The sequence below is a fragment of the Benincasa hispida genome, chromosome 11 (genome assembly GCF_027475165.1).
Source record: "Benincasa hispida cultivar pf3 chromosome 11, pf3_genome.v1.1, whole genome shotgun sequence".
In the NCBI taxonomy this organism is placed as follows: domain Eukaryota; kingdom Viridiplantae; phylum Streptophyta; class Magnoliopsida; order Cucurbitales; family Cucurbitaceae; genus Benincasa; species Benincasa hispida.
In genome coordinates, this window is record NC_143488.1 from 38,234,673 (window position 1) to 38,306,761 (window position 72,089).

General features: G+C 36.2%; 2 protein-coding genes across 5 annotated transcripts; one reads left to right on the forward strand and one right to left on the reverse strand.

Annotated features, from left to right (window-relative positions):
* Positions 1–13,030: 13,030 nt before the first annotated feature.
* Positions 13,031–31,984, forward strand: LOC120092030 (uncharacterized). Of its 3 annotated transcripts, none has more exons than XM_039050223.2 (2): positions 13,031–13,226; positions 14,708–16,802. In XM_039050223.2, the coding sequence occupies exon 2, from the start codon at positions 14,803–14,805 to the stop codon at positions 16,621–16,623; it is 1,821 nt and encodes a 606-aa protein (XP_038906151.1). In that variant the 5' UTR covers positions 13,031–13,226; positions 14,708–14,802; the 3' UTR covers positions 16,624–16,802. The 3 variants fall into 3 exon arrangements, 2 of the variants coding, with proteins under 2 accessions (XP_038906151.1, XP_038906150.1); XM_039050222.2 differs by having other exon boundaries at positions 13,065–13,226; positions 14,841–16,802; XR_016524922.1 differs by lacking the exon at positions 14,708–16,802 and adding an exon at positions 31,455–31,984 and having other exon boundaries at positions 13,085–13,226.
* Positions 31,985–32,956: 972 nt separating this feature from the next.
* AGD2 (Pyridoxal phosphate (PLP)-dependent transferases superfamily protein) lies at positions 32,957–40,962 on the reverse strand. Of its 2 annotated transcripts, XM_039049018.2 has the most exons (11): positions 40,708–40,947; positions 40,510–40,592; positions 40,235–40,302; positions 39,963–40,079; positions 39,262–39,324; positions 38,625–38,729; positions 38,368–38,418; positions 37,583–37,903; positions 34,116–34,322; positions 33,164–33,504; positions 32,957–33,054 (listed from the first exon to the last, which is right to left on the reverse strand). In XM_039049018.2, the coding sequence occupies exons 1-10, from the start codon at positions 40,788–40,790 to the stop codon at positions 33,211–33,213; spliced, it is 1,392 nt and encodes a 463-aa protein (XP_038904946.1). In that variant the 5' UTR covers positions 40,791–40,947; the 3' UTR covers positions 32,957–33,054; positions 33,164–33,210. The 2 variants fall into 2 exon arrangements, with proteins under 2 accessions (XP_038904946.1, XP_038904945.1); XM_039049017.2 differs by having other exon boundaries at positions 32,957–33,504; positions 40,708–40,962.
* Positions 40,963–72,089: the final 31,127 nt, after the last annotated feature.

Here is a 72,089-nt window from a genome sequence, read left to right on the forward strand (position 1 = left end):
ACGTTAGATCGGGCATTCAGGCTTATTGAACATAGGGTAGGCCTACTGAAATTGTGTAAATCTTTATCTTAGATCGGGGATTTTATAGGTTTTAACACAAAAAGACATAAACTTTAATAGCTAATTAAAAATCAACAATCATAATATGACATAAAAGGAAGAAACTTAAAGGAAATGAAAAAAAAAAAAAAAACAAAACTTGAGAGAAGAACCTAATTGGAAAGAAGAGAGATTTGATGTTGTTGATGTTGTTGTTGTTGTGTTTGAACATTGATCTATCAAATGAATGAAGGATCAACAATTCATGAATTCAATGAAATATTTGAATTTTTAGTTTAAGTAAATGATTTTCTTTGATGGTAATAAGTTTTCTCTATATTTTCCCCTTTATAGGTACCATCACAATTAGTTTGAGCTTGAGCAAGAGCAACGATTCCAATGATGATGTTGTTGTGATGCCACCACTACCACCACCATGAAAAGACGAAAGTGAGGAGACAATTTCAAAGCATGCAAATGGGAGAAAGAGGAAAAATTCATCTATGGTATGGGAACACTTTATTAAATGTTCTAAATATAGTGATGATGATCCACATGCTAAATGTAACTATTGTGGTATGGTGTATGCATGTCATCCTAGAAGGAATCGAAATTCAACTATGAGAATGCATATTGAACACTACTGTAAAAAAAATCCTTATCAGATTAAGAAGTCTAAGTTAGATGTAACACAAAGCAAGCTGGTTTTTAAGAAGAATGGGGGTATTAGAGATAATTCACAATCACATTCATCCCTTAGTTATAAGATGTTTACTATTGAGAGTGCTCGGAGACTACTTGCTGAGATGATTATTATAGATGAGTTTCCATTTAAATTTGTGGAGAACCAAAGGTTTAAGAGGTTTGTGAATGGGACTTTGATGTTAGTAGAACCTAATTTTGTTCTTCCTTCTCGAAAAACAATTGCTAAGGATATTTTGGGAATTTATGATAGCACGAAAGAGATGTTGAAAGAAATTTTTGTGAAAGAAGGATATAAAGTGTCACTCACAACCAATACGTGGTCATCAATCCAAAATATGAACTATTTGGTTTTGACTGCACACTTTATTGATAAAGATTGGAAATTACATAAGAGAATTCTTAATTTCACCCAAATTGAGAATCATAGAGGGGAGACGATAGGAAAAAAGGTTGAGAAATATCTAAAATAGTGGGGTATTGAAAGGGTTATGACATTGACAGTTGATAATGCTTCGTCAAATGATATTGCCATTGCTTATTTGAAGAAGTGTTTTAAGCATGGGTTGGTGTTAGATGGTGAGTTCTTCGATGTTATGCACATATATTGTACTTAATTGTATGCGATGGCCTAAAAGATAGTAATGATTCATTGGTTCGAATTCAAGATGTTGTGAGGTTTGTTAGATCTTCTCCTGCTAGACTTTCCACATTTAAGAAGTGTATCAAAGAGGAGAACATAAAAGTATGTTGTGTTTTGATGTTCCAACTAGATGAAATTCTACTTATTTGATGCTTGAGGCCGCTGTAAAATTTGAAAAGGCATTTGATAGGTTAGAAGACTACGACACAGTCTACATGATTGAGGAGGAAAAACCAACCACCAGAGATTGGGAAATTGCAAGAATATTTACCAAATTCTTGTCAGTGCTCTATGAAGTAACTGTTAGGCTTTCAAGGTCTTTGTATGTTACTTCCAATACAGTCTTCCATGAGATTAGTATTATTCAGAATTGCATTAAAAAATATTCAAGTGCAACTGGTCCTAATGATGTGCTTTTGCAAGAAATGGCAACGAAAATGTAAGAAAAGTTTGATAAGTATTAGGGGAAAAAAAGATAGAACAAATTTATTCTTGTATGTTGCCTTCGTTTTGGACTTTCGTTATAAGATGAAATTTCTTTTGCATTTCCTAAATCAATTATTTGATGTTGATGTGGCAAAAGCCGTACGAAGTAAGGTAGAGGGTGTTTTGAGAGCATTGTTCAATGAATACAATTTGTCACTATCAGTTGCTAATAAGGGTCAATCTTCATGTACCATTAAAAGTTCTCCATTTAGAACTACAAGTGCAAGTGCTTCAGAGATTTTCCGTTTTGATTTTGAAGATTTGGATGAAGATGATTCGCAAAGTGTGGATTTAGAAGTTAATATTTACTTACTGGAGCCTCGTGTTAAACGTGAGGATAACTTTGATATCTTAGATTAGTGGAAGGGGAATTCTTCTAGATATAAGATTATTAGCAAAATTGCACGAGATCTTTTAGCAGTTTTGATATCCACAGTTGCTTCTGAGTCCGCATTTAATACTAGTAGGAAAGTAATTGATCCTTTTCGTACCTCATTATCTCCAACCACTGTTGAGGCATTTGTACGTGCACAAAACTGGTTACATTCTGAACAAATTAGCATTGGTTTACTCCAATACTTGGAGGAAATTGAAGATGAAGAGGAAGGTTCATATATTCTAAACATATTTATAAATTTTTTTTAACATATTTATTCATATATTTATTATAGTAACTACTAATAAGTTTATAATTTGTTTCTTAGTCTTCATAACGGGATTGAATGGAGTGGCAAATGCAAAAAACAAGGAAAAGGAGAATAATGATTGACAAGCCAAACAAATTTATTTGTATTGATTGGGCTTTTGGAATTCAACACTAGTGTTTAGCTTGTTATTTGCTTTTATGTGACTTGAACTTTGAAGGTAGTTGTTTGAAATTTGTGTATTGTGTACTTTGGAGAACTTTTTAGTTTTTAACTTTTTATTGTATCAATTGGATTGATATGTTTTTATGAGTTATTGTAGATTGATATTTAAGAAATTTGTGTATTGTATACTTTGGACATGTTCTTATTGTGGATTGATATTTAAATTATGTTTAAAGTATAAAAAAAGAGAATAGACAAATTTCAAAAAAAAAAAAAGGAAGAAGGAAAATAAAAGGCAAGAGAGAGTGGAAGGAAGAAGGAAAATAAAAGGTAGAAGAAAAAAAAAAAGTTTAAAAATAGGCCAAAAAAAAAAAGTGAAACCGATTCATGAAACCAAATCGAATCGAATGGAACTGGTTCGGTTCAATATATAAATAATATCGGTTCAGTTCGGTTTGACCTCCAAACCGAACCGATTCCACCCCTAATTAAACATATTATTATTTAAATATGTCTAACATAATTACTTTAAATCTGTATTGAATAGATTAATACTAGGATCATTCATGCTAAATTGCCAAAAATAAATAACATACCAGATTCTATTGAGTTTGATGATAGCTTTAAAATGACTATAGTCTTCCTCGACAAAAACTCCGAATACTCTTAGTGGGATCTCTTTTTAGATGAGATTCAATAAAGACTGGATGCGTATTACTTTGGTATATTGAGGACCATAGCCCTATGGTCTCTTTATATATTATTTCAATTAAGGTTCCCTTTAAATTCTAATTAACTAGGAATGAAATTCTATCCATTAAGTCCATACTCAATTAGAAATCTAGGACTTTAATTAATTAGATAACATAATAGGGACCAATATAATAAAATAACCCAATGTGATAAAATATTAATCCACATACATGACCCATACTTTAATTATACGTATTATTATGTAAATACGTCTAACAATCTCTCACTTGGGTTAAGTTTGTGTATCTGATGTAATTAAATCATATAAACCGTAAGCGTGAATAAACAAGTTATTTCAATAATAGAATACCCTTCAATTCAATCTGGTGCATCTCATATATTAGCACGGAATCAAGGCGTCTTTTGTCACTACCCTTGTAATTAAACCTTCATTGATCACCAATTCTAATACATTCAACTGAAGGCTATGTGAATACTCACAACGAAAAAGATCGTGCCCCATTTATACATTTTGTAGAACAATGATAATATAGGGTACAAAAGCTTGATAAACAAAACCTAATTAAGCATGTATTGCCCTGAAAATAGAGAGGAAATAAGGGATTAAGAATAAACTTACCCTTGAAGACCATTTCTTCGCGAATCCTCTACGACCACAGCAAAGGTCACAAACAACCTTCCTCTTGTTTCAAACTCACGAACACAACAAGAAATGTCTAAAATGGACACCACCATGAGTTCTTCCTTGTTATTCTCAAGGATGAGAATCACTAAGAGGAGTGGGCTTCTAGATATTAATTTTTGGGTGAGGGAGAGCTTTCTTGCTTGAGAGAAATTCATATAGTGTGCACACAAACCCTTAGAGAATCTCAGGAAAGAAGATGAAAAATACCACTCTGTAGAAAATTGTGAAAACAAATGTCACATGGATTGAGAGAGATTAAAGGGGTAGGACGGGTAGTTACTAAAATAACTCCCTCTCACTAATTTTGAATCGAATTTTTAAATTCAAAATTTTAATTTAAATAAAAACTAACCAACTATAATATATATAATTATATTAAATCAACTTTAATATAATTAAAATATACTATATGTTATATCTCATATAATATATAACCCATAGTTTATTAATCTCTCAAATAACCTATAGAATTAATATGAATTATATTCATATTAATTTTAACCTATAGTTGTTATATGAATCTCATTCACATAATTAATATTTGAATCATTTCAAATATTTATTTCTCTCAATAAAATTTTATATTATAATATATCATATACATTATATTAATTATATCTCATATAATTATTTTTCTTTATTAATTTGAGCAATTCAAATTAATCCAAAATTAATTTGATTCTTATGAGTTCTTATTGAGCTAACAAGAGGACTTTATGGACCTATAGATAGAAGCTCCAATAGTACTTGATTAATTAATTAAACTCTTTAATTGAATCAATCAACTTTCATTAACTTCCGGTCACTCTACTAAAGATCGATAGCTGCACTCTTCGCACTATAGATATATTTCTGTGTCCATTGGATATAACCAATCAATAGTGTGTTAACCTTTCACAAATTGCTCGTAAGTACAGTTGAGCCAAAATTATCGTTTTACCCCTATAGTTACATCTAACTCCTTAAGTACCATTGATCCCTCTAATGAACAATTAATTATAGTCCAACTATAGCCAAACCTCTCTCAGGAGAGGGTGTGATGCCAAATTGTTCAAGCCCTAGAGTCAGCTCTTAAGGGAGCAATTTCTCTACTTACCCTAACATAAGGGAATGAGTGAATCCCTTCTTGTGTAGCTGCGTTCCCAGCTTCCCAATCAGACGAATCCCTAAAATGCTAGGCTTATTGAGTAGACGAATCTGGTCACTCTCAAATACAAATCACAGGACCACCCTTATAGGCAGTTCACAACTCATTCAGGATTCAGGTCAAATCAACAATGGTCATTTTGGTGAAATGTAAGTCTCTTCTAACAATGGTGTTATAAAGAGAGACTATCATTTCATGGTTTGGTCTTATATAAATTCTTTATATAGGATACCCCCACTCACATGTCTCCACATGAATGATCAGGATCAGATCATTTGTAGCACTTTACAACAATTGTAACAACTACTAAGTGGGACGAATCCGTAGTGTCACTAAGATAAGGTAACTAGCCTTATTCATTTACTACAGATTGTTCAGATTATCACTTAAACACGATCTACCTGTATGTCTCTGCATACATATTTAAGTTACAACAGATAACCTTGGATTTTAGTTTATTTATTTTTGGGTTAATGCAACTAAATGTCGATACCTCTTATTTTATTAGATAAAGAAAATGACAATTACAAACTACAAGACCATGAGGTTTAAAGCATTAATCTCAAAAATCTTTCACTTGTCCTAAAGCTAGTGAGGTGTACATCACAAAAGAACAAACTAGCACAAAAGTACACAAAAACAAGAAACTAGGGCATACAATATGCACCAATAAATCTTTCACTTGCTCTAGACTAGATAAGGCCTGTCTTATAAACCTAGACTCTCCATATGACCCTCGAACACCTTAGCCGTGAGGGTCTTTGTAAATGGATCAAAAACCTTGTGCTTTGAAGTGATCTTTATGACAATCACGTCCCTTCGATGCATAATCTCCCGAATCATGTGATACTTGCGCTCTATATGCTTTCCTTGTTTATGGCTTCTAGGCTCCCTAGAATTAGCCATAGTACCACTATTATCATAATAAAGGTGATTGGTTTTGACATGTTTGAAACAACTTCCAGATCAGTCAAGAACATCCTAAGTCATACAGCCTCCTTGGCAGCTTCACAAGTCGCTACATATATTGCCTCCATAGTGGAGTCAACGATACAACCTTGCTTTGTGCTTCTCTAGACTACATTTCCTCTGTTAAGAGTGACATTGATCCTAAAGTGGATTTCCTAGAATCCCTATGAGCCTGAAAATCAGAGTCAGTGTATCTTGTAAGGATCCAACCCTTAAACACATACACAAGCAAATAGTCCCTTGTTCTCTTAAGATACTTGAGGATGGTTTTAACTGTTGTCCAGTGATCTAACTTGGATTAGACTGATATCGATGACTATCCCCACCGCATAGCAAATGTTAGGTCTAGTATATAACACTGTGTACGTCAGGCTGCCAACAGCTGATGCATAGGAGATCCATCTCATCTCCTTAACTTCTTGAGGTGTCTTAGCATACTGTTCCTTAGATAAGATAACTCCATGCCTGAAAGGTAGTAAACCTTAGTCAATGTACAATGTCTAAGACAAGGCTACCGATTTGTTTTTATGATCTCTAAAGATCTGTATGCCCAGGAAAAACTGTGCCTTTCCCAATCTTTCATTTAGAATTAGGCTGCAAACCATTGTTTTACTTCAGTTAGTAGACCTACATCATTCCCAATAAGTAGAATATCATCTACGTACAAAACTAGGAAAGCTACTGAATTATTGATGAGTATCTTATAGACACAAGAATCATCAACATTTTGATTAAAGTCATAAAATTTGATCGCAGTATCAAACCTTATATTCCAAGATCGAGAAGCTTGTTTTAGTCTATATATATGGATTTATTAAGTTTGCAAACTTTTTTCTCTTGACCTTGGGTTATAAATCCCTTTGATTGTTGTATAAAAATGGTCTCCTCAAGATTGCCATTCAGAAAAGCAGTCTTGACGTCCATTTTCCAAATATTATAGTCATATGCGACAATGGACAGGAATATCTAGATAGGCTTTAACATAGCAACATGTGAGAAAGTCTCCTCATAGTTAATCCCTTAACCTGGATATAGCCCTTTACCACCAGTCTAGCCTTAAAGGTCTGAACCTTACTATCAACACCCTTTTTTCTCATGTAGATCCATTTGCAACTATAGCTTTTACCCCATCGAGTTGATCTATAAGATCCCAAACTGAATTGAAGTACATGGACTCCATTTTGAGATCCATAGCCGAGATCCATTCATCTCCATCCACATCCTCTATTGCATGTTTATAAGACAATAGATCCTCAACGTCACCTTTTGCTATGACGTTTAAGATTTCCGTTAAACCCATATAACAAGTAGGTAGGTTTATAACTCTCCCACTATGTCAAGGTTCCCTCAATAGTTGAGGTGGATGTGACCAACTAGATGAACCGACATCAACAACTTTTATTGATGTACTAGGCTTTTCAACAACTCTTGTTGAAGGTTCAGTAGTTGGTTCAGTAGTTCCGTTGGAAATCTCGTTTAACATTATCTTACTACGCGGTTTATGCTCCTGATGTGGTCCTTTTTAAAAATGTAGTGTTTAACGACACAAACACTTTATTATCTTTTGAATCATAGAAGTAACCACCACTCGTTCCCTTGAGATAACCTATAAATAAGCATAATCTTGAATGAGGTTTCAATTTCTTAGGATTAGACTCAAGCACATATGTTGGGCAACTCCAAATCCTAAAATGATGTAAGCTACCTTTACGACCATTCCATAATTTCAAAGGTATTTTAGAAACACTCTTGGACAGAACACAGTTCAAAACATAGGTTGTAGTCTGTATTGCATAACCACAAAACGAATCAAGTAAATGAGCGTAACTCATCATAAACCGAACACTACTACAAATTTGGCCTTTATTGATGGGCAAAAAATGTAAAAAAAAAATTGTCTACTTTGATGGCTAAAGAACGTCACGAAAGCCAACATAAAAAAAGTTTGATCATCGAGAAAAATAGTTTTATTAATGGTTGAAAAATATACCAAAGACGTTTTTGGCCATCAAGAAAAGGTACCTTGACATTTTTTCCCATTAGTTTATGGGAAAAAAAGATCAAGAAAAACATTTTTTTATACATTTTAAAAGTCAAAGTAAGGTAATATTGACATTTTTTATCCATAAACTATTTTTTAATAGCGTCAAGAAAACCATTTTTATTGACGATTTTTAAGCATCAACTACACACTTTTATTGACCTTTTTGCCCATCAATTATACCAATTTGAAAAAATTAAAAAAAATTATGGTCATTGGGACCCCAACCTGTAATCGATCCCAAACAAGCTTTTAATTTGAAATTTTCATTTATACTCATTGTACCTAAACTTTACTTTATGCACAAACAAGAAAATACACCAAATCACTTATATAAAGTTTGTAGCACAACTACAAACCAACAAATTCAAACAACTCCTGTAAAATAACAACTTTACATAACTTCACTCAACTTTTGCAAACGCAACTACTTTACACAGCTCATGTAAACCACTAACTATACACAGCTCTTGCAAACCACCAACTATACACTCAACTTTTCAAACACACATGACTACATACTCTGAACTAGACAAATTACAAAGTGTATCATTCTTCCAAATACCAACAATTACAAAACCAAATCAACAACTACACTATTTCTTCAACAACTACACTACTTCTTCAACACCAACAATTACACAGATATCTTGCTATCCACTAACTATACACAACGCCAAATTTTCAATAACATATATCTAAATTCATATCATTAGACCATCTTACTGAAATAAGTAACATATTAATAAACTTACTATCTAAAAAATCAACTAAATAATTTTCATTAATCAACCAGTAAAACGACGTTTCTACAAACAATCAATATCTAAAAATCTGGTCATATAATACCTGAACCTACAAAATTGACATATTTTATATCCTATTCCATATCAATAACTTGTAAAAATACAAGTTATTATATCTTTTTTATTTAAAATAATAAAGCAAAGGCACGCAACTTGGATAAAATTATCAATAAATTTATACAAAAAACAAAGCATGTAATCACTTACCTCTAATGCATAGGATATTTAAATTCCAGACTAATTTCACTACTTCTATGCAGTATATCCTTTTGAAGTCTGATGATTGCGTGATCGCATACTCATTTATGTGTTCAAAGCAAGAAGCGACCTGAGAAGAAAATGAAGACTATCGCATAGGTTGCAAGCGATGAGGCATGACATGACTTGGGCGGTAGGTGTCACATCACAAGTTGCATTGGTGGCCAATAGGAAAGCTTTGTTGAAGATTCAATGAATCACTGACATGTTGCAGTTGGCGCAGTAGGATATGGAATTTAATGCGCCCCATCAACATAATCACGAGCTTAAGAAAAGCAGTGATCGTGAATGCCTATAAATACCCATGCAGATGCCATGCAAAAGAGAGACATATATGAAGTGAGAGGAGGAGTTGTTAGAATTCTGAGTTCAAAGTGAAGGAAATTAGACATAAGGATTTTCATGCGCAGCGGAAGGATCATTTCAAATTCCATTCAATATTGAACATACATAATTATAGTACAAGAAACGAAAACTAACAGGTCATGCACAATACAAAATTACAACATGCTTTAGATAATCAAGGGATAAAAAATACATACCTTTGAAGACTCATTCTTCAAACTCTCTCGATCACGAACGCTCGTTCAGTCTCCAAGACAGCAATACATGAACGCTCGAATACAATGATCGCAACACAGTACGATCAACAACAAACACAAACTCAACGATCTCCAAGATCACGAACCCAATGAATGACCTCCAAAACCTCGAACTCAGTCAAGTTAAGTGAGGATATCACCACAATGGTTACCTTGGTATTCTCGATGTGAAAATCCAGAAGTATGGTCTCTATGTGGACTTGATTAGAGGAAGAGACCAGAGGAACAATAATCGTGTAGACGATTGAGCAAGTGGGAGATGAGAAAAGTCTATCGTATAGACGAATGCTCAATCGTGTAGACGAAGGCAACCTATATGTTGTGAAACAAATCCACTTGATAGATTTGTCGTGAGTTTCTTTTTGAGAATAACAACTCTTCTAAATTTAGGAAAATTTTTTTTCCTTTTATCTCACGGTTACCATAAAATCACCAATAACCTCCCACTCAATTGGTTATTAGAGAAAAAGAGATAATCATCCAATAATTAATATTATTATAAATATATATGATAACCAACTTACCATATTATATTTATAACCTATAGTTTTAATATTTCATCCCATGAAACATATAAACCATAGCTCTTTTTCTATTTTATGGTACTTAATGTAAATCATATTTACATTATCGATTATATCATATATAATCAAATTTCCTCTTGTCAATTTGAACATTTCAAATCAATACCAAGAACTGATTCTCAATTTGAATTCATTGAGCTACCAAGGGGACCTTATGAACCTGTAGCTTGAAGCTCCAACAGTACGTGAATAATTGACTAAACTCTTTAGTCACGGGATCCATCATTCGTTAACTACCGAGCACTCTACTAAAGACCGGCAGTTACACTCTCCTCACTACAGATATATTTTGTGTCCATATCAACCAATCAACAATGCGATAACCATTCACAGATCGATCGTAAGTACAGTTGAGCCAATTTACCGTTATGCCCCTCTAGTTACATCTAACTCCTTAAGTACCACTGATCCCTCTGATGAACATAAGTCATAGTCCTAGTATGATCGAGTCCTCTTTTCCAAAGAGAAACTGTGACCACTATGTTCAAGACCTGGAATCAGCCCTTAAGGGAGAAATCTATCTACTTACCCCTGCTTCGAGGAATGAGTGAATTCCATTTTGTGTAATTGAGTTCCCAACTCCCAAATCAGAAAAATTCCAAAAAGGTAGGCATGTTGAGTTGGCAATCTGGCCACTTTCACCCATACTAATCAAAGGACCGTCCTCAAAGGAAGGATGAAATTGTTATAATTAGTTAATGAAACCTTGATTGTAGCTTAATTAAACTATAATTGACTGTTTCTAATCATCATTTCTTTATAAAACAATATTTAGATGTAAATTATAAAATATATGTGTAAATGTCGATGTGATAGCAGAAATTTATATATATATATATATAAAATATTGGTAATTAAATACAAAATTAAAGGACATAATGGTAAATTGCTTATTATAAAATGAAGTAGATACAAAAATGAAAAATCATAGCATCAAACTTTTATAAACATCATAATATTAAATAAGAACAATAAAAAAGGACAACAATAAACATAATACAAGATAATGGGAAAAAAAAAGGAAAAAAACTTACAAATAGATAGAGCCTTAAAAAAATGAGAGAAATATTAGAGAACTTACAACAATTCAAATTTAAGTTGAAATGAAGTGAAAATTCAATAGAAAATATTTGAATGAAATTGAAGAAAAATATATATATTATTTTTCTCAATTTTGATTTCTTGGAAATGAAAGCTTTGGATGGTAAAAGGAACAAAAACTCACATCAATTCATTTTTGAGGTAAAATGATGTGAAAATTCAATAGAAAATATTTGAACGAAGTTAAAAATATATATATATCATTCTTTTCAATTTTGATTTATTAAAAATGAAAGCTTTTGATGGTAAAAGAAGCAAAACTCACATCAATTCAATTTTGAGGCAACATGATATAAAAATTCAATAAAAAATGTTTGAATAAAGTTAAAAATAAGGGAAAATTGCACAAATGACCCATGTAGGGTTGATTACAATCACACCCTTAAATTTTCATTTTGATCAATTTCTCCTTTTGTGGTTTCTTATTGGTTACCATCAATCTCTTTTGTTACATTAATTTTTCTTTTAAATATATATAATTCACTTATAGCAAAGAGGGCAAACTTATCCTATAAGGAGGAAAAGAAAAAGATTAATTTTTCTTTCACGTATGGTTAATTCCCATTATTAAGCTACTAAATTGCAGGTTTTTTTTCCAAATTTCTGGACGCTAATGGAACAGTGAAGAGAATTCCATGGGTTTTACCCCAGAAATTGCAACCAATAAGGTAGAAATTCATCCAACTGAAAATTTAAGGGTGTGATCGTAGCAACCCTACATGGGTCGTTTGTGCAATTTTCCCTTATTTTTAATTTTATTCAAACATTTTTTTATTGAATTTTTACATCATATTACCTCAAAATTGAATTGATGTGAGTTTTGTTTCTTTTACCATCAAAAGCTTTCATTTTAAAAAAATCAAAATAGAGAAAAATGATATATAAATATTTTTAACATCGTTCAAATCTTTTCTATTGAATTTTCATATTATTTTACCTCACTCTGAATTTCATCTCCAACGTAAATCTTCCTCTCCAAGCTTTTTTTTAAATGGACAAGTTTGCCCTCTTTCCTATGTGTGAATTATATATAAATAAAAAAAATGAATATAACAAGAGGGGTTCATTACAACCAATAAAAAACCACAGGTTAAAAACCTGAAATTTAAGGATGTGCTTATAATCAACTCCATATCTCACGATGGTTTGTACAATTTTTCTTTAAAAAAATATTTGGTTTTTTAAAAATAATTTTTTATGGTAAAAAAAAATTCATTGAACTAGCCTAACCAATTATTTAAAAAAATGAAATTTCGAGAAATTTGAGAAAAATCGTAATTCTCCCTTAACCAAAATTTTCCACTATGCATATTAGGTATTCTTTTTTAATTCAGAGATTTAATAGATACAAATGGGTAATTTATTTATTTTTTTTTTTTTAAGAAAAAGAGTAAAAAGTCAAACACTATTAGTCTAAATTACGGAAATACCCTCATCTGAGAACGAGACACCGAAGAATGAGTTTGGATGTATCATGATGTATGATGTATGTATGATATGACTTTGTAGACCTCAATCTTTCGCCGGAAACGCCGAGGCTCGCGCATGGCGGCGCGATTGACTCTCTCCTCTCTCTCTCTCTTGCCTCCATTTTCGCCTCTGGTGAAGCTCCGATCTGCATATTCCGCTTCAATTTCTAGGTCAGTATGTTATTTAGATATGTATTTTTGTACTTGAATATCGATTCAGGCAATGCATTTCATGTAGACTCAATCATTTTTTCTGTTCTTCGCTAGAACCCTAATATGTGTAATTCAAGCTCGATTTAGATCATACTTCTTAGAATCATGTTCGCAAGCTGCTTGATGGTATGGAAGTTCCATTTCTTTTAGTTTTGTAGTCACTCTGAAGACAACTCAGACTTGTTCTTAGGTTTTCTTTTGTTGCATTTTTCCTGATTGGGACGTAAATCAATTTTGATTTAGATTTTGTTTTCCTTAGATGGAAATAAGTGCCACTTGAAATTAATCATACATTTCGACCAATGTAGAAGATAATTGACTAAGTTTGATTTTTCAGTAAACTTCAAATCTTTATTTATTTATTTTTTTAATTACTACCGAAAAGAGAAGTTTTTAACAAGATTGGTGAAAGTATTCCTAAAGTTTAATCAAGGCAAGTTACACCAAGAATAACAAGAAAATCCTTCAACAAGAAAACTAGAAAAGCTGTTCATTGAATATCCTTTGAAGATGATACCCCCAATCAGAAGAAATCGTCAAAAGAGATACAATCCTCAATTAGGAAACGGTAGAGTCTCACATCAAAGAATTAGATGGTTATTTTGTTGATTGGAGCCCTTTTTGTAGTCAGTTTGGGTTCCTTCCACCTTTTTTGGGTTTTTTTATGTCCTTTTTCTTTTATTATTTCTCAATCAAAGCTGGGTTTTTACCCATAATAATCAGGGGTTTTCAAAAATAGAAAATTAAGGAAACTATTTATACAAAATAGCAAAATTTTAATCTTCTTCGATAGAGGTTGATAAAAGTTTACCAATATCTATCAATGATAGAAACCGATAGAAGTCTGTTATTAATAGACGCGGATAGAAGTTTATAAGTGTCTATCAATGTTTTTTTTGCTATTTCTGTAAATAGTTTGACATTTTTTCTATTTGTAAAAATTTTTCTGATAATAATAATTTTAAAAAAATTTAACAATAATAATAGTTTTAAAAAAGGGATAAAAATCTCACTCTATTCTCTGCCTATTTATAGTACATGTTCTTAGACATAAACGTCTATTTCCTTCGAATCTATGGGCCAGACTTTTTATTTTCTTTTCTTTTCTTTTCTGAAATGCCATCACGAGTCATTGATACGAAGAATCAACTTATTTTTTGGTATGTTATGAAAGAGAGAACTTCTGTTTACATTTGAGAGCATTAATTTGTTGGTTAATCTTTAAGCTCAGGTGCTGTTACATGTTTGTATCTGCTCGTTTTCCTTGCAGACAGTCCATGTTCATTTTTAATATTCTATACATTTTATCTGTTAGCTAGCTGGCTGTTTCTGTTTGTGCTCTAGTATACTTTCTTATAATATTTTTTTCCATCCAAATCTATGTTTTCCCAAATTTTATGAAGTTAAAATTAAAATCATGCGTCAAATGGCTCTTTCAGACCCTTTTCCTGCTTATGAGAGCTGATTTGTGAACATCCCAAGAGTCTAATAAACATTGATTGGAAACAAAGCCCTCAATGACTTCGTTGCAATAATGGAAAGGGAAAATTCAAAGAATTGGTTGTTATGCAGAGCAAGTGGTTCCGGGATTGGCTTATCTCAGATGGAGGATCATACATTTGTTGTAGGTCAAGAGTTTCCTGATGTCAGGGCATTTCGAAATGCAATTAAAGAAGCTGCTATAGCTCAACACTTTGAGCTACGAATAATCAAGAGTGACTTGGTACGTTATTTTGCAAAATGTGCCAAAGAGGGTTGTCCGTGGCGAATTCGTGCTGTTAAGCTTCCTAATTCTCCAATCTTCACAATTAGAAGCCTTGAAGGGACACATACCTGTGGGCAAAACGCCCAAAATGGACATCATCAGGCTTCCATAGATTGGATAGTTAGTTTCATAGAGGAACGGTTGCGGAACAACATTAATTACAAACCAAAGGATATATTGCATGACATCCATAAGCAATACGGCATCACTATACCATATAAGCAAGCGTGGCGTGCAAAGGAACGAGGCCTTGCCACAATTTTTGGTTCTTCTGAAGAAGGTTATGGTCTTCTTCCATCGTACTGTGAACAAATTAGGAAAGCGAATCCTGGGAGTTTTGCCGAAGTCTTTACCACTGGTTCAGATAATCACTTTCAACGACTCTTTGTTTCATTTCATGCATCCATACATGGGTTTCTTAATGGTTGCTTCCCTGTGATCAGCCTTGGCGGAATCCAGCTTAAAAGCAAATACCTAGGTACTTTACTATCAGCTATTTCTTACGACGCTGATGGTGGGATGTTTCCACTTGCTTTTGGTGTAGTCGATGCTGAAAATGAGGAAAGCTGGATGTGGTTTTTGTCAGAGTTACATAAGGCACTCGAGATGAACACTTGGAACAAACTTCACCCCACATTTTTATCAGATGGTCAAAAAGGAATTCTGGATGCCCTGAGAAGGAAATTCCCAAATTCTTCACATGCATTATGCATGCGCTACTTAAGTGAAAGTATTGGAAAAGAGTTCAAAAACTCGAGGCTCGTTAGTCTTATTTGGAAAGCGGCATATGCCACAACTACTATTGCTTTCAAAGAGAGAATGTCGGATATAGAAGAGGTTTCACCTGAAGCTGCAAAATGGATACAGCAATTTCCTCCCTCTCATTGGGCATTAGTTTATTTTGAAGGACCTCGATATGGACATCTTTCTTCAAATCTAGATGAGTTCACTAAATGGATTCTTGAGGCACGAGAGCTGCCAATCATCCAGGTGATTGAGCGGATTCATAGTAAACTAATGGCCGAGTTTGAAGAGCGGCGTGCTAGGAGTACATCATGGTTTTCTTTTCTGACTCCATCAGCTGAGAAACGAATAGTGGAAGCAATTAACCTTGCCTCGTCATATCAAGTTCTTCGATCAGATGAGGTAGAGTTTGAGGTTTTATCAGCTGATAGATCATATATAGTCGATATCGGAAAACGATGTTGCCCCTGTCGTGATTGGCAGCTTTATGGAATACCTTGCTCTCATGCTGTTGCAGCCATTGCCTCATGTAGAAAAGACGTCTATGCCTTTACCGAGAAGTGTTTTACAGTTTCTGGTTACAGGGAAACATATGCGAAAGTTATATACCCCATTCCCAGAAAACTTGAATGGAAAAAACCTGATGAAACTCCTATGCATGATGATACACAAATTGTTCGACCACCTAAGTTTCGTCGACCGCCAGGACGACCTGAAAAAAAGAGGATTTGTGTAGAGGACCTGAATCGAGAAAAACATACCGTGCATTGTAGTCAATGTAATCAAACAGGACACTACAAAACTACCTGCAAGGCAGAGCTCATGAAGAGCATTGAACAGTTCTAGAAGTCAAATTTTGTACATGGCTTATGTTGTGAAGTGGACAGTATTTCTTTTCTAGATAGTAGTTGGCTTTAGATTTGTGTAAAGTAGGAAAGCTTCCTAATCTTTACTGTATATGGAGACTGAGTGGTTATGTGAGGAAGGTTAATTATGCTGCAATATCAGGTGTTCCATTTCCACTATTTCTACCTTCATTGGAGTTCTTTTATGCTCAAAATCCCATATGCCAAAGAACTCTGAAAGAAAATAGTAGGTATTTATCTTCATTGAAAACTCCAACAACTATAGGTCCTCTCTCAAACTTCAAGGATGATTGCTACAGGAAGTGTTAGACTTATGAAATTGCCCATCTTCCTAAATAATTTTCATTTAGTTAAATTATAAGTTCAATCTATAAATTTTTAGAAGTGTATAATGAATCCATGAACTTTTAAAGTGTTTAATAGGTCATTGAACTATTAATTTTGTGTTTAATAGGTTTTTGTACTTCAAAAATATTTTATTGATAACTGTACTTTCAATTTTGTGTCCAATTTATCCCTACTTATTCAAGAAAAATGAATTGATCTATTAAATTTAAATTTTAGATCTATTGAAATAACCGGTAATTTTGTGTTTTGTATATCCATGGATTTTAAAATATATCAAATAGAACAAGGGCCTATTTGATACGAAATTGATAATATAGGAATCTATTGATAACAAAATTAAAAGGTTAAAGATCAATTGAGTACTTTATAAAGTTAATAAATCAATTAGGCACAAAATTGAAAGTTTTAAAGACATTAAATACTTTCAAAAGTTTATGATTCAAATAAATAAATACGCACATACAAAATTAGTCACCTGTACCGGCCAATTCTGACAACCACCACCACCAATTCTAGCGACGATCACCTTAGACGACTAATTCCAACACGCATTATTTTAAACTACTAGTTCATTGTATTTTGTAGTCGTCTATTATGGTAATTTAACATTAATAAAAACGCTTTTAGTATAAAAACAAAACAAACTCGCATATAAAAAAACTACTGAAAAAGAGTTGTCAAACATATGAGTGTTTTTATTTTAAACCACTTTTATTTTTGCTATTACCTTTTTTTAAGTCAATCTAAAACCTTTTTATCCAAACTTTTGGAAATTGAATGAACAACCAAGTAGATATGTCACACCTCGCCCCAGACTACTCTCTAAGCCTAGGAAAGGACATGACTGCAGTAGTTATCAACCCTTTTGTTGACACTTATTGCCTAATAACTCTGGCGAAAATAACTCTGATACCAATGAACAAATTGAACAGTCAACTAATTAAGTCAAGGAGGCAAACAAAAACTGATTAAGTAGGCCCATTTTATTACACAAAGTAAAGTTCATACAAATCTGATACTTAGTTACAAAGTTTACAAGAACAACTGTAAAATCCTCCAGAAGTGTAACTGTGGCTTGTGGCAGACCCTGACCTTAGTAGCACCCTAGAACTTCTCACCTTGCGCTACCTGGGAAGAAAAACATGAAATAACAGAATGAGCTTCACAAAGCTCAGTAAGTGGTAAGCAACTTCTAGAGTCTATTTCAACTCATCAATACGAGGTTACATTCAAACCTTCGCCTTGAATGAGTTTGTTCTCAACTCTATCTACGCGCACGGTCGATAGCTAAACTAATAACTACTTAGAATGAGTATGCTGTCTACCTACACACACGGTAGATAGATAACTGTTACTAAATACAATGCTTACCCTTTACGTTTTCTTTGTCTCCTATGTGCACATAGCTCCTTGCTCATGGGCTCAGACGCTAGGCTCGTCGGCCCTCTGACCATCCCATACGAGGATCCTCCCACAGGCTCAGGAACTAAACCTCTCGGTCCCCTGACCATCCCGTGAGGTTTTGCTTTCGGGCTTAGAAACTAGGTCTAATGACCCTCTGACCATCTCGGTCACATAATCTCATTCTCACGCTAGGTATTCATAATATAAGCATATACAATTTACTCTTAAAGATATGCTTTAAGACTTAAAGGAAAGTACCACTCACCTTGGTCGTTTAGGAACCTTTCTCTCTAGAAGTTCCTTGATCTTCCCAGGCTCCTCTTTTGAACCCTAAATTCCAGATTCAATTTAAAGCTCAGACTACTCATAGTTCTAGGCTTTATCTCGAGTTACTTCTTTCTACAAATATGCTCTAAAATGTCTCAGGAAGCTTACCTCAAAATATTAGCTCATAAATTCTCGTGGTTTGGCCGGAATCTTCAAAACATCAAGACTGGCTCAGCTTACCCGACAGCTCGACCCTTCTGTCTTTTTCTCATTCTCCAGCCCGATTCCTTGGAGCTTATTCTCCGGAAGCCCTACCCTGAAAACTAGACTCTTAGATCTTTCAGGTGGCTTTGGAATCACTTCAAACGCACGAATATTCTGGGAGAACTCCTCATCTCAAGTTGATGCTACTTCCTGTTCTTTCTGTCTGACAGCATCTCCCCTCTTGGAACCTCTTGACCAACGCATGGTTTGCTACCAACACATAGTCTCATCCCAATACACTCTTCTTTATGTCCTTTGAAGAGAATTTTGTTCCCATTTGAAGTCCTTGGCCCTATTTATATGCGTCCAAGATTGCTCTAAGGCCGACACCTCCCACTTGGCCGCATGTCCAAGTGTCTCTTCCTTACACTATTAACACAATCTTGCATCAACGCAACCCAAGGTGTCTTGCTCCCTTTTTACCAACGCATAGCCTTCAACTTTGCATGTCTTCTTATGCATCCACTTCAATTGCTTAAGGCTTAAGATTTCTTCCCAACAAGCCACATGTCTGGATGACGTCCTTCATATGCGTTCATCCTTCATATGTGTCCGTCCAACTCAATATGCGTTTAACTAGGATGATGACCAACACCCTTTTCAATGCATACTACTAGCATCAGATATCCAACGCATAGCACATCACCAACGCATAGTGCATCACCAATGCATAGCACATCACCAACGCATAGCACATCACCAACGCATAGTGCATCACCAACACATAGCGCATCACCAACGCATAGCACATCACCAGCGCATAGTGCATCACCAACGCATAGCACATCACCAACGCATAGCACATTACCAGCGCATAGTGCATCACCAATGCATAGCACATCACCAATGCATAGTGCATCACCAACGCATAATATTGCACTGCCATATCCATCGTTGCTTACCATCGCATAGCACTGTTGCGTCCATCGCGTCCATCACTGCTTACCATCGCATAGCACTGATGCGTCCATCGCGTCCATCGCATCCATCGCTTCTTACCATCATATAGCACTACTGCCGCATCCATCGCGTCCATCGCATCCATCGCGGCATACCATTGCATCACTGCATGCCCTCGCATCACCGCAATCTACCAACGCATTCCTTCGACCGCATAGCATCGATGCATCGCATCACCGTGTGACACCAACGCATAATGCTTGTTGTATACCATCGACGCATACCTTCGATCGCACAACGCATAGCACCATCGCATGATGCCAACGCATAGTTGCTGCCGCATACCGTCGACGTATACCCTCATCACCACATGCCATCCATCGCCGCATGCTACCAGCACATCCCTTCGGCTGCATACTCTCATGTTCAATGCATCCATCACGCCTGCCTCCATCGCCGCATGCCTTTATCCATCGCATCCATCGCATCCAACGCATCCATCGCATCCATTGCGTCCAACGCATCCATCACATCCAATATATCCAACATTCAGCGCCCTTGGATGTGTAACTTGAGGCTGCCGCATGCATTTTCTAACCTCTTCAAGACCTTGGCTACTGTATGCACTACTAACCTCCTAAATAACCTCTCAAAGTCTAATGGCCAACGCATGGCACATACTAACGCATTGTCAAATACTTAGTCAAACTTCACTAATTAAAGCTTAACTCAAAACTACTCAAGGAAACTCTATTCAACACTTAGAAATTTCCTTCTCTTCAACATAGGATTTAACTTTCACTTAGTTAATTCCTTTTAACACCTGCTTAAGTAGGAATAATGGAAATCTGGGTTTCACATTTACTTCCCCCTTAAGAAAATTTCGTCCTCGAAATTTACTCGAACTAACTCCGGTTTAAGGTTCCACAACAACCACTGTTGTAACCTCTTATAACCTCGTCTATTACCACGATTCCACTGCGCTATTCTGATATCAACTTTCTTAGTTTGTCCAATGATACCTTACCTACTCTGATATCAACTTTCTTAGTTTGTCCAATGATACCTTACCTAGTCATCTCTAAGCTAGATGTTGAACCTAACTATCTACAACATAAACATTTCTATCTCAAATACTAATGAGAATAACTTTAATACATACTTACCTTCCTCGGTAGATCTTCAAGTAGCGTTGTGAGTTCCAGCTCCGGTTGCCTGCTAGGTCATGCCACTTCCACCATTCCTCTTAGTCTCAGTTTGACTAATTCTTAGGTTTCTATTTAAATCTTTACTCTACCACACTTCCCCTTGGTTTTACTAAATTTAATCCTCAAGTTTTCCTAACTCAACCCTCTGGTTTCCAAAAACATATACTTTGATACCAAACTAGTATCAACCCACCCTTCAACTTTCCCAGAAACTTATGCTTCAATACTAATGTCACACCCCGCACCAGATTACCCTCCTAATCTGGATGGAATGGTGACTGCAGCAATTACCAACCCTTTTGGTGACACTTACTGTCTATCTTACCTGTTAAATATTGCTCAAACCCTGAATACATACAAATTAACTCAGAATTTAACACATTCACATTACAGGGTTTCGCAGCATTGTTCATACATGGATATTACAACCTAGTGAGCCCCATCAAGAATACTAGTCACTAGATAGACACATGTATACTAACTAGCATAGGTCTTCAATTACGCTTCCTTCAAACTGTTTCTTTAAGTGGCAGAGCAGCAGCAGCAGAATAGTCTTTTGGGAACTGACCGCTACCTGAAAGAAAACATTGAAAACGTGAGCTAGAAGCCCAGTGAGTGACTTAATAAAAACATAAATCTCATTCTTAAACTGAAAGCTCGAAAACATAATACTGAAACTAAAATATATCAAGAAAACATGTACATAAAACCTTTACAATAATTGTATCTGAAACCTGAATCTTAATTGAAACCCTTACTTCGATCTCTTTATATTGAACTATGGCTAGGAGAGACCTTATGTCGATCTCTTTAAAAATATATTGATGGGCATCTCAAGCAACTTTCTCTAAACATTAGCATTGATAACTACTCTTAAACACCATTAAACATCATTATTCCTTAGTTGAGAACGAGCATACCTCGCTCTAGCTCCCAACGTCTGTTATCGGCCATGAGACCCATGCTTCGGCCTCTCTTTGTTGGTTTATAGCCTAGGAGACCCATACTTCGGCCTCTCCTTCAAAACTACCCACGTGTACGTGGAGGTTTCTATGTACTGTCAATACCTTAGGTACATTTATTCAGATACCTTTCTTACCTTCAGTACTCCTCTTCATTGTGTTTAAGAATATCAATGCATGTACTTTAGCAATCTTAGGTATATAAACATAACACATCAAGCTTAATTTTAACCCTAACGCATGCTTCATACTTTATAAAATAAGTTGGCTTAAATCGTGTTGAACGAGCTTGTAAAAACTATTAGCATGCGTTAGATATGGAAAACATACTTGGAAAACTTATACATTAGTAACGTCATGCGTTGATAAACATTCATAAGCATTAGCAATTCCAAACTATCCTTCTAGCTTAGGAGAAGATATGACTGCCTTTATCCTTAGTTGAGAATGAACTACTAGATCTAACCCTCAACGTCAACCTTAGTCGGGGAGAATCCTTTTGCTCAATCCATCAACGTCGTATTACCTATGTGCACGTGGTTATAACTAAGTATCGTCATACCTTAGGTACTTTTGCTCAGATACCTTCTCAAATGTCCTTCAGTATCGAGCTGCTAAGATACCTTCTCAAATGTCCTTCGGTATTAAGTTGGTCCGGTACCTTCTCGAATGTCCTTCGGTATCAAGTTGGTCAGATACCTTCTCAAATGTCCTTCGGTATCTGGTTGGACGGATTCTCATATGTCCTTCGGTATCGCGTTTTAAATAAAACTAGTCATAAATATTTAGTTGAACACTAAGGCTTAGTGCTCAAATCATCATACTAGTTCATCATAAAAAAGGAGTTACTTAAAATATGCTAAAAGTATTTGGACAAGATAACATATTTAAATCATGTCAATTTCCATGGAGAACATGCTTTACTTAGCATGAGAAATAGTTTCAAATATTTGTTGCTTGGCACTTCATATAAACACTTAGTATCACATAGTCACTCACAGCTCGTTGGCCTCTTAACGGGTTATACGCCTCTCCTAGCTCTTCTTGGCCTGAAAGGACATAATTCCTGGTTAAACTACTTAAAATTCTTAGCAAAATACCTCAAATAGTTAATTTACTAATGGAACTTTCATCATCAAAGACAGCTTTACTAACGAGATACTCATCATGAGTGAATTCTTCTCATGAGCGAGATCCTCATCATGAGTGAATTCTTCTCATGAGCGAGATCCTTTCATCCTAGCGATACTCACCTTTCCAGCGAGATTCAGCCTAATTTCTAGCGAGATTCCCTTCTAGAGCGAGATCCTCATCACAAAATTAGCGAGATTTTCTTCTAGAGCGAGATCCTCATCAAAAAATTAGTGAGATTTCTTTCTAGAGCGAGATCCTCATCACAAAATCTCGCTATAACTCTCCACAGTGGGCTGTTTGCTTGTTCTTCCCAAGTAGCTGTCTATTTATGCATAGATTCTCTGTTACAACTTCAAAAATTCATAACTCAAAATCCAGACTTTTTTTGAAGAAACTTCCTTCTACAAACTTGTTTAGAATTGAGTTAACTTTCTTACCTTAAAATTCCAGCAAAACATTTCTTATGGTTTGGCCTAGAGCTTCCAATCTTCACCTCGGGCCCTGATTAACCCGAGATTCTATCTCTTCTATAATTTCATCACTTTCTGTTCTTCTTCTCCTGCAATCTTTCTCCAGCAAGACAATTTTGAAAACTAGATTCTCCCAGCTTTCAAATGGCATCGATTTAACTGAATTTGCTTGTGTAGATTGTTGAAACCAAACTTTCGAAGTTTCTTTTTCCTTTTAATCTTCCTGCCACCTCCCGAATTCAAGGATTAACCGCCACGTGCCAAACCCATAAATGAGTTTCCTTATTTAACATGTTTTTCTTTTCCTTTCTCAACAACTCCTATAAATAATATGGATTTTCACTTACTAAATATTTAATATATCATTCCTTTGGCTAAACATGCTTGTTTAGGAAACTTAGAATTCGGGGTTTACACTTAGCTACATAAGAGCTTATTTCTTTCTGCTTCCATCCTCTATTCCTCCAAAAATCTGGCTTCATTTAACTCATTAGAAGACATCACATTACTTACTCTTACTTAAAGTAATTAGGGTTCGGGTTTTACAAATTCTTCCCCCCCCAAAAGAAATTTCGTCCTCAAAATTTGCTCGAACCTACTTATAACTTAGACTTTGACAACATCCTTTGATCGTAAACTTTACAACCTTCTTCTTTTCTTTCTTCTTCCCTCTTTTTACTACGCTTTCGCTGTGCTACTCTGATATTAACTTTGTTCACATTAAATAATACTAGTATGTATGAACAATTGATCATCATAGTTCACTGTATTTGTCACATCCTCTGGTGACTCTTCCGTTCTCCACTGAGTCATAATATTCATTTATTACTAGAGTGGTCCTTTTCCATTTACTAGCAATACCACTGGAATATTTTTTTCTAGTTGTCACACTTTTGAATTAGTTGCTAGCTGTGAAATCAATATTTATGTCAACTAGACTTCTCGACTTAACCGAAGGCACTCTTCTTAGGATGTCCTTTCTATCATACTTGGGAGAAAACATTCTTTGTACTATAACATTTCCCAACTATGGCTTACCATACTGTATACATAAGGTTTTCTTAACTGTACTAGTCCCTTGCTCAATTACAATTCAAACTTCGAGCTATTACCTAGAACATCAACAAATCTGGACCTTTTCCTTTTTGTCTTCTGCTGACCATTTTGTTCCTAACTTTTATACTCAACGTACCCCTGGTACATTTCGAGCTCACTGTTGCTCATTCTTTCCCTTCTCTTAGGAGTAATCTGACTAGGACTTTCTCTAGATTACATCATTTACTTTGAATTCATTGGAATAGACTTCACGTTTGCCACCAACCTCTGAGTAAACCTGCTATACACTCTATTTCTAGTGAGAAGTCTATGTTTACCTGTTTAACTCCCGACTTCCACTCAGGTACTAGTAGTGGATTGAGTAATCCTGTCGGCCTCTGCCCTTCAGGTTTCACTTGTTAACAAATCAAACATCACATAGTACTTTTCTTATTTTGCTAGATTATGTCTGAGTCTGTTAGTCTAGAGTAGCCGTTTTGCTCACTCCTTATCATTCTTTACTGCATTACTACTTAACTGGGAAGGAACTCCTCTGGTTCTTTTCCTACAATCATAACTTGCATTCTTAGTTGAGAGACAATCTTTACTCAATCCCTCAACATCAATTTATGGCTAGAATGGAGTGTTCTCGACACTATCAATCACAACTTTTCCCTTATTTGTACAATTCTAGTTCAAGTACTGTCATGCCTTAGGTACTATTGCTCAGATACCTTCTCCATGTCCTTCAGTATCGAGCTATTCAAATTTTAGGACAAAGCCTCAATACCTTCTCTATGTACTTCAGTACTGAGTTATTTATATTTACTTGCTTGCATATTCTTATCTCTTAATGACTTAGTTGCCCAAAACATTCTATACTAACGCATCCTTATGGTCATTGAAAAGCATAGTATAAATATAAGATTAATGTGAGATACGTTGCTTGGTAACTATTTGAAAATAGTTGTCATAAATAGCTTTCAGTAAACATACATTGTTAAACATTCATAAGCTTTAGAAATTTACTTAAAACATTTAAAGCATTTAGTGTCACTCACTCCTACTGCTAAAACCATATGACCAAGAAATACAACCTAGTCTAACCAGAAACCACATTTGCTGAACGTGGCATACAACTGCTTCTCTCGCAGTGTCTGCAAAACTATCCTCAAATGGTTCCCGTGATCTTCCCTACTACTTAAATACACCAATATGTTATCAATGAAGATTATCATGAACTGATCCGAGTAGGGATAAAATATCCTATTCATCAAGTCCATAAATACTGCAGGGGTATTCGTTAATTCAAATGGCATTATTAGGAACTTATAATGTCCATACCTCGTCCTGAATGCAGTTTTTGGAACATCTGCCTCTACCTTCAACTGGTGGTAACCTGATCTCAAATCTATTTTAGAGAAAATTGTGGCTCCCTTAGACTGATCAAAGAGATCACCTATACCAAGCAATGGATACTTGTTCCTGATCGTCACCTTATCCTAATGCCTATAATCTATACATAACTGAGAGTACCGTCTTTCTTCTTGATAGAAGACCGGCGCTTCCCGAGGTGATACACTGGATCTGATGTAACCCTTATTTATTAATTCTTGTCACTGAACTTTCAACTTCTTAAGTTCTTCTGGCACCATCCTCAATGGTACCTAAAAAATAGATGTTGTATTTGGAATTAAATCGATAGTAAACTCAACTTCCTTGTCAGATTGTAAATCTGATAACTTTTCAGGGAAAACATCCAGGAACTCTTGTACAATTGGTACATCCTCAGGTTTCATCTTCTCCTTTTATGAAACCGTCACATGAGCTAAATAAGCTTCCTAGCCTTCACTGTTGATATTAGGCTTTCTGAAAGTATTCCTTTGCTTCCTACAATTTCTGTCTCTTGCCTACTAAATCTCTCGAACATTATCCATCCTTAAAACAATTCATACAGTTGTAACATTTATTCGGAAAATCCATGCTCTAGAGTGACAACAATTCTAGGAAATCTAATGGAATCACTTCATAACTATACTTATCAACAACTACTCCAAAGCCTGTAAAACTCTTATACTATTACAACCTCTCCATACTATAATAATAATTACTTAGGGGAATGCTCTCCACAATCTTTCCTACAAGTAGTGCAACATGCTAGATAATAATGAAGGTATAGCACCATAAGCAACTAGTTCATAAATATACTGGTACATAAAGTTACTTTACCATTCACAACATTAGGTAACTTCTCTGCCGCCCAGTAGGACACTTCGTAAAACCTGCCCTAACCTGAGGTCGTCCTGCTTTCTTTCTCATTTTTCTTCTTTTAAATTCCTTCCTCAGCTTCTGAGCCACTAGGCTTATCTAGCGTCTGTAAAGTCATTCCGTGTTCTATCTGAACTCCTTGACCTAGCTGGGCATTCCTTCTTGAAATGTTCTGCTTGTCTGTACTAAAAACATACGTTTTTCCCTTTATAACATGTCCCTCAGTAAAACTTACCACAATCTGTACATAAGGGTTTCTTACCTGCACCAGCTACCAGTTCGATAGGATGCCAAAACCTTGATCTATCACCCATACTAATCATAAGTCTTGGCTTCTTCCTTCCTACCCTATGCTGACTTGTAGCTCTCTGTCCTTCATCAATACCTATTAGGTCATTCTCAATACTGTACTTCCTTTCCGAATCCGCCAGAATGGATTCGACACTTTCCGCCAACCTCTTGGCGATCCTGTTAAATATTTTATCCTCTAACTGAGGATCTGTTCCTGTCTGCGGAATCCTTGACTCCCCGCCTGAAGTCGTTTCCTAATTTACTAGGTCTTTACCTTTTCGTTCACTAACATTTGGATTCCCTCGAATCTCGAAACTTTTAAAGGTAGGGTCAGGGTTCCCGTTGTCTGTCTGCCTGCTCTACTTGCCACTTTTCTTGACATCTTCCTCTTTCTTAGGTAGTACACATGTTAAAGACTCAGGACTCAGACTTATATATATAAAGTTTTCCCCTCTTTTCCTAAAATCTTTTGCTCTGATACCAACTTGTCACACCCCGCACCAGATTACCCTCTTAATCTGGATGGAATGGTGACTGCAGCAGTTACCAACCCTTTTGGTGATACTTACTGCCTATCTTACCTATTAAATATTGCTCAAACCCTGAATATATACAAATTAACTCAGAATTTAACACATTCACATTACAGGGTTTCGCAGCATTGTTCATACATGGGTATTATAACCTAGTGAGCCCCATCAAAAATACTAGTCACTAGACAAACACATGTGTACTAACTAACATAGGTTTTCAATTACGCTTCCTTCAACCTGTTTCTTTGAGTGGCAGAGCAGCAGCAGCAGAATAGTCTTTTGGAAACTGACCGCTACCTGAAAGAAAACATTGAAAACGTGAGCTAGAAGCCCAGTGAGTGACTTAATAAAAACATAAATCTCATGCTTAAACTGAAAGCTTGAAAACATAATACTGGAACTAAAATATACCAAGCAAATGTGTACATAAAACTTTTACAACCATTGTATCTGAAACCTGAATCTTAATTGAGACCCCTACTTCAATCTCTTCATACTGAACTATGGCTAGGAGAGACCCCTATGTCGACCTCTTTAAAAATATATCGATGGGCATCTCAAGCAACTTCCTCTAAACATTAGCATTGATAACTACTCTTAAACACCATTAAACATCATTACTCCTTAGTTGAGAACGAGCATACCTCGCTCTAGCTCCTAACGTCTATTATCGGCCATGAGATCCATGCTTCGGCCTCTCTTTGCTGGTTTATGGCCTAGGAGACCCATACCTCGACCTCTCCTTCAAAACTACCCACGTGCACGTGGAGGTTTCTATGTACCGTCAACACCTTAGGTACATTTATTCAGATACCTTTCTTAACTTCAGTACTCCTTTTTATTGTGTTTAGGAATATCAACGCATGTACTTTAGCAATCTTAGGTATATAAACATAGCACATCAAGCTTAGTTTTAACCCTAACACATGCTTCATACTTTATAAAATAAGTTGGCTTAAATCGTGTTGAACTAGCTTGTAAAACTATTAGCATGCGTTAGATATGAAAAAACATACTTGGAAAACTCATACATTAGTAACATCATGTGTTGATAAACATTCATAAGCATTAGCAATTCCAAACTATCCTTCTAGCCTAGGAGAAGATATGACTGCCTTTATCCTTAGTTGAGAGTGAACTACTAGATCTAACCCTCAACGTCAACCTTAGTCGGGGAGAACCCTTTTGCTCAATCCCTCGATGTCGTATTACCTATGTGCACGTGGTTATAACTGAGTACCGTCATACCTTAGGTACTTCTGCTCAGTTACCTTCTCAAATATCCTTCAGTTCGAGCTACTAAGATACCTTCTCAAATGTCCTTCGGTATTAAGTTGGTCCGGTACCTTCTCGAATGTCCTTGGGTACCAAGTTGGTCAGATACCTTCTTAAATGTCCTTTGGTATCTAGTTGGGCGGATACCTTCTCAAATGTCCTTCGGTATCGTGTTTTAAGTAAAACTAGTCATAAACATTTAGTTGAACACTAAGACTTAGTGCTTCATCATACTAGTTCATCCATCATACTAGTTCATCATAAAAATGGAGTTACTTAAAACATGCTGAAAGTATTTGGACAATATAACATATTTAAATCATGTCAATTTCTATGGAGAACATGCTTTACTTAGCATGAGAAATAGTTTCAAACATATGTTGCTTGGCACTTCATATAAACACTTAGCATGAGAAATAACTTCAAAGAAATCATGGTTTCTAAATCATTAAAGCATTAAATTATCACATAGTCACTCACAGCTAGTTGGCCTCTTAACAGGTTATACGCCTCTCATAGCTCTTCTTGGCCTGAAAGGACATAATTCCCGGTTAAACTACTTAGAATTCTTAGCAAAATACTTCAAATAGTTCATTTACTAATGAAACTTTCATCATCAAAGACAACTTTACTAACGAGATACTCATCATGAGTGAATTTTTCTCATGAGCGAGATCCTTTCATCCTAGCGATACTCACATTTCCAGCAAGATTCAATCCAATTTCTAGCGAGATTCCCTTCTAGAGCGAGATTCTCATAAAAAAAAATTAGCGAGATTTCCTTCTAAAGCGAGATCTTCATCACAAAATCTCGCTATAACTCTCCACGGTGAGCTGTTTGTTTGTTCTTCCCAAGCAGCTGTCTGCTTATACACAGATTCTCTGTTACAATTTCAAAAATTCATAACTCAAAATCCAGACTTCTTTTGAAGAAACTTCCTTCTACAAACTTGTTTAGAATTGAGTTTTACCTTAAAATTCCAGCCTAAAATTCTTTATGGTTTGGCCTGGAGCTTCCAATCTTCACCTCGGGCCCTGATTAACCCGAGATTCTGTCTTTTCTATAATTTCATCACTTTTTGTTCTTCTTCTCCTGCAATCTTTCTCCGACAAGACAACCTTGAAAACTAGATTCTCCCAGCTTTCAAATGGCACCGATTTCACTAAATTTGCTCGTGTAGATTGCCAAAACCAAACTTTCAAAATTCCTTTTCCCTTTTAATCTTCCTCCCGCCTCCCGAATTCAAGGATTAACCGCCACATGCCAAACCCATAAATGAGTTTCCTTATTTAACATGTTTTTCTTTTCCTTTCTCAACAACTCCTATAAATAACATGAATTTTCACTTACTAAATATTTAATACATCATTCCTTTGGCAAAACATGCTTGTTTAGGAAACTTAGAATTCCTTTGGCTAACCTCTCAAAGTCCAATGGCCAATGCATGGCACATACTAACGCATTGTCAAATATTTAGTCAAATTTCACCAATTAAAGCTTAGCTCAAAACTACTCAAGGAAATTCTATTCAACACTTTGAAATTTCCTTCTCTTCAATATAGGATTTAACTTTCACTTAGTTAATTCCTTTTAACACCTGCTTAAGTAGGAATAATGGAAATCCGGGTTTCACAAGATACATGTTTTTTAAAAAATAAGTGCAATGAAAAGCTAATAAAAAACATGTTCGGGGTTTCTTTTAGCCTCAATTAAAGAAGATTAAATTATGAGATTCCATCTCAAAACTAATTGACAATTAAAGGAGTAGTTCATCTATTTTATTAAGAGTGTGAGGCTCCTCGATTTTTTTTCAATGTGGGATCTTCAACACCGATATTATTATTAACAATTAACAATTATAGTGTCGTAGATAATGTTAACAAATATAAGGGCCATGCAAAGTAACGTTGATTATGAAGAAAAGGATGGAAGAACATTGTTTTGCAATTGAGGTATGATGTTAGAGTTTACATTTGAAATCTTGTTTTGAAGATAGTGTATTTTCCTATTATTCAGACTTCAAATTTCTTGATTATTTTTCCCTTTTTTTTTTTTTTGGCTTAAATATTTTCATAAATATACAATTGCGTACTTCAGGTTGTAGTTGGAACTTTTTTTTCTTTCGCAGCGAGATTCATTAGTATGAATTATTTGGTTCTAAATACCCATAGATTCTAGATTTGATACGGTATATTTGTCAATGAATTTCTATAGAATTTCACTTAATTTAGAAACTGGTCAATAATCCAAAATAAAATCAATTTGATCTTTTTTAAAACATCCCACTCAAGATGCTTGTTTACTTAGTTGCCTCATTTTAACTTGAGAAATTGTATTTGAGTAGCAAATTGAGTTTAGGAATTTGCAGGCATGTCTTTTGGATTTTTAAGTTTGTAAATATGGTAAAATAAAGTTTCACAATTGCCACCTTTGATTAAATCAACCTGACAGCGAAAGGCTTTGAAGGCATAGTCGTAGAAGTCGATTTTGGCGTCGTCGTGGGTTTTTTGGGTCAGAGGATGGCGTGGACATGGTAGTTTCTGGTGGTTGGAGCTCGATTGCCACATTCATCAGCTTGGCAGCAAAGCCATCTAAGGGCTTCGAAGGCGTAATCGTAGAAGCTCGATTTCAGGCGTTGTCATGGGTTTTTTGGGTCAAAGGACAACGGAGACATGGTAGTTTCCAATGGTTGGAGCTCGATTTCAGGTGGAGTGGTGGCTGGCTTGTTTGAAGAGAGATATTGGGGCGAAGAGGTCTGTTACTTTTGAAGAAGTCTAGATCTTTTTTAAAAAAATAATAATAAAATAAATTAAAAATTAAAAAAATCTAAGTGTTATCACTTTAATTCAAATGTGTCAACTGTGCATCAAGAGGTATCGAATGTATGAATGGGTACAAGTGTATCAGATGTATCAAGTATATATCAAGTGTGTATCAAACATATTAGGTGAATAAAGTATATTCATACATTTTTTACATTTCCTGTCTTAAATCCTAGACTAAGCTTGTTTTTTGTTATTTTTACAAAACTAAAAGGTTTGAATCATAGGCCTAATATTAATAACTTGTTTGGTCCGTTTTGCAACTACCCCTATTAACTTTGAGGGAATTAGTCCATAGTTGACATTTTTCTAATATATCTAAAAGTAATATTTCTATTAAAAAAAGCACTAAAACAAATGAAAATGGATAGAAACTATCTAAATTAATTTGTGAGATTTTAATTATAACTTCGTATAATTCATCATTTTAATTAAGGTAATTATTTTAAATAAGGTAATTATTTTAAATGATAAAATTGTTGAAAATATTTTTAAGTATCAAGATGAACATTAGTGGATGATTAAATTGTGATAGGCATCCATCAAACACTTTATGTCTATCACGCCATTTTCCTATATTTATAAATAAATGGGTTCTTTTTCCTTTATCTAAAACCAGCCTTTTCTAATTAAGTATTTTGATAAATATAGGTAATATTTATATGATTAATAACAGATGATAGGAAGAAAAATATTAATTGCAAAATATTGAAATCGTATAAAAATACCAAATTCATACACAACTCCATGATATTGCATTAAATTCTAAAAAAACATCAATAAAATTATAAAATTATGTCGGAGAGGTAGAGAGAAAAAACAATACAAGGAAAGAGAAATGAGGGGCCAAGAGAGAGAGAAAGCGAGATTGTAAAAGATTACCAAGGTTTCTCGACCATATTTTAGACATTTGTTGGTTCAATTCATCTCAATATCTATTTTAGTTTAATAAAGTCTCAAATGTTAACTTATCATTCAATTAAAAAACTTAAACTAATAAGTGATGGTACGTATTCTAAACATCGATACTTCATCATCCTTAATAAACTCTGGAAAGTTTTTCTCTAAGTTCTTGACAAAGGAGGCATGTGTTTTCAAGTAATTCATTCAAAAAAAATTTAACTAATAATGTGATTGAAATATAACTTTATTCATTGAAAGAGAAAGATACCCCAGTACTCCATACAGACCTCAATGCAAAGAATCTCCTCCAACTAAGACTGCAATTGCTTTGTACATTTCAAATGAAAATGAAATGCCAAAGACAGATGTCAAAAACATGTATTACAACTTGGATGCACAATTACAAGAGTTTAATAAATAGTAGAAGGATGGTACCTTTGACTTAAATCTCTCATCCACCTGCATCACTTTTTTCCCCTCTTTCACTTGTATAGCTGCTTGAATCTTTTGCAGGCTTCCAAAACGTTCTCCCTGTGACCAAAAGCACTTACCCTGATGAATCCTTCACCACCAGGTCCGAAACCACTTCCAGGTGTTGTCACGACATGTGTTTTCTCCAGTATCTCAGCAAATACATCCCACGAACTCCGGCCAGGGAAATGAACCCACACATACGGAGCATTCTTCCCTCCATACACGTTAAATCCAAGCGAGTTAAATGTGTCCATTATGATACTAGTATTTTCTTTGTAAAACCCAATAACCCCACGCATAGCCTGCAAGCAGAAATCGATAAATTTCATGATCATCGGTAATTTGTTGAGCAGATATCATATACGAATTGTAGAGTGTTCCATAAAGTGCTCCAAATTAGAGTCGCTGGATAAGAACGTTTGGTGTTTGTTGGGCTTGGCATGGAGCCGGTGAGACACAGTGGAGGAGGTGCCTTTTGAATTCTCCTTTTAGGAAGAAAGGCAAAATTTTGTGGTAAGCTAGTTTCTTTGCAATTCTGTGGAGTCTTTGAGATGAGAGAAATAATAGAATTCTTAAAGAGGTCAAGAGATCCGGTCGAAGATGTTCGGGAGGTGACTAGATTTAATGCCTCCTTACAAGTGTGTCAATTACTGGGCATTTTCATAATTATGAATTTATGATCTTGGTCTTGTTCCTTTTGATTCGAGTGGACGTTATTGTAGTTAGAATCAGACCTTTTTTTCCTGTCCGGGCTTGGTTTTTTTGTCTTTGTATATCTTTCCTTTCTCTAAATGAAAGTGTGGTTTATGTCCGATTAAATAGATAAAGTGCTCCAATTTTTTCTCGGTCATTTCAAGGGATTAAAATAATTGTGCATGTTTTATATTTCTATTAAACAAATTGAAGAAGAAACCTCAAGCCCGTCTGGTGAAAGACAAGCCAAGCCCCCAGCTTGGGCAATGTTGGATGCACCGTTGAAGCAAGTACAAACAATGCGGTTGAAATCTTTAGCAACGGGAAATCCATCAGAAAACAGGAGCTCCTTTGGAACAACTGTCCAACCAAGACGAACTCCAGTAAATCCAGCATATTTGCTAAATGATGATGTCTCAATTGCAACCTGCAAAATGGAAAATAGGCCATGCAGCATCACATAAATTGGCTGTTATTCCCCAACTAAAGCGAAAGCAAATAAATAATGGAAGGCTAGGCAAATTAAACATCCAAATATCTATCCTATCACCTAACGTAAACTAGAAGCCAAATTTCTTCTTGCTACATAATTTCAAGCCTTTCTAAGGTCATAAATTGATTTCCTACTCTATCATCTCCATTCTCTACTAATCCTTCGAACGTATGATTCCATTTGGAGAGAGATTCAAACAGAAGTGTCTTGATAAAAAGTCTTCTGCCTGTTATTCCTAAATTCAGCTAATGAGCTTGTCCGTCTATGTTCTCATGAAGCATTGTGATTTTGCTCCAGCCTGCAGATATGCTAAGAATATTCGTGGATGGTTGGATACAATAGCATTTTGATTTTCAAGAATAGTAAAGCAATTTTATTTTAAGGAAGAGAATTGCTGCTGTTGATTTTTCTTGCATTAAAAAATGAGGTATGTACGCTTTCTGAATGATATAATTGAAATGTGGAATCTCATGATGAAACCAGATCATCACAAGATATAAATATCAGAATCCAAACAATATAGAGGGGATTTAGGTAAGTTTTATCTTTGTGCTTTAATTTGATGTGTCAGATAAAGGAATGACAAAAAATGTCTTCTCTCCTCTTTTCTCTCTCCTAGCCCATCCCCCTGCCTATCTCTGGTAATTCTCCAGCAATCTAAGAGGAATATTGGGGAGATGGTACTACATCATCATCCCCCCTCACCATCCTTCAACCATTGATAGGAAAACACTTTCTATTGAAATCTCACATGGAGTTAGAATCACCGAAGCTTCTAGGGACAAGTCTTTTACACTCTCAGTTAAGAAAGAATCCCTCTCTTGGTTACACACTACTCTCTCTTCTTTGATAGAAGCTCCTTTAAACCAAAAATTCTTCAACAAGTCTCGAACGATTGAATATGATCTTTGGGTGGAAAAAATCTCCGACCAGAAGGGTCATTTTGTTGAGATCACCATGCTTGGAGTTAATGGAGGGTTAATGATGGCAACAACAAAGTTGCCTCTCTTCTTAAGGTACCAAACACATAACCCATCATGCAGCAGACCAACAATATATCTACATCTTTATCTTACAACGATGCCCTCCATAATCTCAAGAAGCCTTGTGAACAGCAAAAAGCGCCCCCCCCCCCCCCCCCCCCCACAAAAAAAAAACAGAGCACACTACCCTCTTCATTTCCTCCCCAGTCTAGTGAACTTGCAGCTTTCTACTTTCATACAGCCATCATCATCATCCGCTAGAACTTCCACAACAATTGGTTCGAAATTTCAAGGGCTCTACAAAGGGAAGTGTTCAACTTTGGCTCCATCAGCCCATTACAACCCAACAAGGCCATCTTAGCAGTTGAAAGTAAGGAACAAACCTTGATTTTAAGCAATATCCATTACTGGTATAAGGTTGGTTCTTTTATGGTGAAATTCAAACAATGGAGCATTGAGGCATAGTACAAAAATCAGATGATGCCATCATATGAAGGATGGATGTTAGAAATCGCCTGCTTGATAGATGGTCTTTTGATTCCTTCAAATATATTGGTGATCTTTGTGGGGGGTTTTTTGGAAGTAGCAAAGGAGACTTTATCCTGTATGGACATGATGGAAGTTTATTTTGAAAGTGGAGAAAAATCAACTTGGGTTTTTACCAGCCACTATCCTCCTTCCTTCTTCATCCCCATTAACCCCTTTTCCGAAAGCTTTTCCTCACATAGGGTACATTGCTGAGAAGCATGGTGTGATTCCATGGCTTGCGCGTGAACCGTGCGTGGATGTCCACTCTCCCCCTCCCCCTACATAAAGGACAAACCCACATTATCTCACCTAGGACACTACTGAACAACAGTACCATCGAGAACCCATACCTTCCTTCTGCAGTACCTTTATCAGCCGATTCTCCTCCATCAGTTTTGACCTTATCCCCCTTTACACGTCAGCTACAACTGACATTACCAAACCCTCTACCAATAAAACTTACCATCTATTGCTGCTGAAAAGTATCAGCCTTTATTTAACCCATCCCTCCACATCAATTGTCCCATCTGAACAACAATGTGCCTCCCTAAAGCAACCTTCTCCATCCGTTTTCCATAACTTTCCATCACCCTCTGTCAAACCAACAACCCTTCCCCTTCCATCTACTTCTTTGCCCATCAACAAGACTTTTCACCCTTCATCAACAGCCCCTTGCTTTCTTCTCCACCCTCTGAAAAACCTTCCTTTTCCCTTCCCAATCCTGATCCATCTTGAAGTACCACCATCAACATTCACCCCTTTCCCAATAAACATACTATCTTCACTCTGGCATCAAGCACTCCATCACCATCATTGCTAACCGGATGCCGACACTGATGCCTATCTGTCTAGCCCCATTCCTACTCCATCTAATTCTCCACATCCCTCTTCCATCTATGATCACGTGGGGGAAAATTGGTACGATTTTGTCCATCCTTCAACTGTTGGTCCTTTTAACCCAACTCCACATTTGATTGCTCTGGCCCCTTGGCTTAGAGATCTTGGTCTTTGTATAATAGCAATCCCAACAAAGGAGCATCCGAATCGGTTAACAGAAAAGAAGAAAAGAGGCTTGAGAGAATTATGGAATCAAGAAAGCTCTATTTCATATGACAAAAAAACACAATTATTGCTTAGAGAGGGGTCTTTATCAGTATGACACCAGAGTTTTGGAATGTGTGCTCTGTTATTGATGGAACTCTTTCCTCTCAAGTGGGCTTCGTGGAGTATTGGTCATAATCATTTTGATGCACACCTTCCCCAAGATTGTTCTGCTGCTTTTGTTTTTTGGTCCAGACTGCATCGATTGAATCTCATCTTTTTTGGATTGGCTTGTATCTTTTAATTATCCTTTCCTTGTACATCCCTGATAATATCTTGCTTTTTTGGGTTCTGCATTTGTTTGTATTCAAGTATTATCCCTTATGGGTTTATCCCTTTGTATTCTTTAGATATTTCATTCATCAATGAAATTGTTTCTTATAAAAAAAATTCTAAAAAAACCCAAACAATATAGTGGATCTATACATAATGGTAGGATAACCAGAGATACGTATTTGAACTGCGAGAGATTCAAAACTTCAACCCAACTATATTGTGGAGTTGGCAATCAGAATGAAATTACCTATCACGTAAATCTGATACCAAGTGCAGACATTAAAAAAGTAGTCTAACGAAATTTACCTCCTTCGCTCCAGGAATTTCAAAGATAGATTTTGGATTATCGTCCGATATATACATTGCATATGCAGAATCATAGACTATAATTGATCCATTCTTTTTAGCAAACTGCACCAATTGGGTCAGCTGTTCCCTAGTTGCAGAAGAGCCGGTAGGATTGTTTGGTGAACAGAAAAATATGATATCTGTCCGGGGAACCTTAGATAGATCAGGAAAAAATCCATTTTCTGGTGTACACCTCATGTATTCAATATTGCCATATTTTTCAACATCCTTCTGGTACAGTCCAGTCTGCCCCAAGATGACGCTCGAGTCCACATAAGCCTACAGTTCAACAAATTCTTGATTAGAAATTGAGTCAGCAGAGGTTGGTATGAAGTTCTACAACCTAAACAATACATACCTTTGGAAGTTACAACATAACAACCAAGAAAACATAAAACAATATGTGAGAGAATGGAGTAACAAACGGTACCGATATCAAAACATCTTTGCTAAGTTTAAAAAACAAATTATATTACTATTTATGATTTGGGCTAAAGTGAACATATCCTGTGAGCTAAAGTGAGTAAACCTACAAGCAAAGTTATCAGCAAATGCAAATGCAGTTGCAGCTTGTATAACAGTAAAAATGAGACAAACATAATGATTGACAAAAGAAGAGCTTGAAATTTTTCAAATGATCATTTAAGTAAATGTTTCATAGTGATAGAAAGGTGGTTTGGCAAAATATTACAAGTGTACCAGTTGATCATAAAAAATTTTCATTAATGAGAAGAGCAAATCACCGGGTATGATGGGTCTTGCACTGCCATTGACACGTTGGATCCAAAAACAAGCTGCCAAAAGTGGGAAGAGAAGTTAAATAGTAACAAGATGACAGAAATGATTACCCAAGCTATCTTATATATTTTAACTAAGTTTAGTAATTGTTTATCAACATTAAAATTTTTAAAAATAATAAATAATAAATTAAAAATTAAAAATTGTTGAAAATAGAAAGGTTATGCGGATGAAAGATGTTCCAAACTAAAACAAACCATACCTGAAGGCGTGTTATGTCACATTTTGCACCATCAGAGACGAAGATATCATCTTCTTCTATGCCAAGGTCGCCATAAAATGTTTTGCCGATTAAAGTTCTCACTGGCTATACAAATCAACATCTAAATTAGAACTTTCAATCGTGGAAACATATGACCCAAAAGAAGCCAAATCATCAAGTCAATGCAAAAATGATGGAGAACATTTGTTAACACAATAATGCAGCTACTATACTTCAGGCAATGTAATCAGTTATTGACAGAATTTAATTTGAAACTACACAAGCATTAAGGTGGCAAAAGTTTCTGACAGAAATCATTGACAAAGGCAGATGCCTGATGAAAGAGGCATGTGATCAAGATTCCGGAATATCATTGCTGGACTTCAGCCGAAACGAAGTATTTAAATTGTTGCAGGTCCAGGAAAAATACTGAGGGTGCCTTTCACAACATCAATCTGTCTTTCCTATTTGATCATGCTAACCTTATTTTTTTTCTAAGTGGAAACATTAATTAGAGCAACATGAAAAAGTACAACCTACCCAAATATTAGAAACTTCAGGGTAAGATGTCAAACGCACAATTTCAGTTAAAAAAAGCCAGCAGGAGTAATGGTTATTCGGTAACTGAATTGCATACCTTTTCCCCCTGCTCAGCCCCATAGCCACTGTAACCCTCCAGTGTGGACAATGCATGTGATCTCTGCCAAAGAAGGAAACAGGAGAGTCATAGATGGATTAAAAAAAGGAAGGGGGAAAAGCCTAATGATATAAGGTGTATGATCGACAGGAGGTTCTTATCTTCTGGCATGAAAGCAGTTCCAGAAAAAACCCACCAGTTAGTGCAGATAGTTGGAAGAAAGAAGTATGTGTAAATTGGACACCACAGAATACTATTAACTCAAAGAAAATGAACTTAAAAAATAAATAAATAAAATAAAATAAAATCTTGAAAGTTGCGGTAAGTTCAATAGAACGAGACCAATTTACATGCAAATGTGTAAGAGGAAAGGACTTATTCCAATGGGAAGGAGGGGCAGTGCAGTATTACTACCCTAGTAAGCTGATAATAGAAGAGACGAGTCTATCCTAATTACAAATGATCAGACCATACGAAAGTCAAGACCAATTACCATTAGCAAGGTTCATATTTTCATTATGATGTTAAGTTAAATATTTTAAAGACCCGACCAACCTTCCTTCTCATAAAATTTGACGAAATTCAACTTCAACTGGTATCCCTGGACCAAAATTACTGTTTTTTGACAGAGATGGCTCATTATTCTTACACCTGTTCTGATTTGAGAGTTACGATAACCAGACGCAGAGATTTATCCGTACCTTTGCCATGGCCGACGTAATAACCTCAGGAATAGGCTCAGTAGTGTCACCAATTCCAAGGCTAATTACTTTCGCATCAGGATACTTGAGCAAATGCGCATTCCTTCTCCTTGCAATCTATATTATTAGATATACACATATAAACTACTATCACAAAAACTAATACATAGCAATGACATCGATATTACAAAATAAAAAGAAAACCAAAAAACTGGAGCATATGAATTCATCAACAGCAAGTTCTAGAACCTTGAGAAAAATGCACCACGCACCTCAGGGAAAAGATATCCAGCTTGAAGTTTGGCCATGTTCGCATTTCGAGAGACCGCTGTTTTGTAGGCTTAAGAACAGAAAAAAAAAAAAACAAAAAACAAAAAACAAAAGAACGCCAATAAGAAGATGAAGTAGAAGCAGGTAATTTCTCGTCATTGCTTCAATTATCGAAGACATCATTTCTTTCATCAACTGACAATGTATTAACAGTTCGAAATTGAAGTTTTTTCATGTATCTTATAAATTCAATAACAAGCTGCCATTTCTACAATACCAGTCTTGAAATCTTGAGACGTTGCAACACACTTGCAAACGCCAGCGCTTTTTCCCGGCAACGGCAACGATACCGTCGGATTCCTGTAGTAGAAAGAAGTTAGTTTTGTATGATAATCTAAGCAAAGAAACACGGCGCATACAGAAGTTCCAGGATTGATTGAAAACAGAAAGGAAAGAGAAATGAAAGAAGAAGTACTTGGCATTGAAAGTGGAATGGGAAAAGAAAGCGGATGAAGACGATGAAAGTGCAGCTGAAGATAAGTTGTGAGTAGCTGCCATTTTTTCCTGTACCGGATGAAGCAGAAATGTGTTAAGTTCAGTTAGATGATGTCCTCTTCCAAGTTGCCGGTTAAGCCAACACTGAAACCCTAAAATTTGGGTAGTTCAAGCAAACGATGTCGTTTCATATTAACAATTATTTTTCAAAGAAAAAATTACACTGAAAAGCAAACAACGTCGTTTCATACCTTTTTTTCTCCTTTGAGACGTCACAACTTATACGCCGTCTCTAAGCTTTTGAATCTGACTAGAGATGTTTAATTTTCCTAGATTTCCCGATTAGCCAGAGAATGGGGAGGGAGTGGGGGAAAAAATATTTCTGTGAGCTAAATGGGGACGGGTCTGCCCTGTTCCCCGTCCCCACCCCGATTAGCTTTTATATATTTATTTAGTATAGTTATTTAAAATTTGATTATTTATTGGGAAGCATAATGAATATATTTAAATTGAATGTTTAAATTTAGATCAAATGATTTAATTTATATTTATTTCTTTCTACTAAAAAATAATTAACTTTTGTAGGCCAAAATTTGAGCAATTTATCTATTAAATTCAAATTGTCATATAAAACTAACCATAATAAACAATTTGGTAATAAAGTTAATTATTTATTTAAAATTTACTCAATCTAAATTAATTAGTTTTTACAAAAAAAAAAAAAAAAAAAAAGTAACAGGGAACCCGATCCCCGCGAATTCCCCGCGGGAAATCTCCGCCCCGATTCCCGTGGGGAATTTCACGGGGATGGGAAATGAAATGGGGAGCGGGGATGGGGATGGGGAATGGCATCCCCGACCCCACCCCGCCCCGTGGACATCTCTAAATCTGACAGAGAATTTTGTACGGATGTGTCCAATTTTAAGGCTAATTCGAAATTTGACTCATCTTTCATAAATATCAAATTTTGATCTTTTGATGACGTCAGTCACATGTGAAATATTCGTTTAGTCTCCAAAATGCTTGAAGTTGCGCACACATCGCATATTCTCACTCGTTCATCTTGTTTCGGACTCATTTCTCTCGTTCATTCCTCTCGTTAGAATGCCCATTGGAAGAAACCGTTGGATTCTCGCGTATTCCTATTGTTTTTTACTTTTTCTTCTCGTGTCTTCCTCTCGTTCATCTTCGGACAGAAATTGAACATTTTAAATCTCAATTTTCAGTCCGACTCCCTCATTCTTTTCGCTTCATCTTCTTTCCTCTCGTTTCTGCATCTCATTCTTTATCAATTTCCCACCAATTTTCATGTAATTAATAGTCATATGAATTTCGAAATACTTTGAAAACCCTACAAATATTTCAAATCAATTTAATGAAAAGTGTTGTGCACGCTATGTCCCACTAAGATAACAAAACATTTTGTTAAATCGAGTATCATTCATACTAATAACACATTCTCTCTAAAAAAAACCATAACATTTAGTTGTAAAGTTTCCCAGAAAAACGAATTTGTAACAGTCTAATTGTTATTGAATCAACACATACAAGCAATTTCACACATCAAGTAAGTATAAACATGCACTGTGTTGTTTCTCATTTACTTAAATCGTACAAGTCGTGATAGGGACAGTTTGTGTCACATCCCACCCCAGATTACCCTCTAAACCTGGGTAGAATGGTGACTGTAGCAGTTACCAACCCTTTTGCTGGCACTTACCGCCTAACTATCCTATTAACTTTTACTCAAACCTTGAATACATACATATCATCAATATACCAACATATTAACTCGAAACTTAACAGATTTACATTACAGGGTTTCACAACATTGTTCATACATGAATATTACAACTTAGTGCGCCTTATCTAGTATACTAGTCACTAGATAGACACGTGTTTACTAACTAACATAGGCTTTTAATTACGCTTCCTTCAACCTGTTTCTTTGAGTGGCAGAGCAGCAGTAGAATAGTCTTTTGGGAACTGACCGCTACTTGAAAGAAAACATTTGAAAACGTGAGCTAGAAGCCCAATGAGTGACTTAATAAAAATATAAATCTCATGCTCAAAACCGGAAGCTTGAAACCATAATATTGACACTAAAGTATACCAAGCAAATGTGTACATAAAACCTTTAAACCACCATTAAACATCATTATTCCTTAGTTGAGAACGAGCGTACATCGCTCTAGCTCCCAACGTCTGTTACCGGCTAAGAGACCCATACTTCGGCCTCTCATTCGAAACTACCTACAGCACATGGAGTTTTCTATGTACCGTCAACATCTTAGGTACATTTATTCAAATACCTTCCTTACCTTCAGTATCCGGCTCACTTAAGGTATCAAGTTCTCGAATATAGCATAAAAAACTCTTTAGGATACCTTCCCTACCTTCAGTATCCCTTTTCATTATGTTCAGGAATACCAACGCATGTACTTTGACAATCTTAGGTACATCAAGCTTCATTCAACCTTAGCTTTAACCTTAATGTATGCTTCATACTTTGTAAAATAAGTTGACTTAAATCATCTTGAACTATCTTGTAAAAACTATTAGCATGCGTTAGATATGGAAAACATACTTGGAAAATTCATACATTAGTAACATCATGCATTGATAAACATTCATAAGCATTAGCAATTCCAAACTATCCTTCTAGCCTAGGAAAAGATATGACTGCCCTTATCCTTAGTTGAGAGTGAACTATTAGATCTAACGCTCAATGTCAACCTTGGTCGGAGAGAACCCTTTTACTCAATCCCTCGACATCGTATTACCTACGTGCACGTGGTTATAACTGAGTATCGTCATACCTTAAGTATTTGACTAGGATACCTTCTCATTGTCCTTCAGTATTCTTAGGATACATTCTCATTGTCCTTCAGTATCCATTATATAACTAGTCATAAACATTTAGTTGAAAGGATGCCTTCTCATTGTCCTTCAGTATCCGTCATATAACTAGTCATAAACATTTAGTTGAAAGGATACCTTCTCATTGTCCTTCAGTATTCGTCATATAGTTCTAGTCATAAACATTTAGTTGAAAGGATACTTTCTCATTGTCCTTCAATATCCATCATAAACATTTAGTCGAACACTAAGGCTTAGTGCTCGAATCATCATACTAGTTCATCCATCATACTGGTTCATCATAAAAATGGAGTTACTTAAACATACTGATAGTATTTGGACAAGAAAACATATCTAAATCATGTCAATTCTATGGAAAATATGTTTTACTTAACATGAGAAATAGTTTCACAAATATATTGTTTGGCAATCAATTTAAACACTTAGCATGGGAAATATCTTCAAGAAATCATAGTTTCTAAATCATTAAAACAGTAAGTCATCACATAGTCACTCACAATTCGTTGGCTTCTTAACAGGTCATACGCCTCTCCTAGCTCTTCTTGGCCTAAAAGGATATAATTCCTAGTTAAAATACTCAAAATTCTTAGCAAAATACCTCAAATAGTTCATTTACTAAAGGAATTTTCATCAACAAAGACAACTTTACTAGCGAGATCCTCCTCATGAGCAAGATCAGCGAGATCAAGTTTTTCCTGGCAAACTGTCATCCTAGCGATACTAACCTTACCAGCGAGATTCAGCCCAATTTCTAGCGAGATTCCCTTCTAGAGCAAGATTCTCATCACAAAATTAGTGAGGTTTCCTTCATTAACGAGATCCTCTTTCTCTATATGAGTTGTTTGCTTGTTCTTCCCAAGCAGCTGTCTGCTTATTCACAACTTCTTTGTTACAATTTCAAAAATTCATAACTCAAAATCCATCCCTCTTTTGAAGAAACTTCCTTCTACGAACATGTTTAGAATTGATTAGCAATATTACCTTAAAATTTCAGCTCGAAATTTCTCGTCGTTTAATCTAAAGATTCAAAATTTCATCATTGGTCCCAATTCAAGAAGCTGCCTGCTTGTTCAACAATTTCCAGTTTAAATTTCAAAATTATATAACTCAATTTCTAGGCCTCATCTTAAAATATTTCATTCTATAAGGTTGTTTATAACTAAGTTAACAATATTTCCTCAAATTTTTAGCTCAAAACGCTTCGTAATTCGTTCTGAAGCTTCCATTCTTCACTGATGGCCTAGATTCACCCGAGAAACAAACCCTTTGTCTTTATTTTGCCCCTTCGGCCTTATTCTGGCAAGTTTTCCTTTCAACGGCCCAGCCACAGAAAATAGACACACAGAGCTTTCGAATGCCACTGAAATTACATGAATAGCCTAAGTAGTTTGTCCAAACCAACCCAATGAACTCGACTTTCTTGCTTATATTACCGCCCAAAATCCAGCATGAACCCTCCTTGTGCCACCTGACCCACTATTGGTGATGAAGGGCTAGGATTTAGCAAATTTCCTTTTGCTAACTTCACTCACAATATGTCTTCAGCACCATCATTAGACGGCATGGTCTCATTCATATACTTATTATGCATCCATCATCAAGCATGACCTTCCTTAGCCTAGCTGAGTTTTGTCATAATTTTACCCTTAGCTACCCAAGAGCTCATTTCTTCTTGCTTACATCTTCTACCCTTCCTAAGACATAGCTTCATTTAACTCATTAGAAGACATCATATTACTTACTCTTACTTGAAGTAATTAGGGTTCGAGTTTTACAGTTTGTTTGTGAGTTGTAGAAGCATTACTTCGTCTTAAATCGTACAAGTTGTGATAGTGATCGTGTCAGATATATAAACGAGAAAAATGGCTATAATTAATGAGAGGAAGAAACGAGAGGAAGCAACAAGAGTTTAACAAAATCTAAAATTTTAATTTTACTCGTTTGTGTATTGAAGGATGGACAAGAAGCAGTTGTTTATTCGATATGAAGGGTCATGGGATGAGAAAGAACAATGTTATAATGGAGGATGTTTGAAGGGTATCCTAGTGCCAATGGCATTAAAGTATAGTGAATTGAAAGATTGACTGTTTGACCTTATGGAAATTAATTCTTCAGAGTTTAACTTGATAACGAGGGTGAAATATAAATTGGATTGTGAATGTCCTCCTGTATTTTTTATGAACAACCACGATGTTAAAATTTTGCTTTTGGATTTGGATAGTAACAGACCGCCGATATTCATAAATGTTGATAAAATCCATCAAGTGGCAGAACTCAATGACATAAAGGCAGACTGCGGACCAATGCGTGTGGATGAAATTAATAATGTATCAAATACTTTTCCATCATAGTGTCGATGGAAGACGACAACATGAATTCATGGGATTTGTATACTCGTGGCCAGAAGAGGGGTCGTAATGAGAATATTGTGAATGAGAATGTTGTGAATGAGAATATTGAAAATGAGACTCTGGTTACTGAAAGGGGTGGTCTTACTCCAACCCTAATTCTCCGTAATGACTTTGGTCATTTTATTGCTAATGTGCATCGGAGGAATGGAGAAGTAAAAAAGAGTTATCCTCCTGAAGTTCGACCATCTGTGAGTACTATAAGAATTAGAGACCTGATCATGCAACCACCATCTTCATCTGAATGGGATATTGAGGAAGGCCAAATTTTCTTTTGCGAGAATGATGTCAAAATGAGGTTGTCAATGTTGGCCATAAAGAATAATTTCGAGTTGAGGGTTAGGAAATTAAACAAAAAACTATATAGTGTACAATGTATCCACGAGACATGTAAGTGAGAAGTACGTGCAGTTAGAATAGATAGCTGTGACATTTTCAAGATCAACAAATATACAGCTGCCCACACATGCTCGATTCAAGTCCTTAATCATAACCATAGGTAAGCTAATGCATTTGTAATTGGCCAGTTAATCAAAGAGAAGCTCAGCGTTGGTCATGCTGAAACCCCACGCCATATCATTGAGGATATGCAGCTAGAATATAATGTGAACATAAGTTACGATAAGGCATGGTGTGCAAGAAAAACTGCTTTCGCTCTTGCAACGGGTACCCCCGAGGAATCTTATGCCCTATTGCATGCTTATGGTGAAGCTTTAAATATTGAAAATTCGAGGATCGTTTTTTTAGATTGAACTTGAAGAATCTCAATACTTTAAATATATGTTCATGGCATTAGGTTCGTGCTTAAGAGGGTTTAAGAGTTGTCGTCCAGTGATCATTGTTGATGACACTCATTTGAAGGGTAAGTACAAAGGCACAATGTTGGTTGGTGTTGCAATGGATGGTAATAACTAGGTGTACCCTCTGGCATATGCTATCATTGACAATGAGACTAACCGATCATGGAAGTGGTTTATGACGAATTTAAAAGCTACAGTTGGACAATGCCCTAATCTTGTATTTGTTTCAAATCGACACCAGACTATCACCAATGCAGTTGATGTTGTATTTCCAACAAAATTTCACGGACTTTGTACATTCCACTTAAAGAGGAATATCAATAAAAACTTCAAGGATGAGGCGGTGGGCAAATTGTTCAATAGTGCAGCAAGAGTGTATCAAGAATCCACTTTCAAAAGATATTGGGACCAAATGTTGGAGTTCAAAAATGATAGCCTTGGAAGGTATTTAGAGGATGCAGGTGTCGAATGGTGGGCATGATGTTATCAATATGTAAATTGATATGATAACATGGCGAACAATAGTATCGATGTTTCAATTCGATGGTGAAAGAAGCGAGGAAACTGCCAATAACAACACTACTGAAGTATATAAGGTGTTTGATACAACAATGGTTCTATGAGCATCAGAATATTTGTTGGGTTTTATGTCCTAAAAACTCACAGTTTGTAAAATGATAAACATTTTCTATTATCAATATACTTGTTATTGATCTCATAAATTGTATGAAAGTCTAAATCTAATAAACTGAGACCCATGACTATTGTATGAATACTTGAACTTTATGTGGAGACATAAGAGTGGATCAGGTTTAAGTAAAATAGTCAAAATAATCTATGGTACATGAATGAGGTTTGGTACCTTATTCTGATAACACCATTAGATGCAGTCTACTCTGTAGTTGTGACAAAGAGTTGTAAAGTGCTACATACGATGTGATCCTAATTCGTACATGTTATGACATGAGGAGTGGGACATCCTATGCAATGAGTTTGCATAGATCAGGACCAAGAAATAAGTCACTCTTACTTTATAACGTTGTTTACTGTTTAAGACTAACTATTTCACCTAGATGACCTAGGTAACTCGATCTTAATCCTGAGCTTACTATGAACTCTTGTTTATTTGAGATTGCCCTTAGATTTTCATAGTTGAAGGTTGGCTTAACAGCGTCGGCTCAATAAGACTCCCATTTCAGGGGTAAGATCAGATAGATAGCTGAGGACATAGGGTGCAAGAGGAGTTCATGTCTACCCGATTTAGGGATAGAAGAAAGGTTGTTCTCTTAAATACTAAATCCAGGTCTTGAACAAGAGGCCCTACCCTTTCACTGGGCTGAGAGAGTTTAGTTTGGTGATTGGATCACAAACCATTTATTCATTAGAGGATCAATAAAGACTTGAGGAATAAGACGTAATCTTGGGGGTAAAACAGATATTTGACCCAGACGTTATTACAAACAATCTGTGAAGGGTCAACTTGCTGATTATGGGTAATCATGTGGAAATCCTCGGTCACAAACTCCTCTGCAACAATAAACAGCCTCCAGAAAACCTCGATGGTGTCGAGTTGAGTCTGACACCACCAACAAGACTACCTTGGTATTCTCGGTGTGAGAATCTAGAGGGTGGGCTCTATTCGAACTTGGTATGAGGAAGACGAATAGAGGAAACACCAATTGCATACACGACTGGGTAAGTGGGAGATGACAGAGACCTATTGTATAGGTCGATGCCCAATCGTGTAGATAAAGCCATGCGATTGTCTAGCAAAAGCTATACGATCTTTTAGTCTGTTGTTTAGCTCGGTCTGTCGCCTACAAACACTACATGATCATTTAACTTGGGCTAGCGATCGTCTAACAAAACTATGCGATCGTTTAGTAAATAACTGCACGATCGTTTAGCTCTACTTTGTACGATCGTTTAGCTCGCCCAGGCATCATTTAGTAAATCCGAATTTACTTGACGACTAACGTGAGTTTCTTTGCGCCGAAGAGAAAACTCAAAATCCTTTTCAATCTTTTGTAAAACCTCTTTTAAAAATAGGAAAACCATTCTCCTTTTAAACTCACGGTTACCATGATCCAATAACCACCCACTGGTTTTATTATTTAAAATAAAAAGAATTAATTATTCAATAATTAATATTATTATAAACATAAATGACAACCAACTTATCATACTATATTTATAACCTATAGTTTTAATATTTCATCTCATGAAACATATAAACCATAGTTCTTTTTCCATTCCATGGTACTTAATGTAAATCTCATTTACATCAATCCTCCACTATATGTATCTCATACATCAAACCGATTATATCATATATAATCAAAACACTTATTGTCAATTTGAACATTTCAAACCAACACTAAGAACTAATCCTCAACTGAATACATTGAGCTACCAAGGGGACCTCATGGACCTGTAGCTCGAAGCTCCAACGGTACGTGAATAACTGACTAAACACTTTAGTCACAGGATCCACCATCCATTAACTGCCAGACACTCTACTAAAGACCGATAGCTGAACTCTCCTTACGACAGATATATTATGTGTTCATCTTAACCAATGAGCAATGTGACAACCCTTCACAGATCGCTCGTAAGTACAGCTGGGCCAATAACTGTTATGCCCCTGTAGTTACATCTATCTCCTTAAGTACCACTGATCCTTCTAATAAACATAAGTCATAGTTCTACTATGACTGATTCTTCTCTTCTAAAGAGAAGTTGTGGCCACTATGTTCAAGCCCCGGAATCAGCCCTTAAGGGAGCAATCTCTCCACTTATCTCTGCTTCGAGAAAGAAGTGAATTCCATCTTGTGGATTGAGTTCCCAACTCCTAGATCAGACAAGTCCCCAAAAAGGTAGGCATGTTCAGTTGGCAATATAGCCACTCTCACCCATTCAAAGGACCGCCCTCAAAGGCAGGAGTTCCCAAAACACTCAGGATTGAGGTCATGTCACCTATGGTCGTTTAGGTGAGATGTAAGTCACTAGTATTAACGGCGTTATATACAGAGTTTAATCATCTTGTGGTCTAGGTTTTATACAAACTCTTTGTATAAGATACCCCCGCTCCACGTCTCCACATGAATGGTCAAGATCTACCATCTGTAGTAGTTTACAACACTAAGGCCTGTCAAATCAGTTAAAGATGATAAGACCTAATTCGGATTTTTGTGCATTCCTCAGATAAGATTCTTTACTCAAAGCGAACATAAGCGGGAGGTTGATTTCGTCTCGACGAGTGTGTTGGGGGGCCAGAGAGGGACTTGCAAGCCTCTACAAAGCGAGTTATATCCATAGTGTCCCCAGGATCAGGTATCCCACCTTAATCTTTATACTACAGACTTATTTAGGTTATCACTAAAGGCATGATGCACTTGTATATCACATATACATGCTTAAGTTCACATAAGATAACTAAGGAGATTTGTTTATTGGATACGAGTAAATGCCAGAATTAAATAACATTTATTTTATTCATTGAACAATGTGTATCTTTACAAAACAATGAGACTCCGAGAGAATTAGGACACTAATCCCAACAATCTTCCACTTGTCCTAATGACTTGGGAGACTAATGTACAATACAATATAAAAATGTACAATATACAATAAACTAGGGCATACCCCAGTATCATCTCCCATTTTCCCTAGACAAGATGTCGCATGTCCCGCAGACCCAGACTCTCCAGGTGACCCTCGAACACGTTAGCCATAAGGGCCTTTATAAAGGGATCAACAATGGTGTATCCCGTAAGGATTAGATCCTTATCTCCATACACAAGCATGTAGTCCCTCATTCTCCGAAGATACTTGAGGATCGTCTTGACCGCTGTCCAGTGATCAAATCCTGGATTGGACTGATAATCCCTACTGCATAGCAAATGTCCGGTCTAGTACACAATTGCATACATCAAGATTTCTATAGTAGAAGCATAGGGAATCTATCTCATCTTCTCAACTTCTTGAGGTGTCTTAGAACATTGATCCTTAGATAGAATGATTCCATGTCGGAAGGGTAACGAACCCCTATTTGAATCCTGTATCCTATACCTGATCAACATTTGATCAATGTACGATGCCTGAGACAGAGCTAACCGTTTGTTCTTGTGATCTTGAATAATCTAGATCCCAAGATCATACTGTGCCACACCCAAATCTTTCATTTTGGATATGGGCAGCTAGCCAACTCTTAATATCAGTCAGATACCCTACATCATTCTCAATTAATAGGATATCATCCACATATAGTACCAGGAAAGCTACTGAGTTGTTGATGATCTTCTTGTAAACACAAGGCTCATCAATGTTCTTGTCATTATCAAACGACTTGACAGCAGTGTCAAATCTGATGTTCCAAGATCGAGATGCTTGTTTCAGCCCATAAATCAACCTATTAAGCTTGCAAACTCTTTGCTCTTGATCTGGAACTATGAACTTCTCTGGTTGAGTCATTAAGAAAGGCAGTCTTGACGTCCATTTGTCATATTTTATAACCATAAAATGTGGCTATGGATAGGAGAATCCTTATAGACTTCAGCATGAAAACAGGTGAAAAAGTTTCCTCATAGTCAACTCCTTCAACCTGGGTATAACCCTTTGCCACGAGTCTAGCCTTAAAGGTTTGCACCTTTCCATCTACACCTCTCTTTCGCTTATAGATCCACTTACACCCAATAGGTCTTACCCCATCAGGTGGATCAACAAGCTCTCAGACGTTATTGAAGTACATAGACTCTATTTCTTGGTTCATGGCCTTAACCATTCATCTTTGTCAACATCCTCCATTGCTTTCTTAAAAGACAATGGATCCTTGACCCTATCATTCGTAATGACGTTTTGGGCTTCAGTCAAACCCATGTAACGATTCGGTGGGTTCATAACCCTCCTACTACGTCAAGGTAGTCTCAACTCTTGAGCTGGTTGACTAGACGTTCTGACCTCAACAACTCTTGTTGATCTGTCGACCTGTTCAACAACTCTTGTTGAACTTTCAACAATCTCAGTCTCATTTGAGATCTCACGTAAAACGAGCTTACTTCGTGGCTTATGATCCTTCATGTGATCTTCTTCTAAGAAGATGGCATTAGTGGAAACAAACACTTTGTTCTCACTCGAATCATAGAAGTATCCTCCTCTTGTTTCCTTGGGGTTGCCCACAAAGAGGCAAACCTTCGAACGTGGTTCCAACTTCTTTGGGTTAATTGCTAGCACATGCGCCAGACAGCCCCAAATCCTGAAGTGGCGTAAACTACCTTTACGGCCTCTCCATAACTCAAAATGTGTTTCAAAAACACTTATCAAGGGAACGTTATTCAGAATATAACATGCAGTCTGGACTGCATAACCCCAAAACGAGTCTGGAAGATGAGCATAACTCATCATAGACCGAACCATGTTCAACAAGGTTCTGTTTCTACTTTTTGATACACCATTCTGCTGAGGTATACCAGGGACTGAGAGTTGGGACACAATCTCATGTTCTATCATATAGTTCTAGAATTGGAGGTCCATATACTCTCTACTACGATTAGATCGTAGTGTTTTTATCTTCTTACCTAACAAGTTTTCATCTTCAGCCTTATACTCCTTGAACTTGTCAAGAGCTTCAGATTTACGTTGCATTAGGAAGAGATACCCAAACCTTGAATAATCATCTATGAAAGAGATGAAATATTCATACCCACCTCGAGCTCTAACATTCATCAAACCACAAAGGTCTGAATGTACAAGCTCCAAGACTTCCTTGGCTTTGTAACCTTTTCCAGTAAAAGGGCGTTTGGTCATCTTGCCTTCGAGACATGATTCACATACCGGCAAGAAGTTTTCTTCTAAACTCTTTAGAAGTCCACTTTTCACCAACTTCTCAATCCTATTGAGGTAGATGTGACCTAACCTAAGATGCCAAAGATGGGCATTTTCCTTTGGAGAAACCTTTGGTTTTAGCTGTTGTTGTCGTACTGAATATTTTAGTGTTAAACAAGGCTTTTATGACTAACGGCCTTAGTACATATAAGTTATTTTCCATTGAACCATAACCAATATTCATTCCATTTTTTAAAATATACACTTTATTCTTAGAAAAGAAGACGGTGTAGCCTTGTTCAATGAGACAAGAAATCGAGATTAAGTTTCTCTTAATATGAGGAACTACAAAAACATTATCCAGTAACAAATAATGTTTCTTGCCAACAAATAACTTCAGCTTGCCTATAGCAACAGTTGAAACAACCTCACCAGTACCGACTCAAAGAGTCATCTCTCTTTGTGGCAATGTTTGCTAGGAACTGAATCGTTAGTAAGAGAAATTGACATGATTGGTAGCACTTGAATCGAGGATCCAGGCAGAATCATCATTCTCTACCAGACATGTCTCCAAGACCAATAAATCATATTTACTATCGTGTCTCCTCTTTTTGAGAGTAGTGAGATGGAGGTCGTTTTCCAGGAAATTTGTTTCACATGATTCTTTCCACTGTAAGTAATCGGTCATTTTTAAAAGCTTTAAACGGAAATACTAACGAGTTGCTGAAAAGAAAAATACATTGACCTACGTTAGGTTTTAAGCAAATACTCGTTGTAAAACAAAACAACATCCAATAAGGTTTTAGCAAAAATAACATGAACCCCGTGTGACATCTAGTTTCGCAATGACGCTTCAAAGGTTTAGGACAAAAGTCACCGAAGGGAGGTCAGTTATCCCTCCTCTGAATTGAGAAGTTCTCAACCAGTCATTAATACCAGAACAACTCTTGTTTCTATAACGACAAGCCATCATTAATTTGGCAAGATATCATTAACTTACTTAACAATCTCCCATAAGTGTGACCCGCCATTTTAAGCCCTAGAGGTCCGTCCCAAAAGGCTAATCCCAAAGGAAAAAATCTGATTGGGGCAAAACCTAAAGCGACCCTATCCATTTCTGGAGTTCACCTTGATATTGACCAATTGCACAAAACCCATCCGAAGGTGACACGAGGGCGTACAGAATGATCTCATGATGTGAACCAATGACAGAGATCATAGGACATGTTGACACACACCCTTCACCCACTTACTATAAATACTCTCTCCATTCACCTTGATATTAACTCATGCAAACACCATCCGAAGGGGGATGCATCCTGGGCATCTGGAGGCCAAGCATGAATCTCACAGTGTGAACATACAAGGAGAAAAATGAGTGGAATCATAGACATATCTGATACGCCTCGTCCTTCCATTGAGTATTTTATAACCTAGGGTTTAGCTTACTTAGAAAAAACACGGCTAAGGATTTTAACTAAGTGACTTTTAGGTTTTCCCAAGAGTAACTTTTACCTTAGATAGTTGAACAACTTTTTTATCATCATCCATTAAACTTTTTAACGGAGTCTTTGACCACAACGTCGCATGCTTGTTGAAAATCTATCTAATTCACCTTTCTAGGTAGGTTCCCAAGTAGGGGTGTTACGTTTTCGTCAACTTAAGAACCCCAGCCTAGCCAAAACCCACCTTAGACAAAAGGTCCCTTATAGATAGGTTTACAATAAATTTAATCTTTTATTCCAACCAATTTAATCCTATTAAATCGATTTTAAAAGACTAATCTATGTTACTAAACTCTTTGGAACCACTTGAACTTAAGTCTATCTCAATCCAATTTTAAAAACCCTTTCAAAGAACTTGAGTTCACCCTAAGTTCGCATGCAACTCTGAATTATTGATTTTAGGTCTAATTTCCTTTATAACTCTTATAAACGGAAACAACCACCACAATGCGAAGCTAACACATGCAAGGCATTCATAACGATTATAAATAGCCTAAGTGTCATGCTCAATGCATTGTCTGTTGTAAACTACTACATATGGTAGATCCTGACCATTCATGTGGAGACGTGGAGCGGGGGTGTTCTATACAAAGAGTTTGTATAAGACCTAGACCACAAAATGATTAGACTCTGTACATAATGTCGTTGATACTAGAGACTTATATCTCACCTAAACGACCATAGGTGACACGACCTCAATCCTGAGTGTTTTGGAAACTTCTGCCTTTAAAGGCGGTCTTTTGATTAGTATGGGTGAGAGTGGCTAGATTGCCAACTCAACATGTCTACCTTTTTGGGGACTTGTCTGATCTGGGAGCTGGGAACTCAATCCACAAGATGGAATTCACTTCTTTCCCGAAGTAGGGATAAGTAGAGAGATTGCTCCCTTAAGGGTTGATTCTGGGGCTTGAACATAGTGGCCACAACTTCTCTTTGGAAGAGAAGACTCAGTCATAGTTGGACTATGACTTATGTTCATTAGAAGGATCAGTGGTACTTAAGGTGATAGATGTAACTACAGGGGCATAACAATTATTGGCCCAACTGTACTTACGAGCGATCTGTGAAGTGTTGTCGCACTGCTCATTGGTTAAGATGGACACATAATATATCTATAGTAAAGAGAGTTCAGCTGTTGGTTTTAGTGGAGTGCCTGGCATTAACGAATGGTGGATCCCGTGACTAAAGAGTTTAGTCAGTTATTCACATACCATTGGAGCTTCGAGCTACAGGTCCATGAGGTCCCCTTGATAGCTCAATGGATTCAATTGAGGATCAGTTCTTAGTGTTGATTTGAAATGTTCAAATTGGCAATAGGTATTTTGATTATATATGATATAATCGGTTTGATGTATGAGACACATCTAGTGGAGGATTGATGTAAATGAGATTTACATTAAGTACCATGGAATAGAAAAAGAACTATGGTTTATATGTTTCATGAGATGAAATATTAAAACTATAGGTTATAAATATAGTATGATAAGTTGGTTATCATTTATGTTTATAATAATATTAATTATTGGATAATTAATTCTTTTTATTTTAAATAATAAAACCAGTGGGTGGTTATTGGATCATGGTAACCGTGAGTTTAAAAGGAGAATGGTTTTCTTATTTTCAAAAGAGGTTTTTACAAAAGATTGAAAAGGATTTTGAGTTTTCTCTCCGACGCAAAGAAACTCGCGTTAGTCGTCAAGTAAATTCGGATTTACTAAATGATGCCTGGGCGAGCTAAACGATCGTACAAAGTAGAGCTAAACGATCGTGCAGTTATTTACTAAACGATCGCATAGTTTTGCTAGACGATCGCTAGCCCAAGTTAAATGATCATGTAGTGTTTGTAGGCGACAGACCGAGCTAAACAATAGACTAAAAGATCGCATAGCTTTTGCTAGACAATCGCATGGCTTTATCTACACGATTGGGCATCGACCTATACGATAGGTCTCCGCCATCTCTTACTTGCCCAGTCGTGTACGCGATCGGTGTTTCTTCCGTTCATCTGCCTCATACCAAGTCTGAACAGAGCCCACCGTGTGGATTCTCACACCAAGAATACCGAGGTAGCCTTGTTGCTGATGTCAAACTTAACTCGACATCGTCGAGGTTTTCTGGACGCTGTTCGTGGTGCTGTGGAGGTAGTTTGTTGTTGCGAAGGAGTTCATGACCGAGGAGATCATTGAGAACGAGCGCGAAGTGTTCATGTTGTGTTCGTGCAGTGTTGCGGTCGTGTAGATCGAGCGATCGTGGTTACTGTTGTTTGAGCGATCAGAGTGCGCAACAAAGCGGAGAGACGCTTCTGCATTTGTTCGTAGAGTTTCTCTCTTGCTCATTTGATGTATTCATGCTGTAATTTCTACATTTGAATTGTATAACCGTTTTTTTTTAAGTCGACTGTAAATATATGTTCATTCATGATTGTAATTTGGAATAATCTTGTTCCGCTGCCCATGGAAATCTCGATTCCGATTTCCTTCAATTGGTATCAGAGCCAATTTTTATGATATTCCAAATTAAGATATGAATTTGAATGCATTTTTCAGTCGCGGTGGATTTCTGAATTTATGGTTAACCGTTTTCTACATTTGTGGATGAATTTATGTATGTTTCAGGTTTTAAATTTCCTTTTTGTTAAAGCTTTCAATATTACAAAGTGTTAATTGTAAGGGCCCTTGCGTTTTTTGGGCGAAATTGACATTGCAATCGAGTCTGTAATTCGAAAAGTTCAAGTTCGTCGAGTCGTTCGTGATGAAGCTTTAGCGCATGGCGACGCAGTTCTCAACGAAGAAGAGGACCAAGCGTTGGTCGGATCGTGTAGCCCAGGTAAACGATCGTTGGGATTTAACTAAGCGATCGTTTAGATGTTTTTTCTAGACAATCGTGTAGTATTTTCTAATCTATCGTTTAGCTAATGCTAAGCGATGGGGTAGATCGCTTACCATATCACGTAGCGTTGGTTGCACGATCGCATAGGCACGGGAGGTAGGTGATCGTAGTGGGAGCATGCAATGCTCGTCGTTTAGTAGAAGGCGCGCGCTAGACGATTGTGTAATTAACAAGCTTCATCGCTTATTTACTACCTATGCGATCACGTGTATGCGATACGGGGACGTTAGCTAAGCGATCGCTTAGGCGATGGTGCTTTGCGACATCGTAGTCGCTTAGACGATCGCGAAAGGCGGGCACTGTGCAGAGCGCGCTAAGCGATCGTGTACTTCAGGCTTCATCGCTTTATAAAGGTACACGATCGTCCAATTATAAATAAATGATCGTTTGGATTTTTCTAGACGATCGTATAGTAAATGCTAAATGATCGTTTAACTCTGGAGCAATGGTAAACGATAGAGCAAAGAGTTTGTTTTATCATGTAGGCGATCGCGGGGTGCTTAGTACACGGTGGATGGTTGGAGAAACAATGCTTTGTCGAGCGGTTCAAGACCCGATTCGCCTATTTGAACCGGAGACTCCTTGTCTTTTTAATAGTTAGCTTTCTTTTTGTGTTTAAGGCAATTTTACCCGGTTCATCAACTTTTATTGCTTATACATGTGATGTATGGTACTTATATGTCAAAGTGTTTGTCATATAGTTAAAACTCACCTTAGGTTGTGCAATTATTCATGCATCTTGTATTATAAATGTTATAATATTGCATGAAGAAATTATTTGAAAGCATGCACATGCATCATGAAATATAAGAGTTATATTATGCATGCAGTGAGCATTATCATGCATCATCCTTTTATTGTAAATGTTATAGTCTAAGGGTGAATGGAATCTTGTTTTGCTTGTTTCATTGCAGTTTTGTATAAGTGTTATATAAAAGAAGTAGCAAAAAGCAGGTCATATCCATAGTGTCACCAGGATCAGGTATCCCACCTAAATCCTTATACTACAAACCTATTTATGTTATCACTTAAGGCATGATCCACTTATATATCACATATACATGCTTAAGTTCACATAAGATAACAAAAGAGTTTTGTTTATTGGATATGAGTAAATGCCAGAATTAAATAACACTTATTTTATTCATTGAAAAATGTGTATCTTTACAAAACAACGAGACTCCGGGAGAATTAGGACACCAATCCCAACACATAATATAACTATAGTGAGGGGAGTGCAACTATAGGCTTTAGTGGAATGACCCATTAGTTAACGAATGGAGATTAATTTGGTCTTATGAGTTTAGCCAATTAATCTCAGATCGTTGGAGCCCATGATCTGTAGGTCCGCGAGGTCCCCCTACTAGCTCGTAACGGACTTGCTCTAGAATAGCGTGATAAGTTAGTTTGAAACGTTCAAATTAGAATTAAGGGAGTTAATAATTATATGAGATATAATTATGTTTAATTTTAGAATTAAACAGAATAGGAGAATTTATATATTTAAATATATAAAGATGGATATGTGTTAAAATTAATTTAATATTTGATATTAAATTAAGTTTTATTTAATAATTAATTTATGAAATTAATTAAATTTTCATTTTTAAAATCAAAATAGATTTATAAAATTAAAATTTGATGTTTAGATAAAATTAAAAAAAATTGAAAAAAAAAACACAAAATAGAAAAATGGATTTTTCCCATTATCCATCTTTGAAGTAGCTTACACATGAAGCAACATCTTGGTCTTGTCTTCTCCAAGCATGAGCTGGAACTCATGCAACTCTTCTCTTTGCATGTTGATCTATAATATAATGAAGAGATTGGAGTGAAAATCGACATGCAATCTATAGAGTTTTGAGAGAAAATTCGGTTTGAAGAATGGTTCTTCAACAAGGTTGCAGCAGTGAGCTTTTCTCCTTCATCGCTTGATTCAAGCTTGTTTTGAGTCTAAAACTCAATCTAGAGCACCAATAGAATAGTAGGGAAGATCTTGAGGTGGTCTACAACAAAATATGGAGAAGATAGCAGCTGAAGATGGAGCTTTGAAGAAGTTCTACAAGAGGTATGTCTTGAAACCCATTTTTTCTGTAGAAGCATGCTTTATATTATGCCAAAATTAGTGAATTTGAGTGCTTAGATGATCCTTGTGCTTCCGCTGCTGTTGATACAATCATAAAATTGGTATCAGAGTATCAAATAAGTATTCAATTATGTTTAATTTTGGTTTGATGGGTGTTTTATATGAGAAATATGAAACTGGTGCACTGATATAGTTTTCTGAGTTTTGGCAGTTTAATTCTCTTTAATTTCTCATTTAAATTTTTAATTGGCTCTTGCTTAATGAGCTTTAATGTGTTCCCAAGAGTCTGTAATTTATTTGAGTCATTAGAGTTGAAATTAAGCTATTAATCGAAGAAACAAGTGAAGAGGCCGAGTTGAAGTTCCAGAAAATCAGCCTCTGTTCTTGTCGTCGCTGAGGTTCCAGTTGCTAAACGTTCATCTAGCTCCAGACGCTATACAATGTGAAGAAATGCTAGACGATCGTATAGTAATGGACGTTGGTCGTTGTGATGTTGAACTCTAGATGTTCGTGTACCTACGGGAGCTAAACGATGCGTTCAATTTACTATACGATAGCATTATGCAATCGTTTAGCTTTGGCGTGGGAACTAAATAATACGTTGAATTTACTATATGATGGTATTATGCGATCGTTTAGCAATGATGCGCTCTAAGCGATGCGATGAAGTGCTACACGATAATACTGAGCGATCGTCTAGATGCGGAGCTAAGCGATCGGGTAGACATAGTGCTAAGCGATGTGTTGAAGTTTCTATGCGATGGAACTAAACAAATCACTTACCTATGATGTTGAGCGACACAATGATGTTGTATACGATAGAGCTAAGCGATCGTTTAAGCTACGACGGATACTAAACTATGACATGCAGTGCTAGATGATGGTGATAAGCGATCGTTTGGTTTTATACGATAGAACTAAGCGATAGTGATGAAGAGTTATACGATAGCCTTGAGCGATCGTTTATCTTTGATCGGGAGCTAAATGATGCGTCAAGTTGCTATGCGATAGCACTACGCAATCGTTTACCTCTATGCGGGAGCTAGGTGATGCATTAAGTTGCTATGCGATAGCACCACGCGACTGCATACCTTTGTGCGGCAGCTGGGCAATGCGTTGAATGCTATGCGATGGCATTAAACGATCATTTACCTTTTCGCGCACTAAACAATCAAGGATTTACTAAACAATCTGGCAAAATGCTAGACGATGGTCGTCATTACTAAACGATGAGACTTAACGAGGTGTTGAACATGTGCAAGGGCTACCGGTTCGATCGGTTCTCTTGTGGTCTGGTCTGGTTCAACTTTGAATGGTTCTTGGCTGGTCAGGTTCAGATGGTTCGGGTCCGGTTCAAGCTACTTAAGTTCGTTTTGGAGCGGTTCGAGTGGTCTAGGAGCTGCTCGAAAGCTGTTTTGTAATAATTAGGCTTCTGTTTGCTTGTTTTTTTGCCAAAACTAAAACCATATTAGTCTATGTTTAATTATTTATGCATTTGATGTATGTTATAATTAAATAAATCTTATATGTGCATATAGAATGCCATTTAGATTTAAAATCCCACCATAGGAAGCATGTAACATGCATTGAAAGTATGTTATAATTGTTATAATATATAGTATGCATGTTAAGGTTTCTCGTATTTAATATAAATATTATATTAAATGTTGAATGCCTCATGTATGTTATGGATGTTTAGCATGTATAAAGTTTTATAAATGGTTATAAAATTGGGTTAGACATTTAAAATCCATAAACAACAATTGCATGCTCACGTAGGTTGACCACTTGTTTTAATTGTTAAAACTTATAAAACCTAGGTTACAAACTCAACTGGTATATAATCTTGTTTAAGGCTGGGGGTACTTAAGTTGACGGTTTATGGAATACCTCCTACCTGGGGATTATGGTCGAATTATTGAGTGTTGATAACTGGTTTTATGAGATTCATGAGTGATGTGAGGTAATAAAATAGTTTATCACTTAGACATCGTAGCTTAAAATCCAATTATAAGAGTTATACTTGGATAAACCACATAGACTTAGGGTTGTTTTATTAGCCAAAAAGAACCTAAGTATAAATATACTCAAATAAAACACTTCAGTGGCAGTTTAATAACTTCTATATGATAGAGTTATTAGAAAACTTCAGTGGGAGATTAATAACATATACGATACGTTATTTTTAGCTCTTACGTCTCTTAGAGTTCACAATCCAGATTTAAGCGGTACTTCGTGTCACCCTGGAAGTGACCTCCATTCGGAAAGTATTTTTTAGCTTAAATCTAGATTTTGGTGAATAAGAGGAAGTTGTTTAAATATAAGTCTATTATACAATATATAGATTTCAACAACCACGTCTCCACATAATTTACACCGTGAGATTCATATGACACTTCGTGTTACCCTAAGAGTGACCTCCCTTCGGAGAGTGTTTTGTATGAGTCAATATCAAGGTAAACGAAGGAAGTAGTTCATAGTAAGTGGGTGAAGGATATGTGTCAATATATCCTACGGTCTCCTCCATTAGTCTGAACCATGAGATTCCTATGTTGCGCTTGCTAGTTTGCTTTAGGCGGCCCTTTGCTAGTTATTTAGCGATGGCTATCCCCTCAGAAGGTTGTAACATAGGATTCAGAACAACACATGTTTCAGTAAAATGAATAGGGTCTTATAGTTCTGTCTTGGAAGTTGTCTTCTATTTCGGAGGCAAATTCATACCGTCCTATAGGATCTGAAAATGGCGGGTCACACTTACAAGAGTTACTAAGTTATTGGTAAAAATCTTGACCGAAAATGATAACTAGACGACTATAGGAATAAGAGTTATTCCGAAGATAATAGGAATAAGAGTTATTCCGAGGATAGTGTTTGGTCAAATTTGTTTGTTTTAGTGAAGGAGTATCTGACTGTCCCTAGGTACATATTCTGACTCACTAAAATATCGTTGCAAATAAATAATGGTTAGGGGTACATTATTACTTTTTGCTAAAATTTGATTTTGGATTTAGTTACAATTTGCTAATTAGAATTTGTTTGAATTTTATCAGCATGTCGAATTCTAGAATACTCACTTCCGATGTACATAACAGTAAAATCAAATCAACAAACAAATTACTAGCGGTTGATTATACCAAAAGAGTTTTAACAGAGGATTGTCCTCTATCTCCCAACTCATCTAAAATTATGAATTATGTAAATGAAAATGCTGAATTCGAACAACAAGATAAATATGATTTACTTGTTATCGAAGCATGTTTAGTGGAAAACAATAAAATCTAGATAATTGATTCAGGTGCTGCTAATCATGTATGTACTATCTCACAGGAAACAAGTTGACAGAAGGTGAAACAATCTTTAAGGTAGGGGCCGGGGAGATTGTTTAAGCCAAAGCAATGGGAGATATGAAGTTATTTATAGGAGATAAATACATTTATTTGAAAAATGTATATTATATTCCTTCTATGAAAAGGAATCTAATTTCTGTCTCTTGTTTGCTAGAACAAAATTATAAAGTTTATTTCGAAAATGGTGAAGTGTTCATAAAAATGGGAAATAAACAGATTTGCTCTGTAAAATTAGAAAATAACTTGTACATGTTAAAACCAACTGAGGTCAAAGCTGTTTTGAACATAGAGATGTTTAAAATTGCTGAGACTCATAAGAAGAGGAAGATTTCTCCAAATGCCTATATTTGGCACTTGAGACTGGGTCACATAAATCTCAACAGGATTGAGAGATTGGTTAAGAACAGTCTTTTAAACAAGTTGGAAAACAATTCATTACCACCACGTGAGTCTTGTCTTAAGGGTAAAATGACAAAAAGATAAAGTGTTTGTATCGATAAATGCAACCTTCCCGGAGGAAGATTATATAAAGAACCATCAATCTCGCAGTAAGCTAGTAATAGAAGAAATGTCCAGAGAAACAACAAATGTATCAACAAGAGTTGTTGATCGAGCAGGTCCTTCAACAAGAGTTGTTGATAGAGGAGGTCCATTAACAAGAGTTGTTGATGAAACTGATACTTCACATCCTTCTCAAGAAGAATGCCTCGCTGTAGTGGGAGGGTTGTGCAACAGTTTGACCAGTACATGGGTTTAACTAAAACTCAAGTCATCATACCAGATGATGATTTAGAGGATCCGTTGTCTTTTAATCAAGCAATGAACGATGTGGACAAAGACCAATGGATTAAAGCCATCGATCTTGAAATGGAATCTATGTATTTCAATTCTGTCTGTGATCTTGTAGATCAATCGGAAAGGGTAAAACCCATCGGTTGCAAGTAGATGTACAAGAGAAAACGAGACCAAACTGGTAAGGTACAAATCTACAAAGCTAGACTAGTGGCAAAAGGGTTTACCCAAAGAGAGGGGTTAGATTTTGAAGAAACCTCCTTTCTAATTGCCATGATAAAGTCTATTAGAATACTCTTGTCCATAGTCACATTTTATGATTATGAAATATGGAAAATGGATATCAAGACAACTTTTCTGAATGGCTATCTTAAAGAAAGCATCTATATGTCTCAACCAGAAGGGTTTATACAGCAGGGTCAAGAGCAAAAAGTTTGCAAGCTTAATCGATCCATTTATGGATTAAAACAAGCTTCTAGATCCTGGAATATGAGATTTGATGCTGCGATCAAATCTTATGGGTTTGAACAAAATATTGACGAACCTTGTATCTACAAGAAAATTGTTAACAAAACTTTCGCTTTTCTGGTGTTGTATGTTGATGATATCCTACTAATTGAGAATGAGGTAGAATATCTAGCTGACGTTAAGAGATAGCTGGCTTCACAACTCCAAATGAAAGATTTGGAAGAAACACAGTATGTTCTTGGAATCCAAATAGTTCGGAATCGCAAGAATAGAACATTGGCATTATCTCAAGCATCTTATATAGACAAGATGTTGTCTAGGTATAAAATGCAAAATTCCAAGAAAGGATCTTTACCTTTCAGGCATGGAATTCACTTTTCTAAGGAATAGAGTCCTAAGATACCTTAAGAAGTTGAGAAGATGAATCGAATTCCATATGCATCTACAGTTGGGAGTTTGATGTATGCAATGTTGTGTATTCGTCCCGATATATGCTATGCCGTAGGAATTGTCAGCAGATTTCAGTCCAATCTTGGTCATGACCATTGGACTGCTTTATATTATGCCGAAATTAGTGAATTTGAGTGCTTAGATGATCCTTGTGCTTCTGTTGCTGTTGATATAATCCTACAATATTTGGTCAGTTAGCACATCGACACATTCAAAATATACAGAGGAAATTATATCATTAGAGTGTGAGAAAGCCAAGTGATACCGAGTCAACCCAATCGATTGTTAAAGGTTCCATGTGAAAGATGATGGGTTAGACGATATTGTTAGCCTTAACACACTTGAGTGCAATTGCAAAAAATTTCAGTGTTTGGAGATTCTGTGTTCGCATGCTATTGCTGCAGCTAGAGAGCGGAACATCAATCCATTCACCCTATATAGCAGCTTTTATTTTGTGGAGTCGCTTGTCCTTGCATACGCAGAATTAATATCTCCACTTGGCCATGTGATTGAATGGAAGAAACCGCCATAGTATATCGATGTTAAGATCCTTCCACCGAAAATGGTCGTTCGAGTAGGAAGAAGGCGGGTACAGAGGATCCTGTCCACTGGAGAACATCGGCCCATGGGAAAATGCAAATGATGTAGTGGTGTCGGCCACAGTAGACAAACTTATAATGAGCCACTCATCAATATAGACGGCTACAATAGACAGACAAACTTGCAATAAAAGTTTGTTAAGGCTAGTAGGAAAAAAAGCTTGTACTGTAATCATACCGTCATATAACATTCACAAGTAGTACTAATTTTTACATTCACAAGTTGTACTGTTTTTTACATCACAATTTGCACAAACAAGCTCACAACTTGAAAATACAATCTAATAAATGAATGTATCAGCCCATAGCTCACAAACATACTATAATCTAAAGTCTAACATCTGCAGATTAGCCATTACAATTGCATGATTAACTTATTCGCGATCCCCAATGGGAGATGAAAGGCTTATAGCTTGTCCAGGAAAACGATACTTTATAGCAATCTTCAGATTAACCATTACAACTGCAGGTAAAAGAAAAAAAAAAAAAGAATTAGAGAATAAAGAAAAAGAACAAAAATAACATTATCGAGCATTATGGAAAAATCTTGTTTCAAGATCTCGCTCATTCCTCTCATTTTTTCAGGTGCATTCCTCTTGTTCTTTTATTGGTGCTTTCCTCTAATTCTTTTTCTCGTTCTTTCTCTCATTCATTCTTTCATTCTTTCTTTCATTCTTTCTCTCATTCTTTCTCTCATCACAGAAATTTGTACATAAATCGAATCACATGCAAGAAATGGAAAACATAAACCACAATTTCTTGGCATTCAACAGTATAGAAATCGAATCGCATGCAAGTTATGGCGTTCGATTTCGACGGTATTGAGAGAGATAAAAAATATTGTACTGAGGAAGAGGAAAGAAGTTTTAACGAGAGGAATGAGGAAGTCTGAAATTTAAAATTTAAAACGTTCAATTTCAGTCCGATAAAGAACGAAAGGAATCAACGAGAGGAATAAGTTTGAAACAAGATGAAGGAGCGAGAATATGTGATGCATGCATGACTTCAAGCGTTTTAGGGACTAAACGGATATTTCACACGCGCCTGAAGTCATCAGAAGGCAAAATTCAAGTATTTATAAAAGATAGGCCAAATTTCAAGTGGGCCTCAAAATTTGACCCATCCATATGAAATTCCCAATTTGACCGGTAGAGGCGAGACGAGGATAGTCAGCGGTGAGCGATATAGGTCTGTCAAATGGCGTTACTCAGTCGAAGAAATGGGAAGAAGATGAGTGGGGTCATGGCTCATGTGTTGACGAAGACGTAGAGAACCGGAAAGATGTGAGGGAAATCTTTTTTTTTAGGGTTTGTTTATTTTATTTTTTTGGTTAAAAATCATTTTAGTCCTGAACTTTCGTCCAAATAACAATTTAGTCCTTAAACTTTTATAGGTAATAATTTAGTTCTTGTATTTTTCAACTTTGTAATAATTTAGACCCAAATTTTAGTATGTAACAATTTAGTCTTTATACTTTCAAATTTGTAATAATTTAGTCCTTATACTTTCAAATTTGTAATAATTTAGTCTTATACTTTCAAATTTGTAACAATTTAGTCCTTAATGTAAAAAAAAGTAAAAAAATCGATATTAATTTTCATTATTTTATAATGCAGGCTTTGCATTTTACAAAAATATTGAGCCTGTAATTAGTGTATAGGTTAATTTATGCAAAAAAAATCTAATAAACCTTAACACTAATTTCTACGATACGAACTAAATCGTTATAAATTTTAAGTACAAGGATTAAATTGTTACATAGTAAAATTTATCTCTCTCACAACCTATAATTTTAATATGAATCTCATCCATGTTGAATTTTAACCTATAATTTTAATACGAACCTAATTCATATTAATTCACATGATTCTTTTTTTGGGCCTATTTGTGGTTTTAACTTGGGTTTATCCCCGCCTTTTATTAAAGGGGCCTCCATAGTCATTGTTTCACCAACACTATCACACTTCAAGTAAAACTTTGTGTCTACGAAGTGGGACTCAACTTCTGAAGATGGATTAGAGTTCGCTTCAACTTTCTTAATATTATCCCGATAAAACTTGAAACATTGATGCAGTGTTGAAGTTATCACCCCATTTCCATGAATCCAAGGGCAACCCGATAATAGCTTATAAGTGGTCCTCAAGTCTATGACATGAAACAACATGTTGGCCTTCAAGTCACCAATGTTAAGTTCTAAGTGTATCGTGCCTATCCCTCGATCACGAATGCCGAATCTTGTGCATGCAGTAGCATGGGCTGATGCCACGAATATCAGCCAGCGTCCACCCAATTGCAAGCATATGCTTTCGCAACATCTGTAAAAGAGAACACTCGTTAGGCTCATACAGATTGGCTAAAATAACCACAGGCAAAGTGTTATTGGATCCAAGAAAAGCATATTTTAAATGATGAGGTAAGGTTTTAGTTCGAGTGTTGATGGTTCTTCTCAGGATGGTCGCGTTGGTTTGGTTTGCTGCTCATTTAGACTTAGCGGTTCAAATTTTCTTATGGTTTCCCCCAATGCATGGACCTCGTAGATTTGGTCTCATCTGGAAACTTAATTGGACTGTCAGGTTGACATTGTTCATCGTCTGAAAACTTCAATGCATTCAACACATTAAATTTTACTTCCTGCTTGTCCACGTGCATAGTAAGCTCCCTTGTGCACGTCTATAATACCTTACCAGTGGCAAGGAATGGGCATCCAAGGATGATTGGAACATCCTGATCTACTTCATAATCTAAGATAATGAAATCTGCTGGGAATATAAACTAATCAATCTTCACCAAAACGTCTTCAATCTTTCCTTCCAGGTACGTGATTGTCCTGTCAGCGAGTTGAAGTATCACAAAAGTGGGTTATGCTTCACCAATTTCTTGTTTCTTGAAAACTGAAAGGGGCATGAGGTTAATGTTGCCTCTCAGGTCGCACAACGCATTACATACATCTATCCCTCCAATTGAACAAAGGACTGTAAAGCTTCTTGGATCCTTCTGCTTCTTAGGAATTTTGTTATTAATCAACGCATTGCATTCCTACGTCAGTGCCATGACTTCCATTTCACCGAATTTTCTCTTCTTTAGAACATCCTTTAGGAATTTTACGTACTTTGGCATTTGTTCTAAGGCTTCTATAAGAGGAATGTTGATGTACAATTACCTTAGGATTTCAAGGAAATGCCTGAATTATTGCTCATCATTCTTCTTTTTCAGGTGTCTGGGGAATGGTACATTCAGCTGCATCGTAGGTGACCCTGCATTAGATGTGCTCGATTCAAAATGACTTGTAGCTTCAAGTGTTCTTTCTTCTCAATTTTCAAATGCCTTTGCGTGCATTGTGTGCTTATCAAGGATAGTTATTTCTTGGGTTCATCTTCTTCTCCATTAGAGGTCTACCACTTTGCAATGTCACCGCATGACATTACTCCTTCCCATTATTACTTCCCGGGGTATCCGTGTTGCTAGGCAAAACCCCTAGTGATCGATTCTTCAGTTCACTAGCAATCTGTCCCACTCGCATCGCCAAGTTCCTGATAGATGACGTTTGGCTCTTTAATAATGCGTCATTCTGGGCTATGTACTCCTTCAAGAAATTTTCAAGCGGAGAAGTTGAACTCAGCACTTGACCACCTCTATTGAAGGATTGATGTTGAGGTTACTGTGTTGATTGGAATCCAGGTGGCGGTCCCTGCCACTGCTGTTGGTTTGTCCTCGGTTGATGTTGTTCCTACTGGTGACCTCCCCAAGAAAAAATTGGATGGTTTGTAGGTGTTCGAGAATGGGTTATACTTGATAAAACAAACTGACTACGAATTCTACGGACAATTATTATAGGAGTGAAGTTCTCCACAACCCACACAGCTAACCATGGGTTGTACGAATGCGTCCACCTGATTCACCTTTTGTGTGCAAGCTGCATTTCCTAATGATAGAGTTTGCAAATGATTTGTCATGGTAGCCACTTGTGCAAAAAGTGTTGTTATTGCGTTTGAATCAACATTGTTCACATTCTGAGAATGCCTTCTATTGTCTGTTCTGGCATCATAAGTATCGTCCACCCATTCCATGTTATGTTTGGCGATGTGATCTAATATTTCCTTAGTTTCATTGTAAGACTTATCCATTATGCCGCCAGCTGCAGCTGCATCAGCTGCCATATGAGAAGCTCAGTTCAGTCCTCCATAAAAAGTTTCCATTTGAACAGTTAAAGGTAGTCTTTGGTCAAGACAGTTCTTGACTAATCCCTTGAAGCGTTCCCATGCAACATTCAAATTCTCCTTGTTCGAAGTTCATAATTTTTCTACTCCTCATTCAGTTAGTGGTTGGAAGTAAGTACTTCTGCATGAACTTTTCCACTAATTTCTCCCATGTTGTTATCTCACCAGGTTCATGTTGGGTTTTATGTCCTAAAAACTCGTAGTTTATAAAATGATAAACATTTTCTATTATCAATATACTTGTTATTGATCTCATAAATTGTATGAAAGTCTAAATCCAATAAACTAAGGCCCATGACTATTGTATGAGTACTTAAACTTTATGTGGAGACATAAGAATGGATCGGGTTCGAGTAAATAGTCAAAATGATCTATGGTACATGAATGAGGTTAGGTGCCTTATTCTGGTAATACCATTGGATGCGGCCTACTCTGTAGTTGTTGCAAAGAGTTGTAAAGTGCTACATGAGGAGTGGGGGCGTCCTATGCAATGAGTTTGCATAAGATCAGGATTAAGAAATAAGTCACTCTTACTTTATAACCTTGTTTACTGTTTAAGACTGACTATTTCACCTAGATGACTTAGGTAACTCAATCTTAATCCTGAGCTAACTATGAACTCCTGTTTATTCGGGATTGCCATTAGATTTGCATAGTTGAGGGTTGGCTCAACAGCGCTGGCTCAATAAGACTCCCATTTCAGGGGTAAGACCGGATAGATAGTTGGGGACATAGAGTGCAAGAAGGAGTTCACACCTATCCGATTTAGGGATAGGAGAAAGGTTGTTCTCTCAAATACAGAATCCAGGTCTTAAACAAGGGGCCCCACCTTCTCACTAGGTTGAAAAATTTTGGTTTGATGATTGGATCACAAACCATTTGTTCATTAGAGGATCAGTAGGGACTTGAGGAATAAGACATAATATCGGGTGTAAAACAGATATTTGACCCAGCCATTATTACGAACAATCTGTGAAAAGTCGACTTGCTGATTATGGTTAAATCATGTGGACATAATATATCTACAGTGAAGAGAGTGAAACTATGGGCTTTAGTGAAATGACCCCTTAGTTAACGAATGTGGATTAATTTGGTCTAATGAGTTTAGCCAATTAATCTCAGATCGTTGGAGCCCATGATTTATAGGTCCGTGAGGTCCCCTTACTAGCTCGTAATGGATTAGCTTTAGAATAGCATGATAAGTTAATTTGAAACGTTCAAATTAGAATTTAGGGAATTAGTAATTATATGAGATATAATCATGTTTAATTTTAGAATTAAACAGAATAGAAGATTTTATATATTTAAATATATAAAGATGGATATGTGTTAAAATTAATTTAATATTTAATATTAAATTAATTAAGTTTTATTTATTAATTAATTGATTTACGAAATTAATTAATTTTTTATTTTAAAAATCAAATAGATATTTTAAATCAAAGTTTGATTTTTAGATAAAATTAAAAAAGGAAAAGAAAACAAAAACACTAAATGGAAAAATGGATTTTTCCATTATCCATCACTTAACTAGCTCACACATGAAGCAACCATTTGCCTTGTCTTCTCTAAGCATGAGCTACAACTCATGTAGCTCTTCTCTTTGCATGTTGATCTGCAATATAATGAGAAGATTGGAGTGAAAATCGGGCATGCAATCTACAGAATTTTGAGAGAAAATTCGGTTTGAAGAAAGGTTCTTCAACATAGGTTGCTACAGTGAGCTTTTCTCCTTCATCCCTTGATTCAAGCTTGTTTTGAGTCCCACAACTCAATCTAATGCTCCAAGAGAATAATGGGGAAGATCTTGAGGTGGTCTACAACAAGATATGGAGAAGATAACAGCTAGAGATGGAGCTTTGAAGAAGTTCTACTAGAGGTATGTTTAGAAACCCTTTTTTTTTTTTTGCGAAAGCATGCTTTATATTTTGCCAAAATTAGTGAATTTGAATGCTTAGATGATCCTTGTGCTTCCGTTGCAATTGATATAATCTTACAGTTCCAAGGAACTTGCCTATTGCTTTACGTCATCACGCAGAGAATATGAGAATAAAGAGAGTCTAATGGCTTCCTGAGTGATTCCAGGAATCATAAACGAGTTGCACGTTTCTAGGAAGCGTTTCATATGGGTATGTGGATCTTCACCACGGGCACCTCCAAACTGACCTGCAGTTTGAAGCATTGATAATGGGTAGAAATGCACGTTATTACAGTGCTAAGTTATTAAACAATGAAGGTTTGCGTTGATAAAATATGTTAGATTGCGTCCAAAAAGCATTAAGTTCATAACATAATGGTTGCATGCGTTTATCGCATAAGAACAGTTAACTTTGGTATTTTTATGCAGAATATGCATTAACGCAGAGTAGAAAGCGCGATCACAAGAAATCAATGGTCGAGCGCAGCATTACCGCAAGGTTTTGCAGTGATTTATGCTCGCAAACATCTGCTCAAGAAGGATTGTCGCATAGAGTCGGCATAACTTGGTGGGCGCATCTGGGTGAATGACATATTAATCATGATGGGACAGAAAGCTGATGACGGTCGAATCCGAATTAAGTTGACAAGCCACTAACGATAACAAGTACACTCAGCTTTTCGGTGACAAATATTCGGCACATCAGTAAGAGAAATAAAGTCATCCCATCTGTGCAATCATAAGAGAAAATCCGCCTTTCACCCCTAAGGCTCTATAAACACTGAAGGCAACCTTCAGAAAAGGGGCTCGGTTCAGCAGTTTGGTTCTTTTTTTTCATAGTTTAGCTTTGTCCATAGTTTTCCTTTTTATTTTAAGGAGAAGCGAGAGAATGGAAGAGACAGCGGAAGATCGCTCAGGTCAACTCGAGAGAGAACCCGAAGGAGTAGAAAGAAGAGAGTGGGCCGACTCTTGTGAGAGCGAGACTATCTTTTGAAGAAAAGCAGAAAAGACAGTGTAAAAGCCTGGGAAGCAAGAGATTGCTACCAGGCTTTTTATTCTCTTCTTGCATTGTTATTTTGTACTTCAACTTTATATTTACACAATGGAAGTTCTTATTCTACATCTATTCACTCTCTTAGCATGCATGAGTAGCTAAACTTGTTGAATGGGTTGAGAAGAA

Bases quoted from the DNA above. Each gene is read 5' to 3' on its own strand.
- AGD2 (XM_039049017.2), bottom strand. From the start codon at position 40,790: ATGGCAGCTACTCACAACTTATCTTCAGCTGCACTTTCATCGTCTTCA. The intron at 40,593-40,707 runs GTACTTCTTCTT...TTTCTACTACAG, and splicing joins CATTCCACTTTCAATGCCAA to GAATCCGACGGTATCGTTGC. The intron at 40,303-40,509 runs GTATTGTAGAAA...TCTGTTCTTAAG, and splicing joins GTCTCAAGATTTCAAGACTG to CCTACAAAACAGCGGTCTCT.
- LOC120092030 (XM_039050222.2), top strand. From the start codon at position 13,132: ATGGCGGCGCGATTGACTCTCTCCTCTCTCTCTCTCTTGCCTCCATTT. The intron at 13,227-14,840 runs GTCAGTATGTTA...GTTGTTATGCAG, and splicing joins TATTCCGCTTCAATTTCTAG to AGCAAGTGGTTCCGGGATTG.